Here is a 65,393-nt window from a genome sequence, read left to right as displayed (position 1 = left end):
TGTCCCGGGCTCAGCACCGGGGGCGGTCGATCCTTGCCCCGTGCTGCCACCACGACATATTTACCCTGCTTATCTCGCCGCTATCAAAACCCAGCTTCAGCAGGAGCAGTGTCACCCTGCCTTCAAAGGGAGAGCGCCAGGCAGCGCGTTTCCCCGTGGCGTTGGTGTGGCCTACATTTTTGCCCGGTTAATTTAACGAGGGGCTGGCTGCATCACGCCCCGGCCAGCCCTCCTCCCTCTCCCCGCAGCGGCCGGGCCGGGCCGGCCGATTACTGCAAGCATCCCTCCGCTGATGTGCAATTACAGCTCGCTTGGTCTCGAAATCCCGGCTAAATCCGCATGGCCACGGCGTGACTCACGGGACGGCTGCTCCCCTAATGGATCCTGGCTGCATTCCTGCCAGGCTGGACGTAAGGCGAACGTGCCACTTACTAACCACCCTCTTCCATCTTCGTCAGCGCGACGGGTCGAGCCTGTTTCTTCCCCTGCCCCTCCTCTGCTGGGGCAGGGATGGCTGGAGCCAGCCCTAAATGCTGCAATTTGCCAGCGTGAGCATCCAGGGCGTAATTCCCCTTAGCAGAGGGGTTTTCTCGCTGCTGAGCCAGGATTCAGGGAGCAGCTCTGCCCCGGGAAAGGAGAATCGCCTGCCCGGGTGTCTTGTAGCAGGTGAGCTCCCAGGCAGTGCTGCCATCCTGGGAAAGCCTAAAATGAGCCCTAAATGGGGGAGGTTGTAGGGCAGGAGGGACGCAGACAACCTCTTCCCATACACCATGCCGGGAACGCGGCGCCCGCGTCCTCTGCAGCTCCGGGGCTGCTCCGACCGCAGGCAGCTCGGGGACTTTGCGAGGCTGCCGAGGGAAGGGAGGCAGCCTTTGAAGCCCAGGCTCTAATTTGGGGCAGGATTCGGCTGTTCCAGCTCCCAGGCGTGCTGAGGCCTCCCCATGACAGCGGGCGCAGCGTGAGTAAGCGCACCCTCCCCGCGCTCCCACGTCACGGCCAGCCCTGGGAGGGAACCTGCGCCCTCCGACTCCCCTCAAGGGCCAGGGAATCGGGGGCGGGTGGCATCACCGAGGGTCAGCCCTAATAATGATGATTACCTGACCGTCACCGTGCCGATGACTTGTTTTATCCAGCCAGGCTGTGCCAAGTGTGGCACGCAGTGACCCCGACCCACCCCAAGGGTGCCCCGTGCTGTGCCGGGGCGAGAGGAGAGCCCGCACGCTGGTTGAGCCTGGTTCACCCCATGGCAAAACCCAGCCCCGTCTCTTGGGCTGCTTCTTACACGGCAGCTTCTTACCCACAGCCCCCAGGTCAGCCCCAACCCCTCCAAACACCAGCACCCACTCGGGCTCCCCGTACCCGCAGCATCTCCCCATCATAACGCACTGAAACCATGGGGCCCCTGGGTGCTGGTGTGGATGGAGGAGCCCAGATCCCCCCTGCACTCATCACTCACAAAAACCTTTGAGAGCCAAGGATTGTGGTGTTATCCTCTCAAGGAGGAGATCCAGCCTCTCGTTAGCCCCATTGTTCCCTCCTCGCTGCTTGGTGCAGGGCCAGGGGGATTCAAGGTGAGCCCACCGCTGCCCGGCGCTGCAGCACCGAAGCTGTTTGGGGTTTTTTCTCTCTTTTATCCGCAGGCCAGCAGCTGCTGTGGGGTAAAACATAAAGGTCTGCACCAGGGTTTCTCTTCCATGGAGCCATCCACAGGCACCACAACGTCCTGAAAGCAGCGTGGCTGGGATGAAGGAGGGGAAAGTAGTGATGGGGACAGAGAGAGCCTCTGCACCCCACGGAGCAGTGACCAGCCTGTGCTGGGGACACTGCTGAGCCTACAGGACCCCACAGCTCGGCCTCACACCAGGGTCTGTCCCGTGCCAAGCAGCGATGCTCCCCTGCCAGCTGCCTGGAGGGTTTGCCAGGACGGGGAGGATGCTGAGACACCCAAAGGGCTCACACTGCACGAGAGCACCGTGCCACTGCTCACCCACCCTACGGAGGAATCAGCCCTTCGCAGGCTGCCTGGTGGGTGCGGGTTGGAGCCACTTTATGGCTGTGTCTCGGGGGATTAACAGGGTGAAGGGAGCTGTTGAGACCCACCCCGGTGTGTGGGGGTGTCCGTGCACCCAGGGACAGGGCGCAGGGCTGGAGCACGCTGCAGAAACAGGGGCTGGCACCTTCCCCACGCTGCAGCCCATGACCTGGGAAGTGGCAGGGCAGAAAGGGACAGAAGGCACCACCAGGACAGGCCAGCGGGAGAGGAGTTTTGTGTCTCACCCCGCGTGGAGCAGAGCCCGGCCCTGGCTGGACTTGGCCGGCCCAGCCCTGCAGACTGGAGCGGGTCCAGCTCGATAAGCTGAGTGCAGCAAGGCTGGGCCAGTGCTCTCGGGGCCACGTCCAGGGATCTCTTGGCCATGGGACAGGACAGCGCCGAGCTCATCACCGCGGCTCTCCCCTCACTGCAGGACGCTCACCGGGGTCTCCACCCTATATTCCCGCAGGTTCTCCCCTGTGGGTGCACCTCGCAGAGCCTCCAGGAAGGATCAAGGAGTCTGCTTAGGTTGGAGCAGCCGTGTGAGGGCTGGATTTCAAGCTGCAATATCAACCGAGAGGGTAATTAGCAGTGGGGGGCATTAAAGGATGCCCCAAACCGCAGCTGTAGCCTGTGGGTGTCCGAATTGCTGGCTCAGCTGGCCGTGTTCCTGGAGGAATGGGGTGCCCGGGGTGCCATACACGAGGTTTTGGGCATCGCGAAGGGACGCAGAGGATGAACCATCCTGGCAGGCGTTGCCTCTCCAGCCACCCAGCGAGGCTGGAGGGGAGGTGGCTGCCACCAACCCGTGGCTGTCCCAGGGCCCAGCGATCCGGCACGGGGACGGCCGGGGGGGAGCAGCACCCTCCCAAACCAGCCCGGGCAGCCCGGGGAGTCCCCACGCCGTGTGTCACGCCTTTAATTGTCCCCTGGCAGGAGATGGGCTGGAAAAAAAGGAGGTAATGAGGAGCTGGGAGCTTTGTGATATCCATCTGCCCCTCTCCAGACGTGGCTCCGGGAAGCCGTGCGGGGCAGGTGAGGGAAGGACACGGCTGCCCCTGCACCCTGTGCCGTGCTCCAGCCCGCTCCTACCCCTAACCCAGCCTCTCCCCTCCCACGTAGGGGGCTCAGCTCTCCAACTGCACCCCTGCTGGGCCACACCAGGACAAGCGCACGGGCTGCATCCTTGTAGGGTTTTTCAGCAGCTCCAGCTCTGAGTAGGGATGCTCGGAGGCTGCGCTTAGCTCCCCAGTGCTGTCCCCAGGCACCTCGCTGCTTTCTGGGGCTCCACAACCCCTCGAGATGCTGCTAGCACAGAGCTCTGGGTTCTCACCTCTCGCAGCACCAGGAAAACCCCAAACCTGGAAAGCAGCAGCGATAAGGGGCCGGCAGGAGCGGCCGCAGGAGCGGCAGTGTTTGCTCCCAGCGGCGCTGTTTGGATTTCTCCTCGGCCAGCCCCAGCTGGAGCAGAGCTTGACAGCAGGTAATAAATTCCCCTGGCCGTGCCCTGTTCTTCGAGTATTTCAAGATTACAGCAACCTTTGTGTCCTGGCTGCTTTCTCCCGGCGAGAGCTCTGTGTACAATCCGGGAGATTAGGGCAATTTCGCCTTATTTATGTACATAACTCCGGGGTTATCAGAAGAGCCTAGGAGAGGGAGATAGCGCCATTAAAATAGCTTTGGTTTATAAGGCAATTAGAAGGCTCAATTGACGGGCTTCTAAAATGCACGAGCCACGGCGAGCGTAAATACTGGGCTCGTTGCTGCCCTTGGCATGGGCTGCAAAGCCAAGGGCACGTTTTTATGGGTTTCATCGGCTTTGTTGACCATATTGCTGCCTGCTCTGGTGGGCCGGGCTGGTAGGAGGACAGAAATGGGCTGCCTGGTCAGCCAGGGCCAGTGGCGAAGTGGTAGCCAAAAGAATTTGCCCTTTCAGATGCAGTTTTCCAGTGGAAAAACTGAAATGGGGGGGGGTGTTTCCAGGCTTCAAGGTGGTGGACGTGTCCGTGGTTCCCCCTCGTTCCTCAGCACTGGAGGTCATGCGCCAAACGCTGCTCCCAAACGAAGGGAGAACTTCCCACAAGCTTTTAAAAAAGGGGAAAATTGGGGAAAAATCAACACTGAGCCCATTTCAGAAGAGCCGGGAAGGGAGCCTGGGGGTCCGCAGTGCCCAGCAGCTCGACGAGGCCGGCGGGGACTTGCTCCAAAACCCTCAGCAGGAATTTTCCCCTCTGATGTGCCGGGCTGTAGATCAAACCCCGGCTGACCTGCGGGGCTGACAAAGGGACAATGGTCTCTGGGGTTTGTTTAATGTCCCCGGGGCTGGGAAGGGACGTTCCCGGCCTCCCGACCTCCCTTTGTTCCCTGCTGACCATTGTAGCGCGGAGCCCCGGGCACGGGCTGTGGAGCCCTGGGGTTTCTGTGCTGGGTCCTTGTCAGATGAAAGCCGTGGGGATGGGGTGCTCCCAAAGGGGTTTTGGTGTTTTTTTTGGGATTGGGGGGGGTCTGTGCTCCAGGTTTTCATCCCCAGCTGCAGTGTAGCAGACAAGGGGTGTCGGTGCCATGCCGGCAGCTCCCCAGGATGAGGGGACAGAGGGGCTGCCCCGCATGGGGTTGTCCTGGAGCGTCCCCAAAATGAGATCGGGGCAGGGTCCCCTCTCTGCTGCCACCACCAGCACGATGGGTCCCAAAATACAGGCACGGGTACCACTGGGACGGGCTGTGAGGAGCCCCAAAACCTCTCCATTGGGGCTGGATCTGCCCCTACAAGGGTGGATCTCTGGAGGAGGATGCTGGCCCTGGACCTGTCCCACCGGACCAGGAGGAGGCTGTTTTCTGCTTTTCAACCCAATTTTTGCTTTGAATTCTCCATCCCTGCAGCTGCCCCAGGGACTTGTTTCACACCCCGGGTCGGGTTTATCGATGCCACCGCCTTTTTTTTCCACGAGGGCGAAAGCAGGGGGACGGAGCGAGGGTGCGCAGGGCGGAGAGGGAGGCTGTTTGCTTTGCCTATCGGAAGGGAAAGGGCAGAAAGCAGGCAGGAAAATAAACACGGCCCCAGATGGTTCGTGCTGCGAGAGCCCTGCTGGTATCGGCGAAACTTTCCATGGAAATTGGTGGCTCTGGGCGATAACGCCTCACCCCCAGCCCCTCGTCCTCCAACTCTCCTTACCTGCATCCCACAGGTGATGGATGCGGGGAAAATCCCTCGGGTGGCCGGTCTGAAACCCGGTCTGGGGGCTGCTGGTGCCCTTACTGGTGTCCCTGGGCAGTGCACAGGGATCGGGATCAGATTTGGGCACAGGAGATGCAGGGCAGGGTCCCAATTTTGCTGGGACCAGCCAGCAAAGCTCTGGGCAAGCTGCTCGGCTTTGCCTTGCCTCAATTTCTCCATTTTCCCCCCTATTTTCTTGCATCACCCCGGAGAGCACACCCCGCAGCTTGCAGGCTGCTCGGCTGCGGTTTGGCCCCCCCAAGGGGACAACAAAGCTGCCCCGTACATGCATCCAGTGAGTGACTGGTGCCCCGTGCTGGAAACGGGCTTTTTGGGGATGCAAACCCGGCACCACCCCGTGTCGAGGCTTCCCCCGGCCACAACCACAAAAAAAATCAGAATCAGGACATTTCTTCCATGAGGAGCCACCGCGGTGAGCCAGAAGGCCAAGGCAAAGCCCCCAAAACCATACAAAACCATTCCCACGGGGGCCAGGAGCAGGGTGGGATGGGACCCCCTGCCCGTCTCCATCCCCCCCACCCCGTGCGCGTTGCTCCTGGCAGCCGCGGGCAGGAATGCTTCCCGCTGCCGAGCAGAAGTGGAGGCAGGAATTGCTGGAATAGCGACAGGCTGAGTAACAGCGCTAACTTTATTCTCCGAAACAAAGGGCAGTGTCCCAGACACCGAGGGCTGTTCCAGCTCCCGGCGGCCGGCAGCGCGGAGGCCAGGGCTGGGGAGCGCCGGGAGTCGCTGCTGCTGCTGGCGGCGGTGGTGGCGGAGGGGCCCCTGCCCCAAATTCCTGCTCCGAAATCTCCCCGCGGCCACCGGCGAGCCCTCCTGCTGCAAGGGGAGCTGGAAGCGTGGCTGTGAGAGCAAAGGAGGGTTGGAAAATAGCCCCAAAGGGCTGGGATATCCCGCTGATAGCCCTCCACAAAGCGGCTTCCCAGCCCTTCCCTCTGCTGAGGTCTCGCCTGGTTTTGGAGGGGTCCCAGCGTGGTGCGGACACCCGAGGGCCCTGAGCAATTGGGGTGCTGTGGGATGGGCACTGGCACCCCCATCACCCTGCTCTGTCCTTCCTTTAGGGATTCCCAGCCCTGTGGGTGCTTTGGTGGGGTAGAGGAGGAGGAGGAGGAGGAGGAAGATCCCCTCCCTGGGGCCATGTCCTCTGGCCCTGCTGCTATCTCCCCATCCCAGTCCCACCCCAAGGAAGGTCCCGCAGCCCCAAGGAGCAGCCTGGAGCACGGGGCCAGCCCCGGGGCTGCATTTTCCCTCGAATCAGCCCCCGGGGCTGCCTCTGAGCAGGATCCCTCCTCGGTGCCTGCTGCGAGCAGCCAGGGCCGGCCTTGGCTGCGGGGCTCGGGGCAAGGCAGCGCTTTCCAAAGCAAATATTTGAGCAGTTCAACAACACGTGGGAAAGAGCAGGGGCGTTCGCTTCCCCGGCTCGGGGCAAGGCAGCGGCTCCACGGAGCTGGACCTGGGCCGGGGAGGGGGTTTGGCCGTGCCCTGACCCGTGCCCGTGCTGAGCTGCGCAGGTTTCGGACCTTTTTCTGCTCCGTGGGTTTGCACAAAGAGGCTTTTAGTTTGCACCCCAGCAAAGGGGCATCGCTCTTGGCTGGTGTTGAAAAGCCCTGGGCAGCGGGGCCGGCGGCTGGCGGAGGAGCTGGGCTGCAGCGGGGCCGTCTCCTCCTCTGCCAAAGATGCTCAAAGCAGCTGCGGTCCCCGGGGGATCCCAAACCCACCCCAAAACCCGTCTGCTACCCTGGGGTGGTACCGGTGCTGGGAACGGCGTGGTTCCCACCCGCCCAGGGTTTTTTCTTGGAAATGATGCTGGAGCTGGGAACTGAGCCCGTGCAGAAGGCAAGGGCTGGTTCCCCAGCACCTGCCCCGACCCGCCGGGCACCCAGCAGCACCCAGGGCTGGTGCCACCCGCTCGTGCCCGTGCCACCTCGGGCAGGACGGGGCTGGCAACCTCGGCCGCCTGTCCCCGAGCACCGAGGCTCGGCGCCGAGCAGGTGTCAGGAACAGCTCGCCAGCTCTTCCTCCTCCTCCTCCTCCTCTCCAGGAGACACCAGCAGTCATGGATACGGTGTCCCCAGGCGGTGCCGTGCCCCGAGCACAGAGTCCCCACGGGGTCCTGCGGGGCTCGTGCGAGCCAGGGCTTCCCCAGGGCTTCTCCATAACGGGAGCTGCCCCGGCCCCTCTGCCCTCCTGCTCCTCTCCATAAGAGGAGCGGTGGCGGGGAGCGCCGAGCCTGCGCTTGGCTTCCCTCGGCGGATTCCTTTCCTGCCTGTCACCGACCGATATAGTCCCCGCGTCAGCCCAAGAGCGTCAGCCGGGGCTGTGGCTGGCTCTCGGTGCCCAGGGGTGCCGCTGGGTGCCGGGGTTCCTTCTCCTGGCGCCGTCGCCCTCCCGCATCACGGCAGCCACCCCTGGTGCAAAAAAGGGAATGGAAAGAAGGGGTTTGGGTTGTTTTTCCTCTCTTTTATCATTCTGGGCTCCTGCCTCTTGCAGGTTCAGGGCATGGAAAAGCTGCTCAGCACCACTGCCCTGTGGTTCCCCTGGGGAGCCAGGCAGTGGGACCCCCACCATGCGCACCGGGCTGGGACCCCTCGAGCCCTGGAGAACACCCGGTGTGTAGCTCTGCCGTATCACCCCGCCTGGTGGAGTTAACCTCCCTTCAAACGCCACGTCTGGAAAAACCTGGGGCTTTTTACCTCAAATCCCCACCTCTTGGAGCCATGGTGCAAGCTCAGGCACTGCAGCACCAACATCGGGGTGCAACCACGGTGCAGGCGAGGGAAAGCCCCGCACGTGGGGACTGGGATGTGCCAGCACCTCGCAGCCCGAACCCCAGAGCATTGCCTCTCCTCCCTCCTTTTTGGAAGGCAAACCCCAAAAATCTCAGACTCCAGTTTGGGGATTTGGGGATCACACCACTGCAGTTTTTGGGGCTCCTCACAGGCATACAGGGTTCAGAGCGCTGGGAGTCACAGCACCGGGGAAGGCAGCACCGGGGGGGGGGCCGTGACCGAGCCGCCACAAGCGATAAGCAGCGCTTTTGGCAATTAATCCCTCTAAAACCCTTAAGGAACCGCGATCAGGTTACAGGTTTCCCGTCACATCGGATCGCTGAGGATTAGCGTGGACAGCCTAAGGAAACGTGCGGGGCGGGCTGGTGCACTGAGCAGCTCTGCCCCACCGGTCCCTATAGGGGGTGGCCTCAATATATAGGTATAGGGGCAGGGGGGGGGACCCGTCCCACCTCTGCCAGCCCCAATGTGTGGGGCAGGGGGCGGCGAGCAAGGTGCAGCCCCTCCATGCACTCTGCCCTTTGAGGCCGCGTGCCGTGCGCATGGTACAGTTATTTTGGGGTGCAGCCCTGTCTCTGTCACCCTTCCCGGGGCTTGCGGGGGATTTGGAAGCTGTAGGAATGGGAAAACGCTGGAGCTGTAGGAAAGGGACCCGTGTGGGTGCCAGGATGCTCGGCATCACCCTCCAAGTGCCAGCTCTGTCCCGCGGAGAAGGGGCCGGAGCCTGCCCAGCACCTGCGGGCTTGGGGCAGGAGCTGGTGGAGGCACAGGCGGGGGCGTGTGATAGGATTAGGGCTGAAAATAGAGACACCGCTGCGCCGAGAGAGGCTTGTGGGGCACTTAAACCAAGCCCGGGTCAGAGGCAGAGATATTTGAACCCTGGAAAATCACGGCTTGGACGCTCCTCGCTGTTGCCCAACCGCCTTCTCCTGCCCGGCCTTCCTGAAAGGAGAAAGGCCCCGAGGAACCACAGCCCCGAGCCCGCACGTAGCAGGGCTGATTACCCCATTTCCCTCAAACAATTCCCTTAACAAACTGCCCAAAGGCCTGCAGAAAACCCTCCTCATGAGCCAAAAATGTGGAGGGCGTGCGGGGAGGGGGATGAGGCGAAGCGAGCCGCTTTCTTCTGCACTTCTCCACCCAAAGCTCCGGGATGGGGACGGCTCCAGAGCCCTACCAAGGGGGGCAGGACCCCATAAAGGCATCACATTGACCCCATACCGCGGGGTGTGGAGCATCCCCAACCCACCCAGCTGCCTCTCCATGCAGGGTGAGCATCAGGAGGATGGTGGCAGGGAATTAGGTGCGTTAACTCGCCGGGCAAAACAAAGTGATCGGCGAGGTTTAACCAGATCAGTGACTTAAGGAGCTTAGCGGGGAAGGAGAACTGGACCAAGACGGGCTTAGCACAGTAAGGTGGGGGCCTGGGAACCCCCAGGGTTGGGGCTGGGGGGGGATGGCACCGGTGGGGAAGGGGTGACGGGGTGGTGGGGACCGGGGGTTCTCCCAAACGACTCTGGTTTCACCCAGGGGATGGGGCAGCCGCGGACCCCGTGGTGACAGCCCCGTCTTTGGGCACAGCAGGGGGGGGGTCTGGGGAGAAATGGGCCAGCAGAACTGGAAATAAAATGATTTAATCAACATTTCTCCGTGTGTCTGAGCTGAGGGGGCCCACCACAAGGCAGATGGCACAGGACAGGGTGGGAGGTGGAAACTTTCGTGGGCTCAAAAGGAGCAAAAATGTGCCAAGGCGCACCCCCAGCCCCTGTTTTACCTCCCGGGGGGGGCAGGAGGAAGGAAAGAGGCTGAAACCCCCACTGCGGTGCCTGCAGACCCCCCAAAAAATAACCTGGGGCAGTGCTGCGGGATGGACTCGGGTGCTTGGAGGAGCAAATCAGGGCTGGGGGGAGGGGGGGGGGGGCAATTCCCACCCACTGGGGCTAATTGGGGCTAATTGGGACCTTTAAGGGAATAAATGCTGGAGGCTGGGGGAGAGTGGGAAGGGCTGGGGACCCCAATGTTGGTAGAGACCCCAGGGAGGTTGGGGACCCAGGGAACACCCGGGGGGGGGCCGATTCCACCCCACGAAGCCTCTCGGGGCCGGGCTGCGCCAAGGCGGCTCCTGCAGTGCCCTCTGCTGGGCGCTGAGGCCCCACGAATGTCCCCCCCCCTGTCCCACGGCTGGGAATTAAGAGCGAAAAGCAAAAAACTCTGGGTTTAGATCTTAGCTTTTTTTTTTTTTTTTTTTTTTTTTTTTCCTAGAAAGTTGTTTAATGGAATAACCTCATAAAAAGGTGGCGGGGGGGTCGGGGGGGGGGTGCTCGTTGCGCAGTGTTTCTGCTGGCGGAGGTGCTGGGGGTTATTTAAAACCCTGTGCTCTTCCAGCAGCAGGCAGGGAAAGGTCCAAATCCTGGGTTGCATCTCCCCTTCTGACCACGTGCTGGGGGTTTTCTCCCCAAATCTGACCCCCAAATGGGCCCAGGACCCCCCAGCAGGTTGTTGTCCCCTTATAGTGGGTAAATGTGGTGGTGGGGGCAGCACAGCTCGCTGGGGGTGCCAGGGGGTAACTTGCCCAAAACCACAGCCCTGGGACTCCGAAGGGTTTGGGGTGCGAGGGCTGGGCAGGGGTGCAGGTGGCCGCGACCCCAAAAGTCCCAGGAGGGTTATCCTGGCCTGAAGCAGCACCCTGTGATGGGACATGGGTTAATTTTTATTTAATTATTGTTTTTCCTAAAGCAGGTATCGCTTCTGGCTCCGGCACCGGCCTGGGGGAGCTGTTGTTCTTTTATTTTGCAGACCAGGGCTGTGGACACGGACACCACCAACCTCCCACCACCCCCCTGCATTTCAGCTGCAAGGTGATGCCCCCATGAACAGGGGACATTCCTCTGACTTTGGGTCTCCAGGAGGCCACGACTGCCTCCCCCATCCTTTAAAATCCCTTCTGCCTCAAGCACAGCTTTCACCGTGCACCCAAAGCAAAAAGGTATTTTATTATTATTATTATTATTGAGCTAAACGAGCGCTTATTTGCAGAGTGAAGCTTCAAGGACGCCTGGGATTGCTTCTTGCTCTTCCAGCAGCCCTCCCGTCCTCGCTAGCAGCAACAACCTCCCGTATCTGGTAGGCAACAGGAATGTGGGTGAAGCACAATGAATCTCACACTGCAGACGCTGCAGGAACACGGTGTGACGAGGCCGTAACTGTACCGAGACCGAAGGGTGGGGACGAATTGTTGCATCGAAGGGTTTTTTTTTTTGTTTTTTTTTTTTTTTTTTTTTTGAATGATTCTGGTCTTACTGGGTAAATACTGGGTAAACGGAGTGGATTTTTTTTTTTTAAGGTCTTTCCCTGCAATTCCTTTAAGCAGGTTCGGCTCTAATCAGGTCAAAAGCTGATTTGCGAATAATCACCAGAGAGGGGGAAAAAAAAAAATAAAAAAATGAGGGATTTAAACCCAAGCTGTGCATTTCATACTATTAATTGAAAGCCTGGGAGAGATCACAGAGAGATGATGTGTCCTTTCTCCCGGCTGAGCCCCGTAAGCTGCTATTAGCAGCAGCCTCCCACCCTGCTGGGGGTGCCTCCTGCTGGGATTACGGCTGGGCACGCAAGGGCAGAAGTTGGGGACCAGCGAGGTGGGATGGCAGCAGCATGGGAAGCACAAGAACAAGCAGCAAGTGCACCAAAATCAGACTGAAAACTAATAGGAATGAAGAGGAGAGACCTTCCCAGCCAGTGCTGCCTCCTAGCTTTGTTAATGTGAAGGTGACGCTCAGATATTGCTCTGCCACGCTTTTCCTGCCCATATTTACAGGTGTCATATTGTGGCCTTACAATATAATTTTTTTAGGGCAGACTTAATGTGTATACATGTATTTATAAATATATTGTTGCCTTGCAGAGACCCAGATGCCCACAGTGTCCCTTCCTCATTCAGGGAGCCCCCATCCCCTTTTCCAAGCCCCCACGCGCCCAGCTGAAGATGTCACTAATCAGTGAAATCCACCCCGCTATTAATTACATGCCATTACCGGGGCTTATTTGCTAATCCCCGTTCTAATCACCCTCTCGGTGATGTTCCAGCCGGCACCGAAGGACACCCAACGTAAGGAATAAAATATCTGGAGTTTACTTCTGCCTGTGCCCCGCTGCGGAGCGGGGGCAGCGCGAGGCGGGCGGTTACACAACAGACCTGCTGTCTGACGGGAAGGTAGGAGCAGCACATTCATGAGTCAGTGAAATCCCCCCCCCACCCCGACCCGAACCGAGCGTTTTTTGTCTTTTAAATTAAAAAAAAATAATAATAACATGAAGCTGAGTTGGGATCTTCCAGCAGCAGGGAGGATGCGTGGAGACTCCAGGCAAAGCCACGGCGAAAGCTTGGCGCAGCGAAGCGAGCCCCCAGCTCCCTGGCTCCTCCGTGGGGCTGAGGAAAAGCTGCTAGCCCAGGGGCTACGAGCCCTGTGGCCGGCTGGAGAGGAGAGCGTGGCCAGCAGGACGGCTGCGGTGCTCCCGGTGTGATGGGGACGATGCTGTCGGGTCTGAGCCCTCCGTGGCGAGGCCGGCTCGGAGCTGGTGGGGCGCAGACGGGGACAGCAGTGGGGTGACCCCACACAAACCTTCAGCTTGGAGCAAACCTTCAGCTTGGAGAGGGGTCTTGGTCCTGAGCCCACCTCCTTGTCCCTTGAGATCCCACAGCACGGCTCCCCCAAGGGCACCCAGGTGACATTGGGGTGCCCGCAGGACGCTTGCTCGGAGCTGGAGGCACGGGGAAGGGAGGCTTCAAGCAGCATCGGCCCGGTCAGAGCAGTCCCAAACATCCAGCGGTCGGTTGAACCCATCGGGAGGTAAATGGGGTCGGTGTCACGGCAAGGAGCAGCCCTCTTCTGCTCTCTGCCTCCGCAGAGTTGAAGCCTGAAGCTGAAATCCCCGTCTGGAGGTGGTGGATGCGGGGCAGCCCCCAGCCCTCTTGTTTGCTCCAAGGCTTGTGTGGGGCACGCTCAGGATGAAAGCGGGCACCGGGGCTGTGGTGCGAGGCTGGGTCCCCCCCGTTGTCCTGCTGGGTGCCCACAGGGCTTTGGGGCATCCCTGGGGAAGGGGCCCTGCCCCACAACGGCTGCTCTGAACCCGCTGCCTTTGAGGGCTGCTGGCAGCAGGTCCCCTTTTGTTGCCCCCACAGCCAGTAAGATCCTCCAAGGACCCCAGATCCTGAAGGGTCCCCCAACTCCATAGGGGCTCCCAGACCCTGCTGGGGTCCCCAACCTCACTGATCCCACACACACACACCCCTACTCTGCACACCCAAGGACCCCAGACCCTGCAGGGTCCCTCAAGCACTCCAAACCCCATGGGGTCCCCCAGGGACCCCCACCACCCATTTTCCTCAGGGTACCCCAAAGTCCCCAGACCTGCTGGGTCCCTTGGAGCACCCCAATCCCACGGGGTCCTCTAAGGACCCCCAAATACCCCAGAGAGTCTCCCCTCATCAGACTCAAGCCACTCCCACAGACCCTGTAGGGTCCCTCAAGCACCCCAAACCCCACAGGGTCCCCCTGGGACCCTTCTCCACACATTTTCCTCAGGACACCCCAAGGTCCCCAGACCCTGCTGGGTCCCCTGGAGCACCCCAATCCTACCAGATCCCCTAAAGGCCCCATAGAGTCTCTCCTCATCAGACTCAGGCCACCCTCGTGGAACCCAGACCCTGCTGGGTTCCCCCATCCCTTAGACTTCCCTCAAGATCCCTGCAGGTTCTCCCCACCCCACAGACCTCCCCCATCCCCTACAGGTCACCCCCCACCCCTTAAGGCTTCCCCCATCCCCTGCAGGTTCCCCCTAAACCCTCCAACACCCCAAATCCTCCATCATCCCCACCCTCCAGAACCCCAGCTCCCCAAGATCCCCTCTGCCTTCCCTCAAGATCCCTGCAGGTTCTCCCCACCCCATAAAACTCCCCCCTCCCTCCTAAACCCTATAGCACCCCAAACCCTCCACCATCCCCCCACCCACCCCCCAGAACCCTAATCCCCAGGACCCCCCCAGCCTCCTTCAAGATCCCTACAGCTTCCCCCCACCCCATAAGATTCCCCTCACCCCTTTTATCTTCCCCTTAAACCCTCCAGCACCCCAAATCCTCCACCATCCCCTTACCCACCCCCCAGCACCCCAACCCCCCAAGACCCTCCCTAAACCCTCCAGCACCCCAAACCCCCCACCCACCCCCCAAAACCCCAACTCCCCAAGATTCCCCAAGATCCCCCCAACCTCCCCCCAGCCCCCTTTGGGCACCCCTTTGGGCACCCCCTTGGGCACCCCCTTCCCCACCCCACTCCCCTTTCCCCCCCACCCCTTTTAGAGCCCCCCACCCCTTATATCTCCCCCCGTTGTCCCCACCCCACACTTTCCCCCCCTCTTCAAGCGGGGCTGCGGGGGGCTGCGGGCAGGCGGCAGGCGGCGGAGCGGCGGCTGCGGGGGGCTGCCCAGGGCACGCAGCTGCGGAGCGCCCGAGCGGCGGCGAGCAACGGGGCCGAACGGAGGCGAGAGCGGCGGCGGAGCCCCTTCTGCAACCTCTGCCCTTGGGCTGCCAGAGCCAGCTGGGCTTGTGCCACCCCGGCCCCTAAACGCCCCAGGGTCTCGGCCCTGGCTGCCAGGCGCAGCTCGGCGTGGCGCAGGGCGCAGTGAACCTGCAGCACCCGCCCCTCCAGCTCCGCCGCCGCTTTCCGTCGCCCCTCGGCCGCCACCAAACGTCTCCGAGCCGCCGCCAGCTCCCCCGAGCCTCCGCTCGGTGCCGGTGCTGGTGGCGGTGGCGGTGCCGGGGAGGATGCTGCGGTGCGCGGGGAGCTGGGGCTGCGCTCCCGGTGCTGTTCGCCCGCCGGTGCCGGGGGTGCTGCGGGTGCCGCGGGTGCCGGGGTCGGTGGCGGTGGCGTTGTTGGTGTCGCCATGGGAAGGGGAAGGGGTGCGGAGCGCTGCGGGGCGGTGCGGAGCGGATATAGAGCCCGGGGGCGGCGCCCGCACGGCGCGGTTCGGCCCCGGTGGGGGCGGCACCGGGATGGGGATGGGGAAGGGGTGAGCTGGGGATGGGATTGGGGTGATATGGGGTGGGGATGGGGATATGGGATGGGGATGGCATTAGGAAGGGATGGGGGAGGATGGGATTGGGATGGGGAAGGGGTGGAGATGGGGTGGGGATGGAATGGAGGTGGGGTAGGAATGGGGATGGAGATGGAATGGGATGGGGATGGGGACAGGATTGGGGTGATCTGGGGATGGGGATACGGGATGGGGATGGGGAAGGGATGGGGTGGGGTAGGGATGGGGGGAGGATGGGATTAGGATGGGGATGGGGACGGGATTGGGGTGATATGGGGATGGGGTAGGGATGGGGATGGAGATATGGGATGGAGATGGGGATATGGGATGGGGATTGAGATATGGGATGGGGTGGGGATGGAATGGGGAGGGCATAGGAGATGGGGATGGGGATGGGGATGGGGATGGGGATGGGGATGGGACGTGATGGCACGGCATGGAGGGGGCAGAGGGGGCAGCCCTGGTGCGGTACCAGCATGGTGGGGGCAGCACCAGGACACTGGGAAAGGCTGGGCTGGGGTTAATGGGAAAAGCTGGGAGGGCTCCTGGGGGTTACTGGGAAGGGCTGGCTGAGATGCTGGGGGTTACTGGGAAGGGTTGGGGGCAGCCTGGGCTGGGTCAGGCTCCCGGGTTCAGGTCTGCAGCCCCCTGAGAAGCATAAAAATCCCCCGGCACTGCTCGGGGATGGTGCTGGTTGGGAGCGAGCAGGGGAACAGCCCCCACATCAACAAAATCACACAGATGGGAAGGTCCAAGTAAAGGTCCAAGAGATAAAAAACAGAAAAGCCTTTGCTGTTTTTTGCTCTGCTTGGGTGAAACTCCCAAGGCTCCTGGCTCTGCCATGCAGCCACTTCCCCGGTTCCCCCAAGTGAAACCTCAGAGGGACCTCTGCAGACAGTGGGACCGTCAGGCACCTGCTCATAAAATAATCACTTGGGTGTTTGGTCTTTTTTTTTTTTCTTCACTATCTAGAGGCTCATATAAACAAATAATGGAAAAAAATAAAATAAAATGTCCCTGTCTCTCTGTTTCCTGGGGTGAATTATTCCCCAGTCCCAGCTCCCCTCTGGATGCTGGGGCCCCACAATAGGCAGCGGCTCATTAACACTCGTGCAGTCCCGATCTCTCTGCAGGGTTTCTCCCTGGTGTCCCAGTTACCAGGGCACCGGGGGACTGGTGGAAGGCAGGTGCTGCAGTGCTGCCATCTCACATCTCACCCACAGGTTAAGGGGAAGAACCTGGACTTGGGGTTTTGGGACTAAGCACCAGGACCCTGCTCGTCCCCGTGATGCTGGGGAAGGGGGGCACTGATGGGGGGCTGGGGTCAGGGGCCGTGTTCGAGGCACCAGGCGGAGGAGCCAAGGCACTGCCAAGCAGCGCATCGAGCTGTACAGAAACGAAACCCCAGCCAGGGAAACGGCCCTGTCTGGAATTAAGCACGGTGTTCCTGTGCCAGAGGCTTAAATAAATAAACACGGTCTTCATGCCCTTTAGAGAAGGAATGAGCTTCTTGGCACTCTCGCCGTCCTTTGAATTGATTTTTCTCCATCCTTCCCTCGGAGCCCGCCTGGTGCATCTCGGCCGAGCTCTGCCTGCAGCATTTTTGCTCTCCTCTTCCTCTCCGGGGAAGGATTTGACCCCAGGAACGGGAGTCGCCAGCACTTCAGCCACCGAGCAGCAGCAAAGGACAAGCTGGCAGCCGGGCAGTGCCACATGTCCCCATGCCACCCCCATACCGAGGCGGTTTTGAGCAGAAAGGACCCTCCTGCTGGGAAAAGCAGGACAGACGATGCTGTTTGCTGAGCATATGGGGCGAAATCACCCCCATGGAGGGTGCAGGTCCATGGGGCAGGGGCTAAGGGCCTGATGTGGGTCCAGGCCCTTCACCAGCTTCGTAGCCCTTCTCTGGACATGTTCCAGGGCCCCGATGTCCTTCTGGTAGTGAGGGGGAGGAGGAATGGCTTTAAGCTCAAAAAGGGCAGATTTAGGTTAGGTGTTAGGAGGAAATTCTTCCCTCAGAGGGCGGTGAGGCCCTGGCACAGGCTGCCCGGAGGGGCTGTGGATGCCCCGGCCCTGGGGGTGTTCAGGACCAGGTTGGAGGGGGCAGCCTGGCCCAGTGGGTGGCATCCTTATGTAGGGCAGGGGTTGGAACTGGACGGCCTTTGGGGTCCCTGTGTGGTCTTTGGGGTCTGTGAGTGGACTTGGGGTCTCTGGGTGGCCTTCGGGGTCCCTGGGTGGATTTTGGGGTCTCTGGGCAGCCTTTGGGGTTCCTGGGCAGGCTTTGGGGCTTCTGGGTGGGCTTTGAGGTCCATGGGTGGACTTTGTAGCCTCTGAGCTTTGGGGTCTCTGGGTGGCCTTTGGGGTTCCTGGGTGGATTTTGGGGTCCCTGGGTGGGCTTTGGGGTCTGTGGGCAGGCTTTGGGGTCTCTGGTTGGGCTTTGGGGTCTGTGGGTAGGCTTTGGGGTCCTTGGGTGGATTTTGGTGTTCCTGGGCGGGCTTTGGGGTTCCTGTGCGGGCTTTGGGTTTCCTGGACAGGCTTTGGGGTTTCTTGGTGGGCTTTGGGGCCCCTGGGTGGATTTTGGGGTCCCTTCCAACCCAAACCACTCCAACTGTGACTCTGTGACCTCGGTGGCCATTGGGCTGCCCCCTTGTCCTGGCGGACAAGAAGAGGACCCAAACACTCCGACTGCACCCAGGGATCGTGCGGGAGAGGGATCCCGTGTATGTATGTGTGTGTGGGGGGGATCCCTGGCACCCCACAAGGCTGACACTGGAAGGGGGGGGGGGGGGGGCGGCTGAGGGGCAGCTTCGCGAGCGGCTCTTTTGTGACCCTCTCGGCGCCCCGTCGGGCCGGGTCACGTGGGCGCACCTGGCCCAGGTGAGGCGGGGCCGGCGCCGCTCCCAGGCTCGCAGGTAACCGGGGCCGGGCCGGGCCCCGCCGCTGCCCCCGGCCCCCCCCGGCCCCCCCCGGGCCCGGCACCCAGCGGAAGCCGCTCCCCAGCTCCGCCCTGCCCCGGGGTCCGTCCCGTGCCCTGCTCCCCCTGAGGCTGAGCCCCCTCTCCGCCCCCTCCCGGGCACGGCTCGGTCCCGTTCGGCCCCGCCGGGCCCGGGGTTGGCGGCTGGGAGCTGCCCGCGGCCCTCACGGGGATTTGTGAGGGGCTGGGGGGCGGCGGGGGTGGCCCTGGGGGGCTCCGGTCTCACTCCCGGTGGGTCTCGGGGGGCTCCGGTTTATCCCCGGTCCTGCCCCGTTGGGCCCCGGTCCTGCCCCGGGGGTCTCCGGTCTCCCCCCGGTGGGTCCCGGGGGTCTCCGTTCTGTCCCTGTTCTCCCCCCAGTCTCCCCCCGGTGGGCCCCGGTCCATCCCCTTTGGGTCCCGGTCCTGCCCCGAGGGGCTCCGGCCTCTCCCGGTGGGCTCCAGGCTCTCCCCGGGGGTCTCCGGTTACCGGGACCAGCCAGGCCGTGCCCAGCCCCGCAGAGCCTGCCGGCCACCCCCCGGGGGCTCTGTAACCCCAGCCCCGTGGGGAACCGGCCAGGCCCCGTGGGTGTCCCGGTGGGCAGAGGAGCGGCCCCTCGGGTGCCTTCACCGGGAGCCCCGCTCCAGCCCCGTGTCCTGGAGCTGGGGGGTGCTGGGGGGGGGTGGAGGGGCCGGTGCAAGGCGGTGCCTCCTTGGGTTTGGTCAGGGCTTGAGGGGGGAGGCTGGACATGGGGGCACAGGGTTTTTATATATAAGTGGCTGTGTTATTCCGAGCCAGGGTCTCCATCCAGGGACTGAGCTGGCACTTCGTGGGGCAGTTTTCGCTGCTGATGGGGCTGGCTGGGAGAGCTACGAGGTGTTGCTGCTTCCACAGATCTCAGAAAAGCCTTATCTATGCCTAAATCCTGAATTCAGCATCCATAGATCTCAGAGAAGTTCTATCTATGCCTAAATCCTGAATTTAGCTCTTCTGGCCCATTTTGCAATGCCTGCTTTGACTTCCCTAGTGCCTAAAAACAGGGGCACTGTGGTTATTGGCAAACTAGCGTGGCTTTATTGAGCGTCCTCACAACCTAATTCAGCTTTTTTTTTTTTTTTGAAACTTTCGAAGGAAATCCTGTCCTCTGAACAATGAAGATCTTAGACCCCGGCTAACTCTCAGACGCGCAAACCACTTGCGGCTCCCCCTGCGCTCCTCTGGTGCTGGAGCAATTTGGAAAGCTCCTCCCGACTGGAATAGGTGCCTGCGAGAGAGCAGAGAGCTCCCGGCGATCCCGTGAGTATCAGCCTGGCGGTGGGTTTTAGCCCAGGAGCGTGGTTGTGGCTGCGCTGAGCTGCTGGCTGCGTGTTTCGGTGCCTGGGCCAGAGGAACCTGCCGAATCGATGGGTTGTGTTCTGGACGTGCTCACTGGGATGCTTTCAGATGGGTGTTCTGGTGGTCTTATTCTGCAGAGCTGAGATCGTTCCCTTCAGCAAAGATGCCTCGAAATTTCAGGATGTTATGTTTCCTTCCATAAACGATGGCTGCTCTTCACGGGCAGTGCACATATTAGATCTGTTGACGAGACCTCCCTATTAAGAGAAAGATCCCAGGAAGTGTTTCTGTGATTAGATCAGCTCAGATATTTTTTGTTTGCTTTTAAATTTTGGACCTCGTTACACAAATGGTGAAGCCAAGGAAAAAAATAAAACTGTTCCGAAGTGAGAGCAATGAAAACTCCACTGGTGCAGAGTCTCTTGGACTTGGAGCTTGGAGCTTCTGGGGCTTTTAGGTTTAGCATATCACCCAGGAATGTGCGAAGGGAGCTCCTGGGACATGCACTACTTACGAATTCTTATAAACTGATGGAGCCAGCAGGTTCCTGGAAAGCAGCGGTGTGATATAACTGCCTGGGGAGCGTTCTCAGCCTGCATCTGCTGCTTGGTGGGGGCAGCGTTGCAGCCGCAGTGTCACGCTGCCTGCACAGCCCGCTCTGAGGTAGGGCAGATTTACTTATTCATGCTTGAGGTGCCCCATAGAAAGTGCAGAGCGGAGCAGCGGGCGCAGTCCAAAACCACTTACGCTACGTCTGGGCTCTCGCTGTTTATTAATTAGCCTAATTAGTATTGAAAAGGATCTCTTGGGGGTGAAAGCAGTGCTAGCCAAGAAGCTTAGGAACCGTGGACAATTTAGGGGCCCGGCACAGGCTGGGATAAAAGCACCAGCAAAAAAAGTGGAGAGCGCCAGCCCTGACCTGACTTCCTTTGGCATTGCTGAGCTTTCTTCGTCATGGGGAGATTTCGTGTGCCAGCCTCTGCCTGTGGGAGCTGTGCAGGGTGACAACAGGAGCCTGTGAAACTATTTTGTGTCCACACCTGGGGTAGCTGCGGTAGAATGGTGGCAAGGAGAAAAACAGCTCGCTCTAGGATTCCTGCGGCAGGGCTCTGTAAAGGTTTTGCTCCCGTGAGGTGTGATTTCAGGTGGACTCGCTGACAAGATCTGTGATCCAGATGCAGGCAGCAGTTTTCTTGGCGAAGCCTTAGCCGTAACACGGCTGTGAGTGGCAAAACTCAGCCTGTTAGTAATGCCATCATTGCTAAATCCTCCAAATTCGAATGGCATCAAATAACCTGGAGCCTGAATTGGCAGCTTGCACAATGATTGATTACCTGTCGGCTCCTCTTGGGCATAGTGTGTTTTGAAATGGGTAAGTGCTGTCAGAGCCCGGCGTAGTCCCAAAGAATGCAAGGCAAAGGGGAAGTTGGTTAAAAGGAGAGAAAAAGGAGAGACTTTCCCTTCGGAGCCTGTCAGTCAGCTCCACCTACGGCTGTGTTGCTCGGTTATCTCCTGGAAGCAGCGCCTCTGGAGCCTGCCTTCTTCAGCTGCCTTAGGAAAACCTCTCCTGAAGGCTGCGGGGATTTTGATGCCTTCAAAGGGGCCCCTCTAAAAGATCTCCTTCCCGCACCTGCTGAAAGGAAGCAGCGAAGCTGTAGGAGTCTGAAACACAGGGTGGCTGCCTTGTCTGTGTGACAGATAAGAATGAGCGAGCTCTAATGCAAAACGTTTCTGTAAATAACTGAGATGCAGGATTTGAGCTCAGGCATCATGGAATTTGAAGGTTAGCTCCTCCTCTGTTGACCAGGAGCTCGCTAAGGTGAGGCTGGGGGCAGCCAGACACGCTTTGTTTGACTCGAAGCCTTCTCGTTCTCCAGGTGCCTGAGCGGTGAGCCATGCTGGGCCGGAAAGCAGGACTCCCCCCCGACCTGAACAGCCACCGGCAGATGAACCAGCCCTACCAGGAGGCCGTGCCCCTGAGGACCAGAGCATCCAAGGAATCATCCGATGTCAGCCTGGAGGTGTTCAGTGGCTCCACGCCTGAAATCAAGCAGGGCTGCACCAGAGCCCAGCAGATGCGGGACAGGAAAGGTCGCAAAGCCGACCTCAAGGACTCCAACGGGCGAGAGGCAGAAACAATTACCTTTATCTCTGGTTCAGCAGAGGCTCCCCCGAGCCAGAGCTTTTGCTGTTCCTCTCTGTCTCAGGCCTGGAACACGTACAAGGCCGTTTTGTGTTGTATAGTGACCTGTGGGGGCTGCTTTCAGGACTGCAGTGTCTGTATCCCCTACCCGGGGCCCGCTGAGACCTCCACTGATGATGGGAAGAACGGAGATTATAACGGGCGACTGCCCAACAGCCCTGCCAACGTCTCTCCCACCGAGAAGAACGGGAACCAGATCAAAAAGTCCCACATGGGCAGCAGCTTCAGTTACCCGGATGTCAAACTGAAGGGCATTCCTGTCTATCAGAACAGGAGCCCCAGCCACCACCTGGAATCCGATTCATACTTCAAGGAGCTGCTGCCAGAGAAGCCCTTCAGGAACAGCATAGAAAAGCCGCCGCTCCCTAGCAGCCACCGGAGTTCGGAGGAGTATTATTCCTTCCACGAGTCCGACCTGGACATCAGCGAGCTGAACGGCTCCATGTCCAGCAGGGAGATCGACGTCCTGATCTTCAAGAAGCTGACGGAGCTCTTCAGCGTCCACCAGATCGATGAGCTGGCCAAGTGCACGTCAGACACGGTCTTCCTGGAGAAGACCAACAAGATCTCGGACCTCATCAATAGCATAACTCAGGACTACAACCTGGACGAGCAGGATGCTGAGTGCAGGCTGGTCCGAGGCATCATACGCATCAGCACCCGAAAAAGCAGGGTCCGGCCCCACATTTCTGTCCCAGCCAGCCAGAGCCACGAGGAGAAGTCCAGCAGAGGCAACGCGCCGGACAGCGGCAATGAAACCATGCTGGAGTCCACGGTCATCAGCCAAGACGGTACGTGCAGGTCCCTTGGTCTCACAGCTTCGTTACAGCAGGGCAATTTAATCCAAGCCGTGGGGATGTGGTAATGGAGTAGGGTTGAGAACTGGTGCCTGTCTTCAGGCTGGGTTTCTCTTCCCAGGTGGGTGAACGGAGATCTTTATGAAACCTCTGCTTCTCACCAGTCATTGCGATGCAGCTTTCTTGGTAGTACCTGTCACTGCTAGGAAAGCTTGCACCGAGCAGTGCAGCGCTTATTCTGCTGCTTCTGCAACGATTCTGGCTTTCCTCCGAACCTCTCAGCTAGGCAGAAGGACTGTGAGTCAAACGTAACTGGTATGACCAGACAAGCTGGCTTATTGCAGAGGATGTCCAGTTACCGTGCTGGCTCTCTTCCCCATGTTCCAGCAACGTTCCTGCTAATTCCCCTCTCAGACCGCTGTGACAGAGGGGCTGTGTTGGAGCTGAGACTTCCTCTGCATGTGGGGGACAAGGACAAAGTAGTAAAGAGCCCTGCAAGGAGGAGGGGAGGGCTGTGGCCACAGTGTAAGTGCCTCGTGGCTATTCCAAGGATATTCTCCTTGTCTGGGGCAGCCTGAATTGACTGACCTCTAGAACAGGAGAATCTGTTGTAGAAAGACCTTGACAAGCTGAGTCTGGGGAGCCAGGAGACACCCAGAAGTAATGGAGGGAACGGGTTGGCTGTCGTGCTTCCTCTCTTAACAGTCAGTGCTGTTACTTCCTGGTGGTTGTGCGCTATAAAACTCAGATTACTGAGACAAAGGTGGAAGCAATCTGGGGAATAAGATGCTGCCTCTCCTGTTACCTGCGGGTGGTGCCCTCTGAAGGAGAGCCCGGCGTTCCCTGACAGGTAACCTCGCTCCTGAGTCACCGTTTCCTGTCTCAGGCCCTCTTGGTTTTTCCTTCCAGACTTGGCCGTGCAAATATCAGAGGAAACGCCGGCGGACGTGATGGCCAGGAACATGAGGCGGCACAGCAGTGCAGGTAACGTGCCCGGCTGCAGAGGCCTCGCTGAGGGAGGGGGTCTGGCAGGAGTCAGGGGGGCTCCCTGAGCTGCTCCTGTTACGAGCACCTTCAGTTTTCACCGCCTGCAAAGGCTGAGCTGGCACCTGCCTCTTGGGTTACCGTAAGGTGTGTCATTTTTGGGAGCTTTGGGAGCAAAGGGGGCTCAGAAGGCTGGGGTCTGCCCAGGTTCTGGGTCCTCCTAGAGGGAAGGACACCCCCGTGTGGGGTGCTCTCTGTGCACAGCGCCCCGAGAGCTGCCAGGACGCTGACAAAGTCTGGGGCTGTACCTGGGGTGTGCCCAGTGGAGGTCACAGCTGGGTTATAAGAGAACAAAGAACTGTGCAAAAGGGGAGCGGGGCAGGATGACTGGCTGTCCCCTCAGCCCTGATCCTCACGGCGTGCAGGCTCCACTCCAAAGAGCCGCCCAGGGCTAAAAGACAAGTTTTCTCCTGCATAATAACAGATCTCTCCTCGGAGATGGCCACAATACAGGCAGGGTTGATCCCTGCCTGTGGGCTTTGTGTGGCTTTCTCCTCCCTCATGATACACAAAGCCTTTTGTGGCAGCTGCTTGCCTAACTGCCAGGCACTTGGCTGCTACAGTTGCCCTTGTCTAATGTCACCGTCTCTTCTCTTTCCTCTCCAAGGCTCTCCAACAAGCAGAGATTCCTCTTTCCAAGACACAGAGACTGACTCATCTGGAGCACCTCTGCTTCAGGTGTATTGTTAAGGAAAAGGACCCGAGCAGCAGGCAGGCATTGCGAGGCTTTGCTGCCATCAGCTTTCTCCTCTTTCAATATGGGGCATGCTATGTCACTTTTCTCCCCCCCCCCAGTCTACCCTTATCCTTTTGTTGAAGCCAAACTACTTCTGCTGTCTGAGTTTCACTGGATTTTTATTTTTTTTTTGGACAATATAGAACATCAAGGAAGTGAACTGTGGAGCTGATGAACTTGGGAGGTGGAATGTGTGCCCAGGGGAGGAGATGGACAAGGAAGTATTGGATAACTTGTGCCTCTGTGATTTTATTTCCTATCTTCACGTTTAGCTTCAACAAGCCCAGTGGCCCAGGTCTTTCCCTGCTTTGAGAATTTGCTGTACAGTTCTTGCTTTCTGGCGTTGCTTAAGTTAACCTGGGGAGGGAATAATCAGATGGTGTCTCTGTGATTGTGATGGTGCTGAGGCGAAAGCCAAGCATCTGCCCTCTAGGGACCCAGATCTCTGTGCCAAGGGGCTGGGTTGGTGGTCCCGGGAGCATTAAGTCCTCTGTCCGTGGTGTTGCAGTGGCCAGATAACGCCTTCTTCCTTCTGCCACCTTCCTGGTGACATCTCAGCGGTGTCATCTCCCGCTGCCTTGTAAGGAGAAGGTTCAGGTAAGGTGGTTCGTTTAACCTTTGGCCTCTTGGCGTGTCTCCCAAGATAGTCAGTGCCAACTGGAGGGTGGCGAGATGCCTGGACTGCTACCCCGCTCGTCTCCCAGTTGCTGCCAATCTGATGTGAACTACCAGCACCAGGTATTCTAGTTGCACGTGGTGACCTGTGGCTTGCATGCCAGTCAGCTCTTCTCACTCAGCTGCCAAGCCCTCTGCATTTCCCCATCGGGCTTGGTGTCATTTGGTGCTGACTGCTGGGGCGAGCCTTGAACTTGGGTTATGGCAGGTGAATGAGAGAATCGGTTCATTTGAAGGTTTTTGTGATTAAGAATTGGGCTGTTTGACTGCTCTGCCAGAAACTCCCTTAAAAGTGGCTCGCTTTGAAGGAAAGCCTCCCTTGGAGAGCATCTCCAAAGGGTCTGCGAGGAGCTGCTTGGTCCTGCCTTCCCCTGGGGGCACTCGGAGCCTTCTCCTTCCCTTTGCTCTTCTTTAAGAGCCAATAACGAGCACAAGATGTGGATTTGCCAACCTGAGGGCACAAAGCCAGGCGACCTTGAGGGCTGCAGCACGAGGAAGCCCTATCTTTCTGCTGCTGCCACTTGGTTATCGTAAAGTAAACATGAGAAGCCATGGGACTTGGCTATATGTTCGGGTGGCCTTGGACGGGACTAGAAAATGCTTAGTTGAATTTACCGGTAATGGAATAAACACACCCGCTGTTTTTTTGGGGAGGGGAAACCAAAATAGGTCCCGTGCTTTGGTGTGGACCATGTTTTCGTGCCTTAATTGAACTGAAATGTGCCTTAATTGAACTGAAATGTGCCTTGAGTTCGTAGCCTGTGATTACTCTTCAAAAGGTTGGGTACGGGTGTTGGTGGGGGGAGAGGATTATGTTCCTTACGTAAGCAGTCAAGCTTATTTAACTGGCCAAAGCCCTTTGAAATGTACAGTTTAAGTCCCTGTTAGAGCCTGTTTTTGTAAACTGCTCGCGTTTCGGAGCATGCTTTCATAAATCATGGACGTTTCGGAGACCACACCTTGAGACACTGACTGGAGAGATTTTGACAATAAAGGGGAGAGACTGAGACTTTGGTTTGGCTTCCCCTCCCTGCTTTGTTTTTAAAGCTGGCCATTTGTGAAAAACCCTGTTCATGCAAGAAGAGACGCGAGGCCAGGACAGCCCCGGACTCCCAGATGAGCTGCGTTTGGTGACCTTCCTCAAATGCTGCGTGTACCGACGGACCCGCTGGGCTTCCTGCTTCCAAACGGAGCTGTACATACATAATTTGGACAAGTTTACTTAGACCTGTGCACCGAGGCGTCGGCACGGGTCACACTGACACGCAGCTCTGCGGCGGAGCTTTGGAGATGAGGGGGTGAGAACGGACGTGCAAAGAGCCACCGATGCCTACTACAGACGCAGTGGCCCATTTTTTTTGTTTAGTCTGTGTACCACGAGTGAATGCGTATGGATCTAACTTGCAAAACACACACAAACAAAAAAAAAAACCAAAACCCTCAGGTGGAACACTGTCAATCCCCTGGTCCCTGAAGCTGGTGCACCTGTGGTGTCTAGCGGGATTCTTTTGCAGTCCTCACCCTTTAAATCTGATTCAGTCTTTTTTTTTTTTTTTTATAAAGCAGAAGGTGTGCTCTTTACCCGGGCTCTGTCTCTTACGTTCTGTTCACGTTGCACTGGTGCTGGGGGAGCAGGGGCCAGGAGGGCGGTTGGTGCAGGGGGAGGTCTCTGCCCTCCCAGCAGCACGAGCACGGAGGTGATTTTGTGCAGCTGGGAGCAGTTGTGTGCACGGGGGGAATATTTCCTGGACCGAATGCAGAGTGGGCGTGTAAGACGTGGGAAAGCCAGATGCAAATAAGGGATGCTCTGGGGAAGTGCCTGTTTGCATGTAGGGAAACCCAACAGGCGATGTTCGGAAAGCTGAGCCTGGGGGGAGAATTTCCAACTTGTTCCCCCGGGGGCGTAGAAACCTCCTGCTAGAAGGTGCCGTGCTGGTCAACGACTGCAGTTCATCCCGACCTCCCTCCGTCAGCAGGCAGCGTTCGTTGCAGAGATGTTTCCTGGAAGGATTTAAAACCCATAAAAAGGTAAATGCTGCCTTTTTGCAGCTGGAAAGGGTCTGCCAGAGAGGATGCTTTGATCCTGCAGCCCTTGGACCAGCCTGTCGGGGCCCCAGGGGAACAGAGCAAAGGCTGCTCACAGCAGCGTGCTCAGCAGCCTCTGGCACCGTGCTGGGACGTGGCTGTGTCACTGCTGTCCCCACCGGCTCCTAAGCTGCTCTGCCAGTTCCTCCTTCAAGCCTGGGCCACGTTATTCTGTCCTCTGTCCTTTCTACCTGAATTCCTGCAGTGCTCTTCCTGGAGGAGGCTGATCTTCCCTGCGAGGGAGTTTGCCCAGGTGGGGTGGTGCAGAGCAGCTCTTAGCGGTGCACGGTGCTGCTCCTGCTTCCCTCGGGTCTCCTGAACGCCCACCAGAGCTGTTTGGATGCTTTGGGTTGTGTGTGCACAGCGTAGGAGCTCATCCCCTGCCCCAAACTAGCTGGTTTGTTCGAAACAGCTGCTGCAAGGTCATTGCTGTTCCTAGAAACATCTGAAATCTTTGCCTTTAGAACTGTGATCTCGTAGCTGCTCCCTCTCTCGCTGTCAGTCTCGTGTTCTGTGCCTCTCCCGGTTTGGGGCGTTGGATTGCTGCATTGACCGGGCATTGATCCTGGCTTGCCTTGCTCACGGCTGCCCAGGGGATGACTGCAGTCTGGCTGCCTGCTGAAGGTCGTTTGCCATTGACCGAGCTGTCTCAGCTGCTGCTGGAGTGGTTTTTGCTCCGAGCATCAGCGCCGAGTGTTTTATTGGGTGATCTGACGTGGTGGCCAGAGATCTTAGAAATACGAGGGCCCTTTACCCAGCTAAATGCATAGAAATGTTTTTTTTTTTTTTTTTTTTTTTTTTTGCCTGGGTACTTCCTTTAGGGATCATGACTCAGCACCCTGCTTTTCCCAGAGACTTCGGGTTTGCTGGGCTCGGTTCTGCCAGGAGCCTCTCCCCGAGACCATGCAGCGCACGTGGCCTCGCCGTGCTAAGCAGCACTCCCTGCTGCGACAGGACCAGTGCCTCCAGTAGCACCCAGTACCTCCAGTAGCACCCAGTGCCGCAGTCCCCAGCACCCCACTGCCAGCAGGTTCCTTGGCTCAGGGTTCAGGAAGCTCGGTGGCTCTGATCGGAGCAGACCCACGCTGCTCTGTGCTAGGGAAACCTCCCCGTCCACACCTTGAGCTACCGAAGGATTTATTTTTCAGTGCAGCTCATGGGGTAGAAAGCAGATTAATTTTCCCCGAAGGTTTACAGCCTGGTCCTTAGCAGTGACAGAGGAGTGGAGGCTTCTCTTCAAAGTAAGCAAAACAGATGTGAATCCCTCGTGCCTGTTTCCCTCCTGGGGTTCTGCTATCTCAGTGCTCTTTCCAAAGCTGTCCTGCAGCCTGGGCCGTTTCCTGAGCGATCTGAGCTGCGATTGTCATTAGTAAAGGCCAAGCCAAGAGCTGGTGCTAGACAAAAGACCAGAAGAAGAAGACCCTGCAGAGCCTGAGGGCCTTCAAGGTTTTGTTTTTAAAGGCTGGGAGAAGGAAGAGTTGGCTCTACGTTAGGAAAGGAGCCACTTCGCTGGGTCCCACGGCACTGCTGGAGCCTTTCTCTCAGCTCCAGCCCTTCTGCCTCTGCTCCGAGCCATGGGTGGAGAGGAGCAGCCGTGCCCCCTTCCCCGGCCTGGCTGCTCGCTTGGGGACAGCCCCAAAGCCAGCAGCGAGGGAGCTGCTGCTGGGTGCAGCCCTGGGTGCAGCCCTGGGTGCGCTGGCAGCCGCTGCTCCAAGGGGTGGCAGCACTGAAACAGCTTCTCCAGGAGATGTGACCTGGGTGTGACAGGCCAAGGGACCTTCATCTCCTGCCACCCTCCAGAGCTCGGGCAGGGAGATGTTTGCTGAGAATGAAGACAAGGAAATATTTGTTGGGTTTGGTCCCCGATGTCCCTTGTAGCAGGCACTTTCCCTGCATGGCTCATGAGCATGAGGCTGCAGTCAGGGCTCTCCGGTAGCTCAGCCCAAGGGATTTGCAATCTTTGAGCTGCTTTTGCAGCTGCCCAGCCCAGAGCTGTCCCACCCCGGTGCTGTTTGCTCCAGAGGAAACCGCCTCCCGGGGCCCAAAGGGTGCTTGGGATTCAGCTCAGCCCAGAGAAAGTCGGAGGCAGCCGGGTGGTTTGCAGAGGACAAGGCCAGCAGGAGAAACACCTTCTGTTCCGCTGGCTGGAGGGGTTGAAGTCCAGGCGTAGCGCTTGGATCACCCGCAGTTCACAAACACAGCTCAGGGCATTCACCCACCGCCAGATCAGAGCTGCAGCTCTGGCCCAGTTCTCCCAGAACTGTTTGCCTTTCCTCTTTACATGCCTGAAAGGAAGGCAAACGACGCCGCTTCTTCCCCCAAAAAATCCCCTCGCAGCTTCCTCCAGGGTTCCCGCTATTTACTGACTTTTCTTGGTCTTAATTTTGTTTTTGCCTAGCCGCTTCCCAGCCTGCCTCCTGACCCCAAGCAGCGTGCAGACTCGTGCCAGCCCGAACTGGAAAACTCCGGAGTTTCAGTCGTGGGTACACCAACGGCTGCCCTGGGCTCACACAGGCGCAGACCGAAGGGCTGAGGACAGGAGCAGCTGCAGACATTTGGGGTTTTGGTAATGGCGTTGTTAAAATTCACAGGAGTTCTGCATTTAGTCCAGGCAGCCCCAGGCTGACAGCCACTCAGAGCCCCTGCCGTCCCTTTTGGGGTTTCTGGTGCGGGTTACAGAGCTGGGGTGGTGCCGGGGAAGTCCCCAAGGTTGGGCTCAGGGTGGTGCCGTGCACCACACCGCTTTATGACCGCTGCCTGGTGCCTGCCTGTGCTTGCTCTGCAGGAGGGGCTGCTGGCTGGACGGCTCTGCTGCGGCTGCAGAGCCCGGCCCCAGCTCCTGCTCACCAGGAAGCAGCGCGGCACCGAGCCCTGCTCTGAAGCACCGCTGGGATCTGAGGGAAGCTCGCTGCACCCCCAGCACTGCAGTTTGTTTCCACCACCCGCAGCCCAAGTGCCCCACACACCATGGTTCAGAGCAGGTACGTTCAAACCAGGGCTGACAGCCCCTGAAGCCAGCATTTGGTCTGGTTTCTCTACAAATACACGAGACCCTCTCCCCTTTTTCAGTGAAGTACAGCAAGGCAGAGGTGTGCAAGGTAACCCCAAGACTGCCAGGCAGCAAGATCCCGAGTGCAGCTGCTCCATCCCAGCAGGTAGTGGGGAAGGCAGGCCAGACGTAGGTGCCCTGACCCGAGTCCTCGCCCACAAGGTCACTGCTCGGCTGGGTGGGGGCTGTTTTTTGACCCTGAGGGCCTGTAAAAGTGGAAGACTGAATGCAAACAACATCCTCCTGTTCGAAAAATAAATCCAAATAAGCCAGGTGCAATGCCAGACTGACCTTTGCCCAAGCACGTTTTTCAGCCGTTTGTGCCCACTCCCTCTGGTAGGAGGTGGAAACGTCCCGGGGCAGCAGAAGCAAGAACCACGGCAGCAGGATTTTGGGGTAGCCTGTAAAGGACTGACAGGAACCATGGCTTTTGTGCCACTTTCCTCATGCGGGCGTCATAAAGCAGACCTGGGGCAAGGGTGGCTTCCTCAGCAGTCACACGCTGCTAGGTGGAGCCTGGAGCCATGAGCCTTGGTTGTAGCCAGGGGTTTAAGCTGGGCAGGGAGACTTTCAGCGCTCCTGAGCAAGGTGCACAGCTCCTGCTGCCTCTCCTTAGCTGGGGAGCAAATGTTAGGAGCGGGGAACCCGAGAGGAATTCATAAATAGCCAAAGATCACAAGCCCCAACACCCTGGGGCACCCTCGTCCGCAGGCGCTGCCCCCTCCCAGCTTGCACCCAAGCCTGCCTGGGCTTCTGGGAGCCCTCCTGCAGGAGAAACCACACGTTCTGCCTGAAAATATGCCACTTTTTTTGTCTTTATGTTGCACCGCAGTTTTAACAAAGATATGAACATGCAGAGTAATGCCACTCGTCAGCAGGAGCTCAGAAGAGAACGCAGCAATGCCTGTCAGCAGTCGGCAGGGAGAGGTGCTTGGAAAAGGGCCGCGAGATGCACTGCCAGCAAGGGCAGCACCCCAAGGACCTCCTCCCTGCCTGTACCCACAGATTTCCTGGCCTTCCTTTCCCACAGGGCAGCAGGTCATCCTCTCCAGCTGGGACAGGAGCTCTCCCTTGAGCCCCGTGGGGTCCAAACTGTTCCAGCTCTGGCTCAAATAGAAGCAGCAGCAAGGGTGGAAGGCACCAAACCCTCTGCTCAGATGTGATTTCCCCTTGAGCCCATTACAGGTGAGGAGAAGGGAACCAGTTTTTACCCTTTCTCCATTCAGTTTCCAGACAGCAGCGTGATGCCTTCTGCTACCTGACAATGTTGGGTTATGGCAATGAGGAGGAGCTGCAATGGGTTACTTTTATACTACTGCTTTCCTTTCCCAGGCCCATGGAGGCAGAACAGGGATTATTGCAAGAAATAAACCGGCCCTCGTTTTCACAAGAGAGCAAGAATGCCAGAAGGGGGAGGGAGTAAAAACTCAGGAGAACCTGCTGCCAGAACTGATATGGCAAAGCGTGGATTACTAACGCTGAAGAGCCAGGAGATTAAGCTAAGCAATACATTAAGGGTATGTCCCAAAGCCTCTCAAGTCTGGCTCGTGTAGCCCTAATGCTCTTTTTGCTCTAGCCCCTCCTTCTCTGCTAACTGCTGTTTGGGAAGTGTCGCAGATGGCTCTGACTGGAACTGCTGCAGGCTGGTTCTGTGGCCTTGTGTTCTGCTTGACACGGGACAACTGAGGATGACTTCATGGAGCTGCCTCCACAGCAAGCTCAGGTGGGGATGCTGGAAGTGCTTACTTGCCCAAGGTAAGGGATCCCTACTTATCCGGCAACACAAATCCTGCCCCGTTCGATGGGCTGACTGAGGGAGGGGAGGAAAAGAGGAGGACTCAGTTGAATTTCGCCTTTGAAAAGTCCATTTCTGGATGCTGTTCCATGAACCTGCGAGGAGAACAAAGGTAAGAGCTTGGTCAGTCAGCACGAGCCACAGAACAGCTCCCCTCAGGGACACGCAGTGCCTAAGAACTCAGCACTCCCTCAATTCCATTTCAAGTCGCTCGTGCAACCTCCTCTTGTTCCACTTTTCAAGTTCAAGGCAGCCTTCTCCCAAGGTTTAAGGCGTCCCTACTTCCTGTGCTATCAAGTTTGCTTCCTCCTCACACCTTCCACAGCAGGGACTGTGTTACTGAGCTTCCTGGGCCACAATCTCCAAACGCTCTTCCCTCAGGTCAGTGATATTAGCAACCCTACCAGCCACCAAGGTCAGCAAGCCCAGACACATGGCAGTTATTAATTATCAGATACACACCCTGTAACTGTTACCTCTCGGACAGACACGTAACAGCTCTGACCCTGACTGTGGGGCAGAGGGGAGATTATAAGGGAAGATTATGATTTAAGCTTAAACGTGTTTGCATTACGCATTACTGGAGACACCGGGAATGTCTCCGGTGCTGCGACGGTGAAAATTAACGAAGCACACGACCAGAGAAATCTGTTCTCAGGCTAGGTACAACCTGATTACAGATGCCCTGCAACCCCGGCAGATAGGACTATTTGGACACAGGTTGCCACATCAGAAAGTTCTGAGAACAAAAGGCTGTGCCTGCGGGAGCTCAGCAGTGAGGTATTAGCACACGCAGAAGCTCCCACCTTCCCCCTCTGCCCTGCAGTTCACAAGCGGGTATAACACGTAACCATGTGGGGGAAGCAGACACAAAGCACAAGGGCAGGCCCCCTTCTTCTTCCACGCTCTCATCTCGTGTTTTCCCCCGAAATGCTACCGCAGCACTTCCACCTCCACGGAAATCTGTGCTGCGGGAGTAGCGTCCTTGTTTAGCAGCCAGGAGGGCTTCGTTGGCAGAGATTAGCACCCACCTGGGTGTCACTCGGTCCACTTTGGCCTGAACAAAGTCTAAACTTCCTATCCGCTCTCTACCAGCCAATCTGCACCCAAGCCAAACCTGCAGGGAGCTGACTTTGCCAACGAGGTATCCTGTATGTGCACTTTCCAGGGAGGCGAGGGCTGCCTGTCATGCTATCAGCTCCACAGGTGCTGAGGATGTCTGGGCTGTGCTCTAGAAGTCTCGTCCTACCCTAAACTCAGTGCACTGATCAGAGCCAAGCTTCTGCCAGCACAGATAAGCCAAGGAAGGAAAGGAGTCAGGTGCAGAAGGCAGGCCAGCTACACTAATCCTCCTTGCAACCCTGAGATAAGATGGGGATTTGCACTTGCTGAGGAAGCTGCCTGATCCAGAACTTGCCTCCACGCCTTCCTACGTGGCCTTGGGAGCCCTGTGAGTAATTTCCCCGCCGAGGTGCGTTTATGCCAAACAGGGCAATAAAGACATAAAAGGGTTACGGGCTTTGGAGACAGCTGTCTGGTGGCAGGTGTGTAGAGCAGGGGGGAGATTATCTGTGCTACTGAGCAGGAGATTAGAAAACAATCAAGACCATGTTAAAGTTCAGCAGAGATGGCACCTCCATGCCCAAACATGCTTTCTGGACTTGAAATCAGCAGATTAAGACAATGCTAGAGCTAGGCTGTTCCTAGAATTTCCCGTTAGGCTTTCTACACCCACTGACTTTTACAGACACAGGTGAGTAGCCAATGACTGTCTAACTGCTGACGTGAACTCAGGTAGGACTGAGCGCCAACCCGTTCTTTCCTTGGTTGCACTGCTAGATATGTGTGAAAGGAGAAGGGGTATGGGAAAGCGAGGATCCATGAATTAATCAATTCTACGCACTTTTTCAAAATGTCTTGCTTCTTCTGTTCGTCAGATGTGGGGAGGCCCATGGATTTTTGTCGTTGATCATACATCATTTTCTCCACCATGCTGCGAGTCTCGCTGTCCAGGTCTGACAACTGAAACCAAGGACTTCTATCAACATCGACATAACCTTGCTCACCCCCCCTCAGCCTGCTTGCAGAAAACACAACTACACTGGTGTTACATGGTGCTGTGTGCACAGGCTTCAGAAATACTTATACAGACACTAATCTATAAATTCAGCTCCATTCACTTGCAGTTCTGGGAGCATTTAAGTTCTGGGAGCATTTATATTCTACGATAGCATCACATGCATCAGTACTCCCAGTACTGCTAGCAGAACGAAGATGTAGAAGTTGAACGTGGCTCAGCGCGAGCACATTTACGAGAAGGCTCCATTCAGTAAAACAGAGAGTTCTTACTTTTGAGTTCTCTGGATTGATTTTCTTGGTGTTGATCTCTGGGTCCGTGGAGACTAGTTTGTTCCACCATTCCATCTTGTTGATCTGAAGGAATGAAGAGGCAAAAAATATTTATTTTTCCTGAACTTGTTCTTGGAATTTTATGTCTCAGTCACAGGAAAAAAACGTTGGAATCAAATTTCGACAATTTTCTAAATGTCAGTAAAATCTGAACGTGAATAAAGGGCATTACTTTCATTTCTAACCACTTTACCTAGCCTGAATTTCCACAACTGGCAAATCTTGGTAGCATGTTACATGTCACGTTTGGCACAACAAAGGAGGATTACAAACACATCACCTGGAGAGGCCCAGAAGGGACAGGAGCAGCAGTAAGGTCTGTCCATGGATTTTTCATGTCGCTAACAGATGTGAAAGGATAGTGCTATTCCACTAAGGCACAACTTTAAAATAAGTGATTTCCTTCCAGATTTTCCCAATCTGCTTAGCAATCAATTGGGCATACTGGATTAGCATGAAGTTGGGCTGAAAACAGAGGCAAACTGAAATGCCCTGCTTCCAATAGCATCACTGATGTTGTACAAAGGACAAGCACAATTATGTTTCAGCTCACAAAGGCCAGGGCTTTCACTGGTTTCGTGCCTCTCATTTCACCAGGTAAGAGGCAGACAAGCCCCACTTCTCCCCAGTCTCTTCTGCTTTACCTTCTCCAGGTGCACGGTGACTGTTTTACCATCTTCAATCAGCCAGGAGCTCTCCTCCACCTTCACTTCATTGAAAAGGTCTCCATCGATAACAGGTGAGTGGCCCTTCAGGCCGACTTTGAGGTGCCGTCTCTGGATGTCAACCACCACGTCCTTCCCCTTCAGCCGGAAGCTCACCTTGAAAGGGATGGCCAGCTGGACCAGACAGAGATCAGATGTAAGGAGCAGAGCAATGCGGTTTCTCCTCGCCCTCTTGTGCTGCTGTTTTAAGGCTTTTTGCCTTGCTTTCATCAGAGTAAGACTGAATACTCAATGATTTCCCTAGGGTACTGAGCAAGCAGGCAGTGAAAGGATACGTGTGTAAATTTGGCAACACGATGGCCAACATATCTCAGTGGAAGGGAAGCAGATTTTAACGTCTTAACCGTGTTTGCCAAGGTTTGGCAGAGTTAAGTGCAGCTTCTGGGAATTGTATTTAGTTACCAGGCTCTCCCCCAGCTACTGAAATGCTGCCCTTAATTACAATTAACAATCTTCCATGGGCAAATAAGATACAGGACATCAGGTCCGTTACCCTCACTAGCATTTCCTCTTATTTCCTGGCTAAGATGCCTCAGACCCTGGATATAAGGCAATACTTACATCCAGCTCTGAAAGAGTCTGTGTCCACCTGTAGTTTGGAAGGTCAGCTCCATTGCCAGAGTTGGGTTTAAGTTTTCCTTTATCCTTCTCATCTTCCTCTTCTTCATCTGTTTCCTAAACAACCAATTTGAAGTGTAAAGAAAGGTTTTTCAAGTCTCCATGTATATTTCACCTGTGTCAACAATTCTAGGTTTGTGTAAAAATTTCAGCTGCGCATATTCCATATTCACATAACTTTAACCTCCAGTGAAAAGGTGTCTCTATTAAGACACAGCAACAAGGGGGAAAAAGAGGTGTTGAAGTCTTTGGAAATTGTGTTATGACAAAGGCAAGATCTTTTTCAGTGCATATTCCCAAAGAAAGTCAAACTGGACATCCCATAACACTCGCGAGAGTTCTGATGGTTAACCAGAAACATATTTCTCTCAGTCTAACATAAAGTCCCTAGGTGAGCTTTACCTGCTTGTTAGAATCTGAAGATTCACCTTCATCTTCCGTGGATTTCACTGGGACGCTGTTAACCTCTTTCTGTGCTTCTTTTTTCTGTTTAAAAAGAGAATGAACAGGCTCAGATAGCGTTGATGCTTTGTGTCACTTGCTGATCTGACACTAGGTGGCCTCAGCCTCTTCAGCTCGAACTGAAGAGCCAGACTCAGAGCTACAACCAAGACCGATGGGGAATTTTCAGTCCCCACAGCGTTACAGGAAAGCGGTACTGCTGAAGGGAAGTCCCCTCGCCATGATGACAGTAACAGAGGATGCTGCTGAGACACCTTGCCAAGGGCAGAAAGGTGATGCGACTTATGGGCAAATCCACACCAAAATGCAGTGATTGTCCTCGGTTAATTTACGTTAGCAGCACACCACCTGCTCCTATCTGGGGATCCAGACACAGCCTTTTACATCGCTCACCGCCACCTGAACTACGTGCCAGCAAACAGAGGAGACAGCCCAGACCTGGATGGCACCCACACGTGCCAAGCGCTGCTCTCACCTGGTCGATTTCCAGCTGCAGCCTTTCTGCTTCCTCGTCTGTAAGTTCCTTAATCCTCGGCTCGTTCGCTTCCTGCTTTGCTTCTTTAGCGAGTTTCGCAGCTCTCTCTGCCTTTTCTCGCCGTTCTGCCTCCTGACGAGCCTTCTTCTCCTTCCGCTCCTTCTGAGCTAGTTTGTTGTGATGGTTGAAGGTGTCTGTGATCAGCTGAAAGACAGGAACACATAACAAAAGGTTTAAGGAAAAAAAAAAGACACTTTTTCAAACCCAAATGACTATCTACTAAGGCTCTGAGAACATGTTAGCCATACTGATGTGACTTCCCTTCATTTTTGCTCATCATTTGACCTAAAATCCAGAGAGGGGGAAAGCCTGAAGTATTTAAATGCAATTCTTCCTAGCTCTTTCTTATTTAGGGAGTATATTTCAATGGAGATAAAAACAAATAACAATTAAATTCTCCATTTGTTTAGTCATTGTGCTCTTCCAGCAGGACAAGCAGCTGCCTAACCCAGCCATTTGACCACTCTCTGTACACCTATGAGAGCTGGAAGAATGGTGACACTAGACCTAGTTTTTGCACCTGCTTCTGACCTTTCCCACAACCGAGCTTTCCCCAGGCACTAGATGGAGGTTCCTCTCTTATTAATATCTATATTACGAAACCTTTTCAATGAAGAAATTCTAAAGCTCCTGGAAAGGTTGCTACTACTGCAAGAGCAAAGGGCAGCAAGCAGAAATCAATAGGCATTGCAGTTTAACATCAGTGTTACGAGGAGAAAAAATTGGGAAGCTTATCATTTTCCCGAGGGTCAAGTTCCTCCAAAAATCTTTGCTCCAAACCTAACTACAACTGCTCTTGTTGTTGTGACTGAAAAGCAAAATCCCAAGGTCTCTGATGCAAATGGCTGTACTGCTCAGGGGGAAAGCTGAGTACACAGGCAGAAAGCCAGAGCAACTGCCTCGTGGTCAATAATGCCAGGGAATACTGTGCAGAGCAGCACGTATGAGAGCTGCTGTGTGCTCCAGAAAACAGTGCAGACAATCTGAGGAAATAATCGGCGTGTTTTCAGACAGGGGTTCCAGGTATTTATGTATATCCCAGAAACCCCGCAAGGAATCAGCACCTCTCCAGAGCAGCTCAAAGCACCCAGGCCTCGTGCGCTTCTGTAACCAACCGCCAACTATTCCTGCTTTGTTTTTAAAGGGCAAAGTGAGATTTATTTACGCAACCCGAGCCCAGCGTTTCCTAGGACACAGAATTCAAGACGTGCATCTCCCAGCTCCTGTTCCTAACAGCACAACAAGCCAGGGAGTGAGGATATTTACACAGCCTGAGCCTGTAAGTGTGCGTGCTGCATTTCTCTCAACTGCCATCACATCCCCTCGCTCTACGCAAGGGCTGCATAAAAGACAGTGACTTTCCCACCCTCCCCTCCTCGTCTTTAATGCCAAAGGACCAGCAGGATTAGGGAAGCAGCTTCTGCAACTTGTGGTGTTGCTATGGTATCACAGACCCCTTGTGCTGAGCACCTTCTCAGAAGAGCATAAAGCATTTCAACAGATATCGCAGTAGCCAGGAGCTCCAGAAGCACCAGCCAGTGCTTATCTCCAAGCTGCTGCTCAGTTTCAGTCCCAGGGAGCAGAGACCCCAGGAATTTGGGAGATTTCTCATAGTCTAAGGAAAACAGCAGGAGACTTCACCTCATTCTTCCTTTGGAACCATCTCCTTCCCCTTACCTGCCTCACTTAGCCACTCCAGGGACTAGACAGCACACACACTGCCCTGTGTTAGCAATTAATGCCTTCCATAATGCGCTCACCATGGCAGCAGTGCCTGCTTTGCTCACAGGGACCTCCAGTAGACCAGAAAGCCCTTATAGAAGACAAGCACTCCAGATTTTGTCCTCAATTCCCTACTGCCTGGGATCTAGAAGCACCAGACCCTCCCCCATCAGCTCCCCTGTAAGCTCTGCGGTAACCACCCACAGCCTCAAAGCCAGGCGGGCAGACGAGGGGCACCACAGCCTCCAGCCAAGCGTTGCAAAGCAGCTCACGTGCTAAATGAGATGGGAACAGCCACCACACGGGTGAGTACAACCAAAAAACCTCCAGAGAGCCTGCCTAACTCCTGCTGGAACACTCCACCTGCCAGTGAGGCAGCTCAGAGCCCTGGGATCACTCAGTCCAGGCAGGTACTACAGCCTGGAGACAGAAGTGCAGCCGCATGTGCAGAGATGTGGACTTTGTGCTTTCTCTGAGGTGAACAAACAAGGTAACCTGGGGTTATCGCTCCTGCAGTGTCTGTCACCGTTAAGTCAGTGTGTCTGGCAGATTTGCTTTCCAAACAAGCCTTTGGCCACAGCGTGGCAAAAAAAAAAAAAAAAAAAACTGCACCAACGGTATCGCTGGGACAAGCAATCCTGCCTCACCTCACATCGGGGCGGCTCGTTATTGCTTTGTTTTGTGGTGTGTTTCATCAGCATCACAGGCTGCCCGTCCCTGAGTGCATTAAAGGGCTTTGGGGCCTTCAGAAAGGGAAGCCTTAGCATGGCACAGACATGGCACATAAATAAGACAAAAAAAGCGTGGATTTTGTTGTTTTGTTTTTTTTTTTTACCTTCTCTGCTACGCCATCTTCTCCACCAGTGAAGAAATCTGTTTTACGCCTCAGGAAACTAAAGAACGTGTTCACAAGCTGGGAAATGGGGAAAGGGAGGGGAAGAGAAGGGGTGAAGAGAGAAAAAAAGAGCAGTGAGACCAGATCACTCCAAGGCACCTTGTGTCTCTTGAGCAGCCTTTATTGTGCCCTTCCTATCTCTGTCTGCATCAGGACCATGCTGAAACCCCGTGACTGTTTCCCAGAGAAAACAGCCAAGGGTTTTTATGGACAGCCAGCTCCTGGATCCCATGTTTCTGAGGCCTGTGTGTGCTTCACATTAAGAGAGGGCAACCAGTTTATTCTCAGGTCACCTTGGAGATGCATCTACTTTGCCATCCCAGAGAGTTACTTACATTTCTCTGATGCAGAAACTTTGGGTATGCAGCATACGTACTTTTATATATATATATATATATATATATATATATATATATATATATATATATATGTACACACACACGTGAATGGATACAGATGCTCACATATTGTCTGTACTCTGTATTCTGCTTCTCTCCTTGCCTCTGCTCTCCAAGTGTGCAAGCCACCCCCCAGCTGTGTCCTGTTTATTTCCAAAAGTTTCAGCTTTTTACTTCTGACTGTCTCGCTGCCTGCCAGATGTTGCTGGTGAATTAGCAGTTATGAACTGCCACCCCAAAATACCCCCATGGAAATGGGTTTGACTCTCAGTGGATTTATTTCCCCCCCCCCCCAAGAGTTATGTCTTGTCAGTATTTCACCCTGAAGCTCCACAAGGGCAGGAGGAGCTGTGTTTGGCACCATTTCCCCACGTTTGGGTGCAGGGCTTGTTCCCACACACCCCTCCTTGCAGGTCAGCTCCCCACCAGGAGGAGCAGGAGGCCCCCGCAGCGCCCCATGAGGAGGAGGGGAGGAGCCGCGGCCTCGTTTAACGGCACCTGGCGGCGGCCACAACCCGCGGGGGGGGGGGGGCTCGAGGGACCGCAAAACTGGGCCGGGGCGGCTCCGTCCTCCCGTGCCTCTCCCGGGCCCGGGGCCGAGCCCCACGCGTGGAGCCGCCAAGGCCGAGAACCCCCAGCGTGGGGAGGCCGCACACGGGGGCCCCTCGCTCCGTGGCGGCGGCGGGGGAGGGAACCCAGGGGGCAGCGCGGGGCCCCCCCCAGGCCCTTTTCCTCCTCCTCTGAGGGCCGCCGCCGCCTGCCCATCCCCGTTACCCCCTGCGGAGGAGCTCGGCGAAGCCTCCGCCGGGCCCGGCGGCGCTACCTCGCGCACGCCGCCCTGGTGCTGCTGGGCCATGGCCAGGAGCATGCCGTCGAAGCGATCCTCCTGCTCCGCCGCCTCCTCCGCGCTCAGCCCCATCTTCACCCCGCCGCCGCTGCCGCCTCAGCCCCCTCACGCCGTCGCCCGCCGGAAGCGGAAGGTGAGAGAGCGGAAGCTCGCCCCGCGTTCGCCTCTCCAACCCGCCAATCGCAGCGCGCGGCTCCGCCGTTCCCTTCGCGGATTGGTCGCCGAGCGCTGAGGGGGGCGGGAGGAAAGGAGCGGGCGCGGTTGCCATGGCAACGGAGAGGCCTGGGCCTTTCCAGAAGGCTCCGTGGGGCCTGGGGAGGCCTCGGGGGGCCAGGCCCTGATTCCCTCCCCCCAGCCCCGGTTGGCCCCGAGCCGCCCCCGCCGCCCCCTTCCCGGGGCCACGCACCCAGGGGCAGGGGCCTGCAGACTGCGTGGGGATGGGTCCAGCAGGCCCCGCAGGCCTCTGTGGGTGTCCCCCATGTGTGTGATCCCCCCCCGTCTGCACCCCCCAAATCTGGGGGTGCTCGGGGAGGGTTGTCCCCGTCAGGGCGAGCTGTGCTGCACACAGGCTCCTGCTGCCCGGGGGATTCCTCAGCAGCCCCCCTGAAATCGGTGTTTGGATGCTGCTCCTCCCCTAAACCAAGTTGTGCTGGTACCACGTACAAATCCATCTTGGCACCTAATAACTGACATCTGATGAAAGGACAGAGGGCAGAGGGTGCAGGCTGGAACACAGGAGGTTCACAGGGTGCCACAACGCTGGGACAGGCTGCCCAGGGGGGGTTGTGGAGCCTCCTTCTCTGGAGACATTCCAAACCCGCCTGGACGCGTTCCTGGATGACCTGATCTAGGTGTTCCTGCTCCGGCAGGGGGATTGGACTAGCTGATCTTTCAAGGTCCCTTCCAGTCCCTCACGTTCTGTGATTCTTTGATAGCTGAGAATTGAAGGTGAAAATTCACCAGCCTGGCCCTCCCCTGCCCATATTTCCCCTGTGACACGTGGGGTCCTGCCTTGCCTGCAGGCTCCTGCTGCCCGGGGGATTCCCCAGCAAGCCTCCCGAAATCAGTATTCAGACACTGCCCCTTGCCTAAACCAGCTCCTGATCAGCAGATACAAATACCTGAGCAATTCAAGGTGAAAATCTATAAACCCGTCCCGCCCCTGCCCAGCATTTTGCTTGTGACACACGGGGCCTGCCTGGGGATGAGTCGTTTGGTTCACCCGCTTCCTTAACTGTAAGAGCAGCAAGGCTCCTGTCAACAAGGTTAGGCAAACATCTGCTGATAAAACGACTTCCAGGTTGCTCTTTCCAAGGGCAGAGCACACAGGCCGTTTGCCACAGGGCCCTCGCTCCAGATGGGTGCCGTGTGTGTGTGTGTGTGTGTGTGTGAACTCCTTGGCAGTGACACCTGCCATATAGTGTCGCCTGATTGCAGCGCGGGGCCTTGGTGCCATGGTACAGCCCGGGTTAATGACTTTGTTTATACTGTTTGGGTAATCGTGATAAGGCCGCCCAACCCGCGCTGCCCTGTCCCCCCCTGCGGCAGCTGCTGGCTCTTCATTGAGAAAACGGCCATTGACGCCACACCGAGAACTTGCTGGCCTCAGCCAATCAGTCAGGGGACGGCTGCTTTTTTTTTTTTTTTTTAATGAGGACCGCTTAATCACAGAGCGGTCAAGGCTGGGAAGGGGGTGTTTCACTTGCGAGCGAGCCTTATAAGAGCTGGTTTGAGCGGCCATGTGCTGGCAGAGCGGGGAGGACAGGGTGTTTCCAGGCTGAGGCAGGGAGGAAGTTTACGGGTCTCTCACATCTGCTGCAGCAGGAGCTGAGTTGCACGGAGGATCCGGGCTCCCAGCTCAGCCATGACGAGCAGCAGCGTGGACATGGACTGCGAGAGGTGTCAGTGCCAGCAGGAGGACAACCGCACCGCCATCCTTTACACCCTCCTCAGCCAAAACCTGAACCACAGCCGGGGCAGCTGCAGCCCGGCCCACCAGCGCTGCCTGTGCCACCAGCGCCGGACGGTGTGCCTCCGGACACCCCACGTCACCTGCCAGGCTGCCTCCGACGTGCTGGTGAAAACCGTCAGCTTCATGAAAAACCTCCCTTCCTTCCACCTGCTGCCGCGAGGGGACCAGCTCCTGCTGCTGGACAGCTGCTGGGTCCCCCTCTTCCTCCTGGGGCTGGCGCAGGAGATGGTGACGTTTGAGGTGATGGAGACCCCGGCCCCCAGCATGCTCAAGAAGATCCTCCTCGATGGCCAAAGCAAACGGCAGGAGCCCGAGCGGACGCAGCCCACGCTGGCCGCCGTGCAGCGGCTGCAGTGCTGCCTCAACACCTTCTGGAGCCTGGACCTGAGCCCCAAGGAATATGCCTACCTGAAGGGAGCCATTCTCTTTAATCCCGGTGAGTGCTCAACCCTCTGAGCCCTGCCTGCTGGTAGCAAGAGAAGGCCCCACACGTGTTAGCATCTAAAAACATATTTCTGGGCTTGGAGGACGGGCAGGAGCGTGCGTGAGAGCAGAGAGGGCTGCTTGCCTTATCGTTAGCACCGATAATGCAGCTGGCAGCTGGGAAGCGGGAAGGAGGGCTGTTAAATATAGCATTAAAAACACAGACCTTGTCGCTCTGCAAACAACAAAGAGCCCCGTACGTACTCTGTGGGGCTTGTTTGCCCTGTTAACTGTTTTTGCTCCTTCAAAACAGCAGCCCTGAAATAGCCACGTCTCAGCACTGCTGTGTACATCTTGTTAGCGTGGCGCTCAGAGACTCCCTCTGAGATGCAGGGGAAGGGAACGGGAGAAACCTGGAGCTGTTTTCCAGCCTCTCTCTTCATGGGCTTTTCCTCCTTTCTCTTGGCAGACGTCCCAGGGCTGAGAGCCTCCCTGTACATCGAGAGCCTCCAGCGGGAAGCCCAGCGAGCACTTCAGGAGGTCCTGCGGCCCCTGCACCCTGAGGACCAGGGCCGCTTTGCCCGCATTTTGCTGATTGCCTCCACCTTGAAATCCATCCCTCCTGCCCTTATCACAGACCTCTTCTTCCGGCCCATCATCGGCAACGCAGACATCGTTGAGCTCATCGCGGAAATGCTGTACGAAATCACCAGCAGGCAGCTGGCTCCCACGCCACGCATGGCGCTCTGAGCTGCTGCATTCAGCTGCCGGCCTCGTGGATGCTCCCCAACACCTCACAGGGAGCAGAGAGACCCAGGGAGTGGGGATTTAGCAGGCTGGGTGCCTGGACTCTGCAGAGAACTGGCCGTGCGTGTGCCTGTCGCTAGGATGAGGCTGTAGGACTCAGCGAGGCTTCGCAGAGCACACAGGAAAACAACTTGGAGTCGGCAGATGTTTATGGCAGCTCCTGCTCCACCTGTGCCAGTCTCAGCTTCAGGGAGCGCGCGTGTATGTGACTTTCCCTGGCCTGTAGCTGATGATAAGTAGCTGCCAGTAAACTCTGTGACACAGAGCAGATGGGGTTAGAGGCCTGTCCAGGTTTTTGCTCAGTGAATCCCTGGTCCCACTGAAATCCATGTGTATTTTGCTGCTAACTCCAAGAGATGAGGTTTAGCCTCAGCTGAAAGCCCGTAACAGCTTGGTTGTGCAGTACTTAGGTGTGCTGAGTACTCTGTCTTCAGTGGGATTTTAGAAAAATTGAGTGGCTCGGGCTGTGGTTTTACCTCCATTTCTGTGACAGGAAGAAACTCACTGAGCTGTAACGCTGCAGAAACAGGCAGAACTGACTTAGTGGCAGAAGAAAACATCCCTGTCTTGAGTTAGAGCAGGTTGTACATGTAGCGTGTCTGGAAAGCTCGCTCCTCCTGTCTGCAGCTTTTGCAACAAGTCGGATGTCAGTATTTTATAAGTGAACATTCTCGTGGTTTGTATATAAGATACAGTAAATTATTTTTTTAATAAAATGTTTTACACTTTGGAAAATGGCGTTGACTTTCAAAGATGGTGTCAAATTTTGGAGGTTCTAAATTTCCAGAAATACTGGCTGCGGGCCTGGCGTGGGAAAGACACTAGAGCAAACAGTGACAGAGACTTTCCCTAGAGGCTCTCCATAAAAATCCTCCTGCCTCATCATCGCAGGGGAGCGTTGTGATGTGGACAGGGGAGCTGATTCACATCCCCGTGGCTCGCAATCTCCTGAGCGCCCGGCAGAGAGAAACTTGCAGAGGCAGCAGAAGCGTGGCCTGTCCACACGCTGTGCCTTCCTTCACCCGCGCAGCCTCGCCCAGAGGGCTCCCTGCCAGGCTGCTGCTGGGTGCTGACTCAGCTAGATGTGCAGGAGGTGCCACCAGGCACCGCGACCACCACGTTTGCCGTGCTTGGTAAAGCCCCACGAGGCCTCCCCGTCCCCTCTTACCCACTGAAACCCCTCAAATTTTAGCCAGCAGCCCCGTGGCAGGACGGACTCCTTTGTCCGTCTGTCCCCCAGCTCTCCCCCCAGCTGCAGCAGGGTGACGGGCTCCTTCCAAGGTGATCTCAGCCCCTGACAGCCGTTTTCCACGGGGAAGGAGCGTGTGAGTCACCGGATGATTTCCGCAGGCCCACGCCAGCCACGGGCACCGTGAGCCACACAGCGGTGACGTGTGCGTGAGTCACGGTGCGCTGGGTGCCGAACAGCCCCATCGCCACGGTGACACTGAGGCAAACATTTCGGAACGGGGAAGAGCCCCCAGCCCCTCTGGTCCCAGCAGCTCCTGGGGATGGGATCCCCGCAGGTCCACCTGCATGGTGGAACCAGCCCCAGGCGGTACCTCATGTCCCTGCCCATGACACAGAGAATCCTAGAATCATTAGGGTTGGGAAAGCCCTCCAAGCTCACCTGGCCCACCCACCCCCTACCGTCACCCACTGACCCTGTCTCCGAGCACCACGTCCCAGTGCCCTTAGCACCCAGTAAGATAACCAGAAGCTAATTAAGAAAACTTTACATGGTTGTCATCAGTTTTCTAAGGGATTCTCTTCTGTGAGTTCATATTAAATATATTTTATTCAAATAATAAAGAGGGTTAAATAACTAAGGAACCAGATGTTTGATGTTCTTAATTTCTATTGATGATGAGAGGACTGGAGCACCTGTCATATGGGGACGGGCTGAGAGAACTGGGCCCGTTTAGCCTGGAAAAGAGAAGGCTGAGGGGAGAGCTCATCAGTGCGTACAAATATTTAAAGGCAGGGTGTCGAGAGGATGGAGCTGGTCTCTTTTCAAGTGTGCCCAGTGACAGGACGAGAAGCAACGGGCACAAACTGAAGCCCAGGAGGTTCCGGCTGAATGTGAGGGGGGATTTCTGTACTGGGAGGTGGCAGAGCACGGGGACAGGCTGCCCAGAGAGGCTGCAGAGCCTCCAAAACCTGCCTGGATGCTGTCCCGGGCAATGTGCTCTGGGTGAGCCTGCTCGGCAGGGGGTTGGACTGGGTGATCTTCAGAGGGCCCTGAAAACCCTGGCCATTCTGGGTTTCTGGGATTTGGGGTTTCTGGGATTTTGGAGATTCTGGGATTTGGGGATTCTGAGTTTCTGGGATTCCGTGACTCTGGGATTTTGGGATTCTGGGATTTTGGGGATTCTGGGATTTTGGGATTTGGGGATTCTGGGATTCTGGGATTTGGGGATTTTGGGGATTTTGGAGATTCTAGGATTCTGGGATTCTGGGATTCTGGGATTTGGGGATTCTGGGATTCTGGGATTTGGGGTTTCTGGGATTTTGGGGATTCTGGGATTTTAGGATTCTGGGATTCTGGGATTTGGGGTTTCTGGGATTTTGGGGATTCTGGGATTTGGGGGATTCTGGGATTCTGCGCTTCAACGACTCAGTGCCCCCCCATCACCCATCCCCATTTCCACCCCCCCCCCAGCCACCAGGCGGCGCCCTCCCTCCCTCCCCCTCCCCTCGGCTATCTGACGTCATCACCGCGCGCCCCAACGCGCACAAGATGGCGGCGCCCAGCGGCGGGCCCGGTAATGGCGGCGGGGCCGGGAGCGGGGCCGGGGCCGCCCGGTACTGCCTGGTGAGCGGCATCCCGGCCGCGCTGCGCTCCGCACAGCTCCGCTCCTACTTCAGCCAGTTCCTGGAAACCGGCGGCTTCCTCTGCTTCCACTACCGCCACCGGCCCGAGCGGGGCCCGGCGGACAGCGGCGGGGGGGGGGCACCGAGCACCTGCTGCTGCCCGGTGGCCGTGAGGCCCGGCCGCGCCCGCCGCTTCGTCCGCATGTACTCGGGCAAGAGCTGGGTCGGGCCCGCCGGGGCCTCGCTGCCCGGCCGCTGCGTCGTGCGCAGGGTCCGCCTGGGCCCCGGGACAGGTAAGGACCGGGCACCGGGGGGACCCTCCCTTCCTGACACGTTTAGGCCCGGTTCCCAGCTGCTTAAAAGCTTTTCTGAAGGTTTTTAACTCCTTCATTTAATTTTGGGGCAAGAAGAGTCAGTTTGGGGTCTCTTCCCCCTCCTTCTGACCAGGAAGGCCCTGATTTATCCCTCTCCGGTGCACGGTGTGTGTTTGGTACCCCCAAAAAATATAATTCCTTCTCTCTTCCAGCCGCTGAGGCGTCTCCCAGCGGGGCGGACGCGAGGGCCGCAGGCGAAGCCGTCGCGGAAGCAGACTTGAGGCGGCTCCCGGAGTTCAACCCCCCGTCCTGCATGCCCTTCGGGAACGTGGGCACCCCCCTGAGCGTCTTCCTGGAGCTGATCCGTGCCTGCAGGCTGCCTCCCCCGGTCATCAAGAAGTTGCAGCTGGATTTCCCGAAGACAGGCTCATCCCGGAGGTATGGGAACGTGCCTTTTGAATACCAGGACACTGAGACAGTTATAGAAGAAGAAAGAGTTTACACCGCCGCGGGGGATGAGATCACGGAGGGCGAGGGGCCTGTGGCAAGATCTGAAGCGACCGATCCAGCCAGCGCTGAGGAAGATGAGGGGCAGGAAAAGGAGGGAGAGGAGTCACACTCGGATGACGTAAGTGGATTTTTCTAGTGCTGTCTGAGGTCAGCCTGCAAAGCTGAGGGGGCTGATATAACTCCCAGAGCTCACTTCTAATCTTTTAGGTGTATAAATCACTTGTCTGAAAATGATGTTAAATGTAGCTCTTCACGTCTTGGCGTGCTGAGCCCCTTGGTGCACGTAGCAGTGCAGATGTTAACACCTCTGAAACAGCTCGTCCACGCTGAGCTGCTTTTGGGTTTCAGCACGAAGGATTTGGTCCAGAGGAGTGAGCGCTGGCTGTGGCTGTTGCTGCAGGAGGGGACCTCTGCTTGCTGCGTGGCCGGTCGGTCTGGCTCTGCTGTTGCTTGTAAATGAGGTGGCTGGAGTCTGGGGAGCACGGTAGGGCTCTGGCAGCGACACGCAGAGCATCACGAGTGGTTGACCTTGAATGCTCCTGCAGTACACGTTAGTCATTCAGAAAAAAAAAATGGCTTTCCTGACAAAGACTCCTAGAAAACTGGGCTGGACTGGCTCTCCAGAGATTATCTCGCTCCCCCCAGCAGCCTGTCTAGCCTGCTCGCCCAAACCCGTGTCATTAGAGGCAGCACAGTCCCGAGGCAAGCCATTCCCGTTCCTGGCTGTCCCGCCACTCTGTGCTAGAATTAACTCGTATGTCAAATCTCTGCTGCAATTTTATTCCATCAGGTTCTCCTAGCAACAGCGGGCACAGAGAACACTTTGTTCTGTTCCCTCCTTTACAGGCTTCTTATTCAACAGCTGCCTTCGGTCTTTTCTTCTCTGTGCTAAGCAACTCTGCTCCCATGGCCGTTTCTCACAGGCTCGTTTCCTGGATCTCTAGCTACTCTTTTGGCCGTTCTTTAGCTGGTTAATGTCTCCCTGGAAGGGCTGTGCCCAAAACTGAGCAGGCAGCATAAAGCTGTCAGCCTGATCTGTGGTGGTGCCAGCCAGCTTCTCCTCTGGAACTGATAAAATCTCCTTCGGGATCGACTGGAGTGGAATTAATTTGTTGCTGGTGCTGACTTTACGTACAACACACCTGCTCCTTAAATGGGCATCTCCGCGTTACGGAGCGGGTACGCTGCTGAAAGCATGCCGTGAAGTGGGTGTGATGTGGTATTTTTCACCACTTCTGTCTGCTGACTCTGAAGATGGCATTAGTCAGGGGAATGAGGTCATCAGCGCCGGTCGTGTCAGTGCCTGAAAGCAGCAGGCTGAGACGAGCTCTGTCGACAAAGCTGTTTCGTAGGGGAGGCGTTGCAGCGGGCCGGGAGGGTTGGGGGAGCGGAAAGGAGGCTCTGTGCTGCTGCTGTCACCCACCTCTGGCCGGTTCCTTTGCAGGACAACGACACCTGCGAGGAGTGGGAGCGCCACGAGGCTCTGCACGAGGACGTGACGAAGCAGGAGCGCGTGGAGGAGCGGCTCTTTGAGGAGGAGATCGAGCTGAAGTGGGAGAAAGGAGGCTCCGGCCTCGTCTTCTACACGGATGCTCAGTACTGGCAGGAGAAGAACGGAGGTAACAGTGGCGTCTGTGTCACTGAGCTACAAACTGCCCACCACAGGCAGGGGACTGGGGGCCCAGCCTGCAGGAGCAAGTAAATTGGGTACAACCCTTCCAGTTCAGCTGCTAATATAGGCAGGCATCTTGCCATTGCTTTGTAAACCTTGATCACAAAACCTGCAGAGGTTCAGGCCAAGGACCAGAGACCCCTCTGGTCCTGCTGGCAGCCTCTTGGGTAAGCACTGTGGCTTGTGTAGTCTCTAATGCCCCATTCCTTCCCATTTTGTTAGAGAAATCAGGGGGCTTGGCCACCAGCAAGCAGCACTTCTTTGTCAGACTTCCACAGCCACCACCAAAACTGGTTCTTTCCTTTTTTTTTTTGGCAGACTTTGATGAGCAGACTGCAGATGACTGGGACGTGGACATGAGCGTCTACTACGACAAAGGTACCTGAGCTTGGAAAAACTCCTTAGGAAATGGGGGAGGTTGGGAAGTTCTGACCCTGCAGAATTTTTGACGTGGGGAACGCTTTGGCTCTGTCATCCTTTGAGAGCGTCCAAGACGTCAGAGCACTTGAAACAACATTTTTTCTCATCTGGCTGTGAGAGTTGCCAAAAAGAACAGGTTCTGCCTCCTCGTTGTGTGCCGCTCTGGGGGAAATCAGAGCAGCAAACAGCTTTCCTGAGCCGTGCTGCTCTGACTCCTGCTTCTCTCTCCTTAGATGGAGGCGATAAGGATGCTCGGGACTCGGTCCAGATGTGGTTGGAGCAGAGGCTCCGGGATGGCTTGGAGGACGGCTCTGTTTCAGGGCAGCAAATCGGCACCTTTGAGAGATACACCAAGGTGAGCTTTGGGCTGTGGGGGCAGTGCTCAGAGGGTGTGGGTCTTGGAGGAGGAGGGTTCTGGGGGATGCAGATGGGCTTTGTCCACCAACTCTGACATTTTTCTCCTCTCCCAGGGCTTTGGCAGGAAGGTACTGGAGCAGCAGGGCTGGATGGAAGGGCAGGGGCTGGGGAGCAGCAACTCTGGAATGGCTGAAGCTCTGGACAACGAGGGTCAGAACCCCAGATGCAAGAGGGGGCTGGGGTAAGTGCCCTGCCCTGTCTTTCCAGCCCGTGTTTGGAGCCTCTGCCTGGGCTCCCTGAGCTGCTACTACAGCTACATGGCAGCAAAAGGGGTGGAGTGTGGACCAGGACAGTAAGGCTGTCCCAGGGATCCGCTGTCCCCATGCAGCAGGCAGTGGGGCCAGCCCCAGCACTCCAGAACTGAACACATCGCTTGTCCTAGCAGTCCAGCATTAATAGAGGGGTTGTGCTAGGTCAGGAGTGGAACCATTTTCAGGCTCATGCATCACAAAAGCACAGGGGAGCTGTGCTCAGGAATTAAGGGTCACCTCTGCTAAGTTTTTCTATGGGGAGAGCCCAAGTGAGCTGAGCAAGACCTGTGTGCCTTGAGGGCTGCCTCTTGTTTTAGGGACATCTCACAGACAGGAACAGGAAAACTGCACCAGCAGTCGGAGACAGTCTGGGGTTACAGGGGTTTCTCACTGCCTCAGTGTTGTACCTAACACCACCTGCTTCCTTCTAGATACCACGGGGAGAAACTACCAACGTTCAGCAGGGTGAAGAAGCCCCGGCGGGACGCTTCTGTCCTCATCTCGACCATCTACGATGACCCTGAACCCATAGACAGCGGTGACCAGCTCCTCAGGCGCCAACCGCCCACTGCCATGAAGTACAGACAGGGCATGCCCTTTGTCCGGGCATCACAGGGCACTCTGGAGAGTTTCAGTGCCCAGTCACCCTGAGTAAAGACTGTCAGAGCTTTTTTTTTTTAACTAGTGTTGCTCCTGTCAACCACAGGCTGGCTCCTGCTGGTCTTGAGTCTGGAGCAGAGTGTTCATATATTTATTTTTGAAAGAAAGAGTCTTTTAAAAAAAAAGCAAAACCAAAGTTTGGTTGTTTTTTTATTTATTTTCCCAGAACCAATCTAGTGAGAAGGGGAAATATTTGTTCACTGGTGGGGGGTGGGTATTGCATTTTATACTGGAGCTTTAAAGTATTCCTGCATGGATCAGCTGAGCCTGTGTGCTAGGTCTGCAGCCAGCTCATCCCAAAAACTGAAGCTCATAGATCACGGATCCTTGAGACCTAGGGGAGGACAAGTACAGACAGGGCCAGCTGTGGCAACGTAACTGTCCTGCAGAAAGCTTGCTGCTGGCCCGCAGCTTCGCCTTGCTTGGGCGTGACGATCCCACAGTCCCGGGAGAAACTCACCGGGATGAAAGACGCGCCCTGGCAGCCCTCGGGAGGCGTCTCCCTGTGGTTGTGTGTAGCGGCTGCTTCCTTCCATGGCTCTCCAAGGCCGATTCCAGGCTGTACAAAGTCCCCTGGCCCTGGGAGCTTTCATCCCGTTGACCTGGCATTGCGGCGTTAAATGTGGGTTAGGTGTCCTCTGTGCCAGCGGGCTCTGTCTCAGCCCTCCTGCTGACTTCGCACTCCTTGATTAAACACCTCAGGGACCGCGCTGAGCGATTTCACATCGCTGGGGTGACCCCGAGGGGGTGGGTTCGTGCAGGGGGGGCGAAGCGGCGGGGCCGGGATTCGAACCCGCGGACCCGGGGCTCGGAGCCCGGGGAGGGGGGGCGCGGGTTCGAGTCCCGCCTGCACCGCGTCCCTCCGGCCGCCAGGGGGCGCTGTGGGGGCGGCCGCGCCCGGCCCGGAACGCGGGGAGCGGAGCCCGGGGCCGGCCCGGAGCCGGGGAGGGGGCACCGGGGAGGCGGTGAGAGGCTGGGGGGGAGGGGGGGGGACACGATTTGGGGGGATTTGGGGGGATTTGGGGGGCATGGAGGGGACGTGGGGGCAAAGAGGGGGCACGGGGGGACGTGGGGAGGCACGGGGGGAGACATGGGGGGGCGTGGGTAAGGAGGGGGGGGGTTGGGGATATGGGGGGGACATGGGGGGGATATGGGGGGGACAGGGGAAGGAGGGATAATGGGGGGAAGGGGGGGCGTGAGGGGTACAAGGGGGATGTGGGGGAAAAGAGGGGATAGGAGGGGATGTGGGGAGGGAGGGGGGACACGGGGGGCACAGGGGTAATGGGGATATGGGGGGGACATGGGCAAGGAGGGGGGGCTTGGGGGCAAAGAGGGGATATGGGGGGGAATTAGGCCGTGGGGGGGAAGAGGGGATAGGGGAGGGGGTGGGGGACACGCAGGGGGGAAATTGGGGTCGGAGAAGAGGGGTAGGTGGGGACGAGAGAGGGCATGGAGGGTCAGGACATGGGGACACAGGACTGGAAGAGGGGCCTGGGGACACGCTGTACCCACTGAGGGAATACAGGGGTGCTGTCACACCAGGAAGGGCCCAGCCGGGGTAAACTCACCCCAAAGGCAAGCAGGAGAAGGGACCTGCACCCTACAGCGCAGTCCTGCAGCTCTGGTTGGGGTTTTGTGCCAATTTTCAGCCATGGCGTGAGGGGCTGGGGCTGACAGGGGCAGCGTAGTGACCAGACCCTAATGCAGGGGGTGCCAGCAGTGAATGGGGGCAGCGCTCCCACCGCGTCGCTTTCCCTTCCTCTCCTCCTACTCCTTGGCCGTGAATTCCTTGCGGGGCCTAAGACCCAGCCTGGTGTTGTTACAAAATGCAAACGAGATGGTAAACGGGAGCTTTTCCTTCCTCCCCTAGGAGAAGGCAATGAGCCGAGATGTCTGAGGGCAGCAAGGGGAGCTCGCTGGCCTTCGGCCAGGTGGTGATCGGGCCGCCGGGCTCCGGGAAGACGACCTACTGCCACGGCATGCAGGAGTTCCTGGGCAGGATCGGGCGCAAGGTGGCCGTGGTGAACCTGGACCCCGCCAACGAGGGGATGCCCTACTCGTGCGCCGTGGACATCTCCGAGCTCATCACCTTACCCGACGTGATGGAGAGCTTGAAGCTGGGCCCCAACGGGGGGCTCATCTACTGCATGGAGTACCTGGAGGCCAACCTCGACTGGCTGCAGGAGAAGCTGGCTGCCTTCAAGGGTCACTACTACTTGTTTGACTGCCCGGGGCAGGTGGAGCTCTACACCCACCACAGCGCCCTGAAGAACGTCTTTGCCCAGATGGCCAAGTGGAATTTCAGGGTGGGTTCTGGGCTCTGCAGGGAGCGCCCGGCACTGCCCTTGTGCAAGGGGTTCAGGTGCTGTGTACCCTGTAGTCGGGGCTTTTGGTTGTGGATGTGGGTACTAATGACTGTTTGCTTCACTAACCTGTTTGCCCTTTCATGTGAAAGTGCTTTATCAGGGGAGGAGGAATGTGTCCCCATTTTGTGCTCCGAGGGATTGGCAAGAGCAGCTTGTTCAGGGCGTTTAATGCAGTGTCATTACCATGAGCAGAAACAGATTCCTTCCTCCCAGTCTTACTCTTCTTGAAGGTCCTGTCCGCAGAGCTCATGTGCTTTATCTGTCGGTGCTGTATTTTGGAGCAGGGATGTGCGTGCAGGGTGAGCGGGGGATCCTTTGCATTGCACTGTGAGAAATTCAGGTGTCAGCTCAGGCCCTACCTGCCACTCCTGCAGCCAAACCAAATCGCTGTGCACGGTGTAATACGTGCTCTGTGCTTTCTTGCACAATGGAAGATGCAAATTAGGAAGTGCAGGTGAGAAGAGTCCCATAACCAAGCTAACTTGCCTACGTTGCATTTGTTTTGCATTTGGGCCAAACCATGAATGTGCAAACCATGTACGGTGTGAGCAAGAACGGCAAGTTCATTTGCTTGAGAATGTCACTGGGAATCTGTACATTGCAATTCATTTTTATTCAAATAAATGTACATGAAATTGTAGTTACTAAAAAAAAAGATAGTTACGCTCCTGTTTTGATGCTCACTGGGGTGCTTACACCTGTCTGTGAGCTTCAAACCGGCATTTTTTGCTGCAGAAGCAGAGCTGTGACTCAGCCACACTCAACTACAGAGCCCTGACTTTGAGTAACATTGTGTAACAGGCAGTAACTTAGCAGAGATCTCCGACCACATTGTTACAGCTGCATGAAACACAGGGAATCAAACGACTCATTAATTTAATTATTAATTATTATTTCAAACCACATGACAATTGTTTCTCCCTGTTGAGTGAGGTGTGCTACGGTTGCTGCTGCCGAGCGTATGCTGTGCGTGAGCATTCCTGTGGGGAGCGTGGAGGTCTTGAGGTAGTCGTGTAGTTCAGAAGGAGAGTTAGCCCAGCTGCCACCCCAAAAACCTGCAGAGTACAGACAAGAAGGGAAACTTCATCAGCAAGGAAGGAAGCCCTGAGAAACAGGAGAGCAGTTGCAGGTTTAACAGCGTCTTTAAGTGCTGCTGGTGCAGCCTCGCATGCCAGAAGCCTTCCCACGGCCCTTTCTGTGCACCAGCACCCTCAGTCCTGAATCCCCCAGGTGGTCCACAGGTGTGAAAGTGGAGATAGGTGCATCTATGCACGTAGGAGCAATCCTAGATTCATATAATAGGAAGTTTTATGTACACAGGCTAGAAGGTAGGTGGTAACTTTCCCTACACGGGAGTCTGTATGGTTGTAGTTAGAGCTGAATGGGTTGTTGTTCTCAGACTGTCCCAAAAGCAAGAGGATGGGCTCTTTACTAGGTCTGACCTTGTGCTGTCCCTCTGTGCCTTTGCTCCCCAGCTGGCTGCAGTGCATTTGGTGGATTCTCACTACTGCACAGACCCCGGCAAGTTCATCTCGGTGCTCTGCACGTCGCTCTCCACCATGCTGCACGTGGAACTGCCCCATGTGAACGTCCTCTCCAAGATGGACCTGATCGAGCAGTACGGCAAGCTGGGTAAGAGACTGCTGAGAGGGAGACGTGGAGCAGGGCAGCCTCAGATCCAAATTAGCTGCTTGGCTACGTTTATTTTTTTTGGGTCAGGGAAATGGTGCAAAGCTCACTGGGTAGCATGCTCTGGCCGGGGAATCACTGATACTTACAAATTGCCTTCAGAGATTCTTGCTGTTTCCCTGCAGCTTTCAACCTGGATTATTACACAGAGGTCCTGGACCTCTCTTACTTGGTTGACCATTTAGCTTCGGACCCCTTCTTCAGAAATTACCGCCGCCTCAACACGAAGCTGGTGGAGGTGATCGAGGACTACAGCCTGGTGTCCTTCGTTCCGCTCAACGTCCAGGTGATGCAGCAGGAGGAGAGGGGTGGAGGGCACAGGGGGCACTGGATACGTAGCCAGCATGTTTGGTGGCAGCTAGGGTACAGTTGAGTGTTCAAAAAGTGGGGGGAAGGATGAGTTCTGCAAGGGCAATCCAAAAAATCCAGCGTTGCCTCTGCCCGCTTCTGCCCCCCGGAACTGGCTGTGAAAAATAGAGCCATGAGGGCTGAAAAGCTTTGCTATGAAGAGGCTCAGGGTTGTGGGAGGACAGTGACATGCACCCAGACTTGTAAATGTACTGTGGCAGCCAAAGGAAAAGGAAAAGCTCATGAGCTTGGGGCTATGTGGGCCTTGTGACCTGGGGTGGGGAATTAAAGACTCCCCCTCCGTGCAGGTCTTCTGAGCCTGCATTTCAATTCCGAGCAAACTATTACCTGAAACGTTGTTAAGTCAGGGAGCAGAAAATAATTTGAAGATGGGAGGAGTACCTTTGTGAGGAAGGGCTGAAAATGTTAATTCTGTAGTTGGTGAAGTGTTGACAAAGGGAGATAGGCTGAGACGAGCGGTGATGAAAGGGAGTGAGAGGGTGGAGGGTGTGAGCCCATCTCGTATTCCGACCCCAAGGGGGAGCTTCTCCTTGTCCTCTCACCCCTCTGGGCTCAGGGAGGCATGGAAGCGTCATTGGGGCTTTGGGTGCTGTTTGGGTGGCCCTGAGCCTCGGGAAAATCTGCGGTAAAGCCCAGCGTGAGCTCCTGCCTCCGGGGAGGACCAGGTCCCCTGTGTGTCATCTCCCTCCCTTTCAGGATAAGGAGAGCATGCGGCAGGTGATGCAGGCTGTGGACAAAGCCAACGGCTACTCCTTCGGAGACCAGGAGCACAGGAGCCTGGAAGCCCTGATGTCGGCAGCAGTGGGAGCTGATTTCCACTTCACTTCGTATCCTTCACTGCTCCATGGTTGTGTTGAGTTTTAATTTCTCCTGTGTGGGTTGGGGAAGAGGGACTGGAGGTGGTACGGCAGCTCGCAGGTTGTTTGTAACATCTGATGCTGTTCAGATTTACAGGTAGCAAATCATTAGAGCTCAGCCCAGACCTTCACGTGCAGGATCTGTACACACCAAAGCCACCACAGGTATTGCTAATTGATACTGTAAACGTGGGAGGAATCTTCTGACAACTTTCCTCTCCTTCAAACTCACTTGGACTGTTTCGTTGCATTTTGTCCAAACCATACAATTGATTCTCCTGCACTTGTCGAGTCTGGGATCAGCCCGAGCCAGAAATAACTCAGGTGATGCGTGCTGCTGCCAGTACTGCTGTCTTCCTGCCAGCCTTCGGGCTAATGTTGGGGTTGGTTCCTCGCTGAGAACGTTAGAGCTCCTTGCAGAAGGGAGTGTTTGAGCCCTGCCCTGCTGCCTTGTTTTCCTTAATTAGTGTGTTATCAGCACACTTGCAGTGCAGGAGAAGTATGTGCAATCTCGGGACAAGACCGTGGAAGAAGAAGTGATGGATATGTAACACACCCGCCCCTGCCACAGCTGCTCTCTGCTTTGACAGCTCTCCTTCCCCTGCCAGGAGTCGAAGGGAGGCTCCGTGGCGTCTGACTCAGACCAAGTGAAAGCCTTTCCATGCAGAAGTCTGGCTTCCGGACTCCCTTGCTGTGGGGATTTGACCTCTTGTGCTTCAGCTCCACTGCACAGAGCAGCGTTTTTGTGGAAGGGCTGTGGCTGAGAGCAAGGCAAGCGAGGGAGATTTAGCACGGGGAAGGCATGGGTGGCAAGAGGAGAGAAGCCAGGTAAAGGAGACTGACCTCTGCCAAGTCTCCTCCTCCCCATCATGACAAAGATGGAGCCAGAGAAAGAAAAATCAGTTTGAGTTGTCTCTTTTATAGCGAGACTTGACACAAGTTCTTGGTTTACTTCCTAGGAGCGTTGTACACAGTCCTCAGAGGAATATCCAGGCTGAGAAGCCTCCAATGTGTCTCAGGGAGGACAGAAAGATGGTTGTTTTTCTTTTTTTTAAATAATGATGGACTCTTTCTTAATAAAACACTTCTTCGTCTCGCTTTCATCTTGTGAGTTTGCTGAACCTGAATAAATAAAACCGAGTGCTACAAAGCCCGGGGCTAAAAAGCCTCTGGTGGGAACGTCACAGCAGCTGTTGCGTTGTGTACTTTGCAGAAATGTGCCGTGTTCGCGACGTCGTGTTCCTCTATGATGTGCCTGAGAACAGACAAGGTCTTTGCTGGAGGGAGCTGTGGGATGTGAAAGCAGGTCACTTCCCGTGCGCGCCTCTCCAGGGGCTGAGTGCTGGCGTTCGGTGTGCACGCAGCGCGCTGACAGAAACTGCAAACGCGGCTTTTGGGAGCTTTTGATTAAGAAAGACCCTGTGTGACTCAGCAGGAGCTTGGAGCACATCATTTCCATCTACGTCCTTGCCCGGCTGCTGGCTCGTCTGCTCTCAGCCACCTTTTTCTGGGCTTTTTTTTTCCTGCAATACCTTCCGATCCCAAAAACCTGGGGCTTACCCATTTCCTACATAATTACAAGAATACATCCTGATGGTGACAGCAGCAGCCCCCAGACCTCAAAAGCCACCTGCTCCACGTCCTGGCTGTATATGACAGCTTGGGACCGGGGTGCTGGGGAGGTTGGGGTGATGGAAAGCAGCTCCTGCAGTGGCACACAGGCTGGGGGCAGGGTCCCAGATGCATCGTTCTGCCCCAAGACCTTACAGAAAGTAACTCAGCTCCTTGCTTTGGCCCTTCACAGTGCAACTGCAGGCCAGTGGCTCTCTATCAAGATGGGCCTGGGGTCTTGCCTGGCAGACACGGAATTTAATTTTTTTCTTTCCACAGCTTTGTGGCCAAAAATTGGAGAAATCCAGACAAGACGAGCTCAGGGGAAGAAGGGGATGAAAACACATGATCCTGCACACACAGACGGGCTTTTATTTAGCCGGATCAGTAGGTGATGAAAGACATTTCAAATAGATGTCAAATTCCTGTCTCCTGCCCTACATGAGCACTTTCCCTGAGAGCCCAGGGGCTTCCCTGGGTATTCCTGGCTGAAACCTGGCAGCTGCCTCTCAGTGCTATCTGGGGCCGCAGGGCTGAGAGCCAATCTAACCATAACCAGAGCCGAAACTCCAGCCTTGCATCGGTCCTGGGGGCTTCTCCCGGTCATCTTTGAGCCCTGCAGTTGCTATAAAGGGATGGAAGACGCGAGCATTTAAAAAATAAATAAGTAAAAGGTGAACTTTCTGGCTGATTTTTCATGGCTTTGAGAGATTTGGTGGCTTAAAAGGGTACGGTCAGGTCAAGCCGGAGTTATGCAAGAGCCATCAAAGCCTTTGTGGCCGCTCTGCTCGGGCGCTTTAATACCCGTGCAGCATCTGCAACCCCAGCCCTGCTGTGCTGTGCCAGCAGCTGGAGAAAATGAAATAAAATCGGAGGCCAGGAGAAGCACTGAGCCCAGGGAAGCTCCGCTGAGAAATGCTGAGGGTGGCTCTGCAGCCGGGTCCTGCGCCCGCACGTCCCCACGCCGGGAGGGGACGGCTCCGGGGGCTGAGGGAGGTGACACCCTGGCTCCCGTCGCTCCCCGTTGAGCAATCGGGCACGGGGCCAGCATTAGTCACCCTCACGGAGGCACGGCCCTGGGGGGGCCCAGCTCTGGGTTAAACTGGGCCTTCCTGCCCCGGCCCCACTCCAGGTGCTGCGCCCACCCCGGCACTGGGGATGGGGAAGGGGTGGGGGGCTTCGGCTGCAGATGCTGAGTGGGGTTTTGGTGTGTCCCCGCTGCTCCCACCCCCGTCCCTGGCCTTGCAGCACACGAGACACAAATTATTGGGTGCTGGGATGAATTGGCAAGCGTGGGCACGGGCCCTGCCACGGCTCAGCCTCATGGGGCTGGGCAGTGCACAGACAGACTCACGGACACCTCCAGGCACCGCAGCCATCCCAAATGCCTGCCCATGACCAGGACAACCCCACTGCCACCAGCCTGGGGGTCCCTCAAACCACCCCTTAGGGCAGCACCCACCACAGGCACCCCAAAAGCCGCCATCCCAACCCCCTGGGAGGGGGCTCAGCCACTGCCACCCACCCAAAACCAGCCTGGGGACAGGGGACAAGCCTGGCTGTGGGTCCTGCCACCCTCCAGATTTTGCAGGCAGCGTGGCTGGGGCAGCAGAGACCCGTTTCGGCAGCCTTAAAGCCATGGCTACTAGCCATGGCATTGGGGAGGCAGCCCCAGGGCATGGTGCTGGGGCAGGTCCCTGCTCCCAGAGCCTGTCCCCAGCCCTTCCCAGGGCGGCTCTGGGCTGGGGACACTCCCTGGCCCCAGGCACCCCAAGTCCCTTAGCTCTGCTGGTGCCACAGACGTTAAAATCCCGGTGTACGGCTCTGCTGTGCCCCATTCCTGCCAGAGCATCCTCCAGCTGGGTGAGGGGGGGGATAAGGACAGGGACAGGCGGTGCACAGCTGCTGACAGCGGTGTTGTGAGGCCCGGGGGCTCCCTCCCAGCCCCAAAAAGCCACCAGACCGGCTGGGAGGCCGGAGAGCATCGCCTCCTCCATGGCCCCGCCACGCTGCAATTTGGGGCGCTGCCAAAATTCATGGAGGCTGCATCGTCCTCCAGCCTCCCCAGCCCCCAGAAGCAGCAGGGACCAGTGGCTGTCCCTACATCCCACTGGGCTGGGCCCACTGTCCCCTCCTTGTGTCCCCAACCCTTGGGGTCAGGGGCCAGCGAGGGCCTGCGGCTTGTTTTTCACGTCTGCCGGCCCTACTTTGGCTAATTACAAGTCTGGGGCCAGTTCCCAGGCTGGGTGTGCTCGAGGCCAGGTGGAGGCCAAGCAGGGGGGCCCCTCACTGTCCCCCCACCATGAGAACCAGCTCCGCTCCCACCACCACCACAGGACCTTCGCGAGCGGGACCCCCCAGACCCCATCCTCCATCCTCAGCCCTAGGTCTGTGCCTCAACTCCTGGGGCGGGGGCTCGCAGGGCCCCCCCCTGCAGCAGTGCCCCGCAGGGCTCTGATCCGGCTCTGCCCCAGGAGCTGCGGCCGGGCGAGCAGGTTCTGCACCGCGCAGCCTCCCACAGCCAACGCGTTCCCACGGCGGAGCCCGTTCGAACCTCACCGCGGCACCAACCTCACCCTGCACCCTCTGGGTGGCTTCCCTGCCGTGCCTCAGTTTCCCCCCAAACCCCCAAAACTCCATTTTTTGGCCCGGTGAGGGGGTGTCCCTGCCGTCCCCACGCAGGGACCCCGCGGAGGCGGCGCGCCCTGAGTCACGGCGCGCTTCCTCCCGGCATCCCGGCGTTTCCCATCAAAGGCCGGGTCCTGCCCAGCGCGGCCCAGCCCTGCTGCTCTTGATCTGATGAGCTCATAGCCCAGGGTGCCGTGACTGTATTTTATTGTAATGAGCCTCTCATGTCGAAACTTGCGCTCCTTGAGCTGCGCCCTTCGCCGTGGCCAGGCGCCAGGGCCAGAAGTGCTGAGCTTTCCTCCTTGCGCCGGCGCAGCCAGGCCTCGCTGGGGACATCCCCACCCTGATGGGGAGGACACGGTGTCCCTCCCCGTGTCGCTGTTTCGGGAGAACCCCCCCCCCTTAGCCAAGGAGGAGAGCTTGGTGGGGGGGCATGGAGACCGTCCCCTGCCTGCACAAGGGTCCCCTGGTCATGGGTTTTGGGGCACCGTGTGTTGTATGATGGGGATGGGGACACCGTGGGGATGGGGACATCTTAGGGATGGGAACACCACATGGATGGGGACACCACATGGATGGGGACACCTTGGGGATGAGGATGCCACAGGGATGGGGATAACACAGGGATGGGGACACAACAGGGATGGGGACACAACAGGGTGGGGACACCCCGCTGCAGGGCTGGGGACCTGGGACATCACCTCAGCTCTCTTACCAGGGCTACCCAAACCTTCTCCCCTTGGAAACCCCACTAGAAGAGCCCTTTCCCGGCACCCCCCAAGGCTCAGGGCTCACTGAGCACCCCGACACCTCACTGCAGGGCTGGGGGGGGATGCAAGCAGCCAAATGGGTGCTCTGGGGGGGGGGGGGGGGGGGGGGCTGAAGACCCCGGCCGCTCCCCGGCACGGGGGGGGCAGGAGGCGATGCCGGTGCCCAGCGGCTGCAGAAGCTGCCTGGGCATGTGCGTGGGGGGAGAGACGAGGCAACCACAGAGGCAGGCGTGCACGAGACGGTTTATTGGAGACGCACAGAGGCTTTGGCGATTCACGACACCCCCCTGTCCCCCCCCCCCCTTTCTCCTTTCCCCATCCCGTCCCATCACCTCCTCCCGCCGCCTCGGGGGACCGGCAGGGTGGCTCCAGCACCCCCACCCTGGGATGGTGGGTGTGGAGCTGCCACAAACCAGGCTGCCCCCCCCCTTTCCATCTAAAATGTTAAATTTTGGGGGGTGGAGGGGGGCTGGCAGTGCTCTAGGAAGGGAGATGGAGGCATCCTCCTTCTTCTCCCCCCCCAGGAAAAGAGCATGAGGGAGAGGGAAGGGGGGGACCTGCCAAAACCACCCCGGCAAACACCACACACGGCCCCTGCTCCGACACCCAACCTGGGGGGGGGGAGGAGGAGGATGGGGAGGGGGCCGAGACGCCTTCCCAAAAGAAAAAAAAAAAAAAAAAGAAAAAAAAAAAAAGGGAAGAGACACCGAAAGGTGGGGAGGAAGGAGGTGTCGGGGGGGGGTGGAGGGGGGGAGGAGGGGAGCCGCCGGTCCCTGGCCCCGCGGGGGCTGTTCAGTTCTTGGGCTCTTCGCCAGCCTCGCCGCCGTCTTCGCCCGCGCACTCGGCTGTCCATAACGTGAGGTTGTCCCTGAGCAGCTGCATGATGAGGGTGCTGTCCTTGTAGGAGTCTTCGCTGAGCGTGTGCAGGTCCCCCATGGCCTCGTCGAAGGTGGTCTTGGCCAGCGAGATGGCCTGCTCGGGGGCGTTGGCGATCTCGTAGTGGAAGACGGAGAAGTTGAGGGCCAGCCCCAGGCGGATGGGGTTCGTGGGCTGCATCTCCTTTTTACTGATGTCCATGGCCTCTTGGTACGCCTTCTGGGCTTTGTCTATCGTCTCCTGGCGGTCGTTGCCCGTGGCCACCTCGGCCAGGTATCGGAAGTAGTCGCCCTTCATCTTCAGGTAGAAGACCCTGCTCTCAGGGTCGCTGACTTTCTTGATGAGATACTTGTCCAGCAAGCCCAGGACGACGTTGCAGACGCTCTTCAGCTCCTCTTCCACCTTCTCCCGGTACTCGTTCACCAGCTGTGCCTTGTCGTCCCCCTCTTCGGTTTTGTGCTCGATGCTGGAGATGACCCTCCAGGCCGAGCGCTGGCAGCCCACCACGTTCTTGTAGGCGACGGAGAGGAGGTTGCGCTCCTCGTTGGACAGCTCGTCCCCGTGCTCCACCACCGCCTTCATGAAGTCCGCCATGTCCTCGTAGCGCTCAGCCTGCTCGGCCAGCTTGGCCTTCTGCACTTGGTGGTTTCTTGCCATGGCTGGGGACGCGGACGGGCGCGCACGACAGACGCTGGGGGCGAGGAGCGGGCCGGGAGCCGTCGGAGCCTCTGCTGAGCCTCGCCGCCCGGATTCGCTTTTGGCTGGGCGTCGGAGCCCCGAGCGAGAGCGGGAGGAGCCAGCGAGGCCGAAGGAGCGGCCTCCTCCTCCTCTGCTTCCTCCCCGCCGAGCCCAGCCTTAAAAGGAAAATTGCCGTGATTCATCGCGCCCCGAGGCGGCGAGGCGCTGGGGAAGGGGCGAGCGGGCGGCCCCCGCCCTGCCCTCGCCCCAGGCTCTGGGTCCTTGGGGTGCCAGGAGGATGAGGCTGATCCCAGGGACGTCCTGTGGTCCCTGGGGAATCCCAACCCCACCCCTGGATCAATGGGGGACCCATCCCCGGCTGCTGGAAGTGCTCGGAACGGGGAGTGGTGGGGTCGGTGTTTTGGGGGCGAAGCAGAAGCGCCCGGCGCGCTCTTCCCACCCCCCCAGAGAAACAGGGCACGGGGTGGGCCCGGCTGTAAAGATGGTCTCCTCCCCAAAAATCCTATCGCTGTCGTTTTTATGCGGTGATTAACTCGCTGGTAATTGCGAGGGCTTGAAGGGCAGGTATTTATTCCCACAGGTGGGGAAACCGAGGCAGGAGGAGCAGCCCTTGCCTTGCCCAAGCACCGCTGCAGGGATCGGGATCAGGATCGGGGCTGGGGCGTTCCCGGCTCCTCCACACTGCCCAGATCGGGGGAATCACCCTGGCCCATGGAAACGCCAGGTCCTGGCTCCAAAACAATCCAAAACGCCACCAAACAACCCCCAAAATATCAAAATGCTGAGCTGACAGCTCCCAAACCCCACAGACCCCTTTGAGGCTTCTTTGCCTCTCGCTGCCGACCCGGTGCCGCGTCTCCCCACCGCAGCCCAGCCGGAGCAGCTCACCAGTGACCGGTCTGAGCTCTTCACGCTGCGTTTGAAGAGTTTGGGATTGGTTTTGGGGCTCTTTTTTTTTTCTTTTCTTTTCTTTCCTTTCCTTTTTTTTTTTTTTTTTTTTTTTTTTTTTGAAAAGCTCGCTGTAGGTGCTTGCTCTGCCCAGATTAGGATCTGCGCTCGGCGTTGTTGCGCTGCAGTTTCGCTCTCAGCCTGATTAAGCCTGTTCCCACACGCCGGCTGCTGCTGGCAGACGCCCGGCGCTGCTGCAGCCTGAGCGGGGCCCCGCGCTCGGCCGGGCCGGAGAATATGGGAAGGGCCAGCCAGGTGTATGGGGCCACAGCCCCATGGCTTATCAGCACCACACTGTGCTTTCCTCAGCCCTGATGGGGATGATGAGGATGGGAGGAAGGCCGGAGCTGCTTTTCTTGGCCGTGTGCATCCCAGAATAGCTCCAACCCTAATACAGCCAGGCCCACCCTGCAATGGTGTGGGGGCTCGGGGTGTCTCAGGGCATGGGTGATGGGAGATGTGGGGTTTGGGGTGCCTGTGCCACGTGCAGTGCCCGACTGGTGAGCAGAGCAGGCCTCGCTAAGCCATAGAAAGGATTTTTGGACCAAATGGCCACACGGAGGCTGTGGTTTCAAGGAAAGCCTTCCTGGGCCTGCCTCATGTCCGAGTGGGGGGGTAAATGGGGTGCCCCCTCAGCCACGCTGCCCAGTGAGACCCCAGAAACCCCTAAAACCCCCTCAAACCACCTCAAAAGCCCCCACAGGACGGGTGGGAGGCCCAACCCTGCTGGGAGGCCCAGCCCTCTGACCGCCACCTCGTCCCATCACAAAAATGGGGCCCTTTGTGGGGGGCAACGGGGAGGAGACCCCGGGCAGGACCCCCCCAGGGCCATAGGAAGCAGCAGCGCGAGCTCTGTGATGGGGGGGTCGCCAGCCCGGCTTTGGCTCAGCTGCCTCCTGTCGGCGGCCCCTGCCAGAAGTGCTGAGCCGCTGCCAAATTTAGGTTGCAATTAGCCACGAAGAGGCCGCAAAAAAATATTCTGCTCTACCGGTTTTGTGCAGAGAAGCGGGGTGGGTGAAGGGAAGAGCCCCAGCTCGCTGCGCCCCACTCAGGCAAAGGCTGGGGCTGAGCCCGGCCATGGCATCACCCCGCACAGCACCCATGGGTGCTCCGGATGGGGCAGAGCAGCACCCGAATGCACACTGACGGGGAGAGAGGGACGAAGAATTAAAGCCCAGCCCCAGGGCACGCTGCCCAGGCCGGTACGTGCCGCCTGCCCCGTGAGCTGGCGATGCCGATGCCGCCGGCGGGATGGGGCTGGGCGCTGTGGCGGCTCGGCCGCGGCAGGAGTAGGCCGCTGGCGGCCGATCCCGGGGTGCTGGGAGGGTGCTCAGCGCCCCGCTGCTCCCCGGGCCGCTTCCAGCATTTCAAGGGCAGGGGGTGGGTGCGTACGGATGGATTTTGGTGGGGGTCGACGTGAGGAAGACAGCGGGGAGAAGGCTGCTTAATGCTGGGGGAGGCCGAGCCTCGCCTTGAGGCCGTTGTGGGTACAAAAAGGGAGCTTGGGGAGCACTCGGCCCCGTGGCAGGAACCCTCCTCAGCTCCCCCACACCGCACGAGGCACAGGGAGCAGCTCCACGGCATGAACAGGCACTGACATACAGGAAATAGGAGAAATTTTATTTCGTTACAAAAGTCAAAGGCATAAATAGGTGGCAAATCCTACCGGGCTCTAAGCTGGGCCTCACAAAGCGTCTCCCGCCCCGTGGGGCTTCACGGGGGGACCCTTCCCCTAAATCAGAGCCCCGCTAACACCAACAGTAACACGGGGAACTTGTGGGGCAGGGGTTGGGAGGGCGAACGCTGACCACACACCGAATCCCTTCCTATGGGGGGGTCAGAGAGGGGCTGGGGAAAAACCCAGGGGGATCGGATGGGTAACACCAGCGGC

General features: G+C 57.4%; 7 protein-coding genes and 1 long non-coding RNA gene across 15 annotated transcripts; 5 read left to right on the top strand and 3 right to left on the bottom strand.

The window, feature by feature from the left end:
* The first annotated feature begins 471 nt into the window (after positions 1–471).
* On the top strand, positions 472–3,570 carry LOC119713609 (uncharacterized). Of its 3 annotated transcripts, XR_011804785.1 has the most exons (3): positions 472–958; positions 1,641–2,025; positions 2,502–3,570. It is a non-coding gene; the product is annotated as an uncharacterized lncRNA (long non-coding RNA). The 3 variants fall into 3 exon arrangements; XR_011804784.1 differs by having other exon boundaries at positions 472–666; positions 1,641–3,570; XR_011804783.1 differs by having other exon boundaries at positions 1,641–3,570.
* Positions 3,571–14,432: 10,862 nt separating this feature from the next.
* Positions 14,433–20,390, bottom strand: TRNP1 (TMF1 regulated nuclear protein 1). Its single transcript, XM_072027573.1, is given in 3 exon segments — positions 14,433–14,829; positions 14,831–15,129; positions 20,354–20,390. Coding segments are annotated over 3 exon segments (693 nt in total). The 3' UTR covers positions 14,433–14,472.
* KDF1 (keratinocyte differentiation factor 1) lies at positions 17,983–26,470 on the top strand. Of its 3 annotated transcripts, none has more exons than XM_038167259.2 (5): positions 17,983–18,060; positions 19,231–19,395; positions 21,312–22,428; positions 23,344–23,418; positions 24,086–26,470. In XM_038167259.2, the coding sequence occupies exons 3-5, from the start codon at positions 21,330–21,332 to the stop codon at positions 24,166–24,168; spliced, it is 1,257 nt and encodes a 418-aa protein (XP_038023187.2). In that variant the 5' UTR covers positions 17,983–18,060; positions 19,231–19,395; positions 21,312–21,329; the 3' UTR covers positions 24,169–26,470. The 3 variants fall into 3 exon arrangements, with proteins under 3 accessions (XP_038023187.2, XP_027299686.3, XP_071883454.1); XM_027443885.3 differs by lacking the exon at positions 17,983–18,060 and adding an exon at positions 18,078–18,353; XM_072027353.1 differs by lacking the exon at positions 17,983–18,060 and adding an exon at positions 18,078–18,437.
* A 4,350-nt stretch (positions 26,471–30,820) lies between these two features.
* On the bottom strand, positions 30,821–40,570 carry NUDC (nuclear distribution C, dynein complex regulator). Its single transcript, XM_027443889.3, has 9 exons — positions 40,406–40,570; positions 39,125–39,202; positions 36,508–36,711; positions 35,973–36,056; positions 35,514–35,627; positions 34,872–35,066; positions 34,168–34,251; positions 33,722–33,840; positions 30,821–31,913 (listed from the first exon to the last, which is right to left on the bottom strand). The coding sequence occupies exons 1-9, from the start codon at positions 40,499–40,501 to the stop codon at positions 31,862–31,864; spliced, it is 1,026 nt and encodes a 341-aa protein (XP_027299690.2). The 5' UTR covers positions 40,502–40,570; the 3' UTR covers positions 30,821–31,861.
* Positions 40,571–40,794: 224 nt separating this feature from the next.
* On the top strand, positions 40,795–44,369 carry NR0B2 (nuclear receptor subfamily 0 group B member 2). The gene is made up of 2 exons (XM_005017473.6): positions 40,795–42,837; positions 43,294–44,369. The coding sequence occupies exons 1-2, from the start codon at positions 42,294–42,296 to the stop codon at positions 43,572–43,574; spliced, it is 825 nt and encodes a 274-aa protein (XP_005017530.1). The 5' UTR covers positions 40,795–42,293; the 3' UTR covers positions 43,575–44,369.
* Positions 44,370–46,349: 1,980 nt separating this feature from the next.
* GPATCH3 (G-patch domain containing 3) lies at positions 46,350–50,828 on the top strand. The gene is made up of 7 exons (XM_027443881.3): positions 46,350–46,738; positions 46,972–47,387; positions 48,714–48,888; positions 49,260–49,319; positions 49,595–49,716; positions 49,832–49,959; positions 50,461–50,828. The coding sequence occupies exons 1-7, from the start codon at positions 46,372–46,374 to the stop codon at positions 50,678–50,680; spliced, it is 1,488 nt and encodes a 495-aa protein (XP_027299682.3). The 5' UTR covers positions 46,350–46,371; the 3' UTR covers positions 50,681–50,828.
* A 715-nt stretch (positions 50,829–51,543) lies between these two features.
* Positions 51,544–57,073, top strand: GPN2 (GPN-loop GTPase 2). 4 transcript variants are annotated; one of them, XM_038167260.2, is made up of 6 exons: positions 51,544–51,654; positions 52,560–52,995; positions 54,531–54,687; positions 54,870–55,030; positions 55,810–55,940; positions 56,449–57,073. In XM_038167260.2, the coding sequence occupies exons 2-6, from the start codon at positions 52,579–52,581 to the stop codon at positions 56,519–56,521; spliced, it is 939 nt and encodes a 312-aa protein (XP_038023188.1). In that variant the 5' UTR covers positions 51,544–51,654; positions 52,560–52,578; the 3' UTR covers positions 56,522–57,073. The 4 variants fall into 4 exon arrangements, with proteins under 4 accessions (XP_038023188.1, XP_038023189.1, XP_027299696.1 ...); XM_038167261.2 differs by lacking the exon at positions 56,449–57,073 and adding an exon at positions 56,060–56,097 and having other exon boundaries at positions 51,548–51,654; positions 55,810–55,960; XM_027443895.3 differs by lacking the exon at positions 51,544–51,654 and adding an exon at positions 52,098–52,264.
* Positions 57,074–61,494: 4,421 nt separating this feature from the next.
* On the bottom strand, positions 61,495–62,677 carry SFN (stratifin). The gene has a single exon (XM_013097499.4). It carries the CDS (start codon positions 62,510–62,512, stop codon positions 61,772–61,774), a length of 741 nt encoding a protein of 246 aa, XP_012952953.2. The 5' UTR covers positions 62,513–62,677; the 3' UTR covers positions 61,495–61,771.
* Positions 62,678–65,393: the final 2,716 nt, after the last annotated feature.

This window comes from Anas platyrhynchos, chromosome 24 (assembly GCF_047663525.1).
Source record: "Anas platyrhynchos isolate ZD024472 breed Pekin duck chromosome 24, IASCAAS_PekinDuck_T2T, whole genome shotgun sequence".
Classification (NCBI taxonomy): domain Eukaryota; kingdom Metazoa; phylum Chordata; class Aves; order Anseriformes; family Anatidae; genus Anas; species Anas platyrhynchos.
The sequence above is the reverse complement of the archived record's forward strand: the minus strand, read 5'-3'. Positions and strand labels throughout refer to the sequence as shown.

What these genes read in the sequence shown, in the direction of transcription:
- SFN (XM_013097499.4), bottom strand. Translation starts at nt 62,512, where the DNA reads ATGGCAAGAAACCACCAAGTGCAGAAGGCCAAGCTGGCCGAGCAGGCT.
- GPATCH3 (XM_027443881.3), top strand. Translation starts at nt 46,372, where the DNA reads ATGGCGGCGCCCAGCGGCGGGCCCGGTAATGGCGGCGGGGCCGGGAGC. An exon ending in CCGCCTGGGCCCCGGGACAG is followed by an intron (nt 46,739 to 46,971) that starts GTAAGGACCGGG and finishes TCTCTCTTCCAG; the next exon opens with CCGCTGAGGCGTCTCCCAGC. An exon ending in AGATGCAAGAGGGGGCTGGG is followed by an intron (nt 49,960 to 50,460) that starts GTAAGTGCCCTG and finishes GCTTCCTTCTAG; the next exon opens with ATACCACGGGGAGAAACTAC.
- GPN2 (XM_038167260.2), top strand. Translation starts at nt 52,579, where the DNA reads ATGTCTGAGGGCAGCAAGGGGAGCTCGCTGGCCTTCGGCCAGGTGGTG. An exon ending in TGGCCAAGTGGAATTTCAGG is followed by an intron (nt 52,996 to 54,530) that starts GTGGGTTCTGGG and finishes TTTGCTCCCCAG; the next exon opens with CTGGCTGCAGTGCATTTGGT. An exon ending in CGAGCAGTACGGCAAGCTGG is followed by an intron (nt 54,688 to 54,869) that starts GTAAGAGACTGC and finishes GTTTCCCTGCAG; the next exon opens with CTTTCAACCTGGATTATTAC.
- NR0B2 (XM_005017473.6), top strand. Translation starts at nt 42,294, where the DNA reads ATGACGAGCAGCAGCGTGGACATGGACTGCGAGAGGTGTCAGTGCCAG. An exon ending in AGCCATTCTCTTTAATCCCG is followed by an intron (nt 42,838 to 43,293) that starts GTGAGTGCTCAA and finishes TTCTCTTGGCAG; the next exon opens with ACGTCCCAGGGCTGAGAGCC.
- KDF1 (XM_038167259.2), top strand. Translation starts at nt 21,330, where the DNA reads ATGCTGGGCCGGAAAGCAGGACTCCCCCCCGACCTGAACAGCCACCGG. An exon ending in CACGGTCATCAGCCAAGACG is followed by an intron (nt 22,429 to 23,343) that starts GTACGTGCAGGT and finishes TTTTCCTTCCAG; the next exon opens with ACTTGGCCGTGCAAATATCA. An exon ending in GAGGCGGCACAGCAGTGCAG is followed by an intron (nt 23,419 to 24,085) that starts GTAACGTGCCCG and finishes TTCCTCTCCAAG; the next exon opens with GCTCTCCAACAAGCAGAGAT.
- NUDC (XM_027443889.3), bottom strand. Translation starts at nt 40,501, where the DNA reads ATGGGGCTGAGCGCGGAGGAGGCGGCGGAGCAGGAGGATCGCTTCGAC. An exon ending in ACCAGGGCGGCGTGCGCGAG is followed by an intron (nt 39,203 to 40,405) that starts GTAGCGCCGCCG and finishes CCCATTTCCCAG; the next exon opens with CTTGTGAACACGTTCTTTAG. An exon ending in AGACTCTTTCAGAGCTGGAT is followed by an intron (nt 35,067 to 35,513) that starts GTAAGTATTGCC and finishes TGTCTGGTCCAG; the next exon opens with CTGGCCATCCCTTTCAAGGT.